At 45.4% G+C, this 72,089-nt stretch overlaps 2 protein-coding genes across 9 annotated transcripts; both read right to left on the bottom strand.

Annotated features, from left to right (window-relative positions):
• Window positions 1-29,282: 29,282 nt before the first annotated feature.
• LOC109764176 (uncharacterized) lies at window positions 29,283-36,963 on the bottom strand. 7 transcript variants are annotated; one of them, XM_040386442.3, is made up of 18 exons: window positions 36,421-36,963; window positions 36,246-36,327; window positions 35,785-35,894; window positions 35,544-35,676; window positions 35,185-35,375; window positions 32,938-34,036; window positions 32,700-32,840; window positions 32,380-32,577; window positions 32,116-32,264; window positions 31,815-31,946; window positions 31,444-31,568; window positions 31,032-31,177; window positions 30,800-30,940; window positions 30,470-30,667; window positions 30,195-30,361; window positions 29,983-30,121; window positions 29,735-29,789; window positions 29,283-29,550 (listed from the first exon to the last, which is right to left on the bottom strand). In XM_040386442.3, exons 6-18 carry the CDS (start codon window positions 33,076-33,078, stop codon window positions 29,441-29,443), a joined length of 1,842 nt encoding a protein of 613 aa, XP_040242376.1. In that variant the 5' UTR covers window positions 33,079-34,036; window positions 35,185-35,375; window positions 35,544-35,676; window positions 35,785-35,894; window positions 36,246-36,327; window positions 36,421-36,963; the 3' UTR covers window positions 29,283-29,440. The 7 variants fall into 7 exon arrangements, 5 of the variants coding, with proteins under 5 accessions (XP_040242376.1, XP_040242381.1, XP_040242373.1 ...); XR_005753429.3 differs by lacking the exon at window positions 36,246-36,327 and having other exon boundaries at window positions 29,735-29,793; window positions 30,277-30,361; window positions 36,421-36,962; XR_005753433.3 differs by lacking the exon at window positions 36,246-36,327 and having other exon boundaries at window positions 30,277-30,361; window positions 36,421-36,962.
• Window positions 36,964-44,350: 7,387 nt separating this feature from the next.
• On the bottom strand, window positions 44,351-51,844 carry LOC109764175 (uncharacterized). 2 transcript variants are annotated; one of them, XM_073497958.1, is made up of 5 exons: window positions 49,346-51,844; window positions 48,303-48,458; window positions 46,240-48,217; window positions 45,471-45,574; window positions 44,351-44,678 (listed from the first exon to the last, which is right to left on the bottom strand). In XM_073497958.1, exons 1-3 carry the CDS (start codon window positions 51,704-51,706, stop codon window positions 46,277-46,279), a joined length of 4,458 nt encoding a protein of 1,485 aa, XP_073354059.1. In that variant the 5' UTR covers window positions 51,707-51,844; the 3' UTR covers window positions 44,351-44,678; window positions 45,471-45,574; window positions 46,240-46,276. The 2 variants fall into 2 exon arrangements, with proteins under 2 accessions (XP_073354059.1, XP_040242371.1); XM_040386437.3 differs by having other exon boundaries at window positions 45,471-45,747; window positions 49,346-51,838.
• Between the last annotated feature and the right edge of the window lie 20,245 nt (window positions 51,845-72,089).

Genomic DNA, 72,089 nt, shown 5'->3' with positions numbered 1-72,089 from the left:
ATCGAGTTGAACGTGTGCAGAACTCGGAGGTGTCGTGCGTTCGGTACTTGATCGGTCGGATCGTGAAGACGTACGACTACATCAACCGTGGTGTGCTAACGCTTCCGCTTTCGGTCTACGAGGGTACGTGGACAACACTCTCCCCTCTCGTTGCTATGCATCACCATGATCATGTGTGTGCGTAGGAAAATTTTGAAATTACTACGTTCCCCAACAGTTAAGTTCAACAGGGTTAGCATCCACTAAAAATAGCAAATGGGCAGCATCTCTAGTGATATCCTGAGTCATGCATTGTAAGTTTGTTGCTGGTATTGGTGAAATTGAGCTGGACACGGTAATATTTGAACATCAGGCACGAACATGCTTAATACATCAACCATACAAATCATAGCCGTTGCAAGTGGTATTGGTAAGATTTAGCTGGTCAGATCTTACCTGTTAAGTCCTGGGGGGTAGTCGCTGAGGGACTTCATCTGGGCTAGAGCCTGCACCATGTCGGCGGCGGCGGAGGCGAGGTGTTCCTCCGGGTCAACACGCACAGCGGCCAACGCGCCATGCATGGACCGCCATCAGCTCCTGGCGAGGGGGATTTGGAGGCATGAGGATGTTTCGCAGGCGCCATTTAAGCAATCAGGCCGGGGACGTGATAGAGATCGGTGGGTTACCTGACTGGATCCGAGCAGAACGTTGATGTGGTTGAAGCTGTGGTTGCGGCGGCGGCGGTTTGAGATGCCGGTAGGGGGAGGCGCGAGGGAGGGGGATACTGAGGGGATGGGGATGTGGTTGGAGGAATAAATTCCGAAATCGCGCGCCTAATGAAAATTTCGGTGCGAAATTTGAAACTTGGGCGGGGGAAACACACAACGCAGACGAAGCGTGTAAAATACTCGTGTGCAACAAAAAATAAAGTTGGCAGATCCCGTCTCCAAAAAATGTACACATGTTGATTTTTTCGGTCAATGGTACACCTGGTTTATTAGGAAATATCGCACAGGTAACTGACTTATGGGTCATTAACGCAAAAAACACATATGGGTACGGCATAGAAACCATGTGTTTTGTGATCTTCTAATGATTAACGCAAAAAAACGCACACGGGCACACATGCTAATCAATGCTCAAAGCCCTCAAAGGATGCTCTTACCGACATTGTACGTTAATACTACAAACTTAAAGTACTACTGGTAATTTGTTCTAATACTACAAACTTAAACTACTTCTCACATGCTGCCATCAAGGCATGCTGGCCGGACGCCGGGACTCTCTTTTTTCTTGCGGCCATGGTGTGCGGTCTCTTTTTTCTTAAAGCTCTCCTCACCATGGTGTGCGGCCTCTTTTTTCTTGCGGCGGCGGGACTCTCTTTTCTTGACTGCTTTCTGCCTTTTCCGCTCCTTCTGTGTGGCTTTTTGGCCGCCTCTAGATCCACCACCCATTCGGCCATGACAGCCTCAAAGTCCGCCCATGTAACTGTCTGGCCGCCAGCGGCGATGAACTCGGCGCGGCGAGATACCATCGCTTCCTTACCATGTGCGCGGTCGCGGGCGGCGAGGAATGCGGCGCGGCGGGATGCCATCACTTCCTTACTAGTTACTGTGCGCCGCGGTGCCATGGACGATGCCTAGAGAGAGCTCTAGGACGGAGGGGCCGGGCAGCCGTACAGTGCGGTGGTACTCAAGAGCTCAACCACAAACGACAACAGAAATTTGGCTTCCCTTACAATTTTGCTCGTTCATTATCGCACACGGTTCATCTCCGTCGCTTCCAGAAACAGTGTGCGTTGAGCCTATTGTGTGTTGCGTTATGATTGGCCGGAACCCCAGCCACCCGGATCGCGCGTGTGCACCGTTGGATGCGCCGCGATCGAACGGCAATCTAGGTCCCTCACATCACACCCGTGCACCTATAGCTGGATTGGATTTATATGCGCTAAATGCCTAGAAAATGCACATAATCCCCTAAATATGGTAAATGAGCCCCAAAAAATGCCAAATTTGAACATGGTGATTTGCAGGGTGTATGTTCGTCGTAGAAAAAAAACTCCAGGGCAAAGAACAAAGAAAATTTGGATTCCCTTCAATCTTGAGGATTTCCCTTTCGAAAGCATGGAACTTCCTCGGTGATGGTTCGATTTATGAAAGGCGTGCATGACAACATAAGCCAAACCTTCTCAAATTTTTACCAAGGCATGGTGAGGTCATACCATGGCACCATGCCCGGCGTCATGTTTTTTGAGCATTTATTTCATTTTTTATAGTTGAAAACCCAACAAACAGACATTTGTGGTTGACTATTGCCACACATTTCATCGAAATATCTATCCATTCCTTGTAAAAGGCATGAGAATTTACTAAATGGCACGAGCATGGTTTTCTAGGTCGTTCTTGTGGACCCTTTAATGCATCGATTGTTCGAACTTGAATTATGCGCATTAATGCCTAGGAAATGCACATAATCCCCTAAATATGGCAAATGAACCCGGAAAAGTGCCAAATTTGAACACAGTGATTTGCAGGTTGTATGTTCATCGTAGAAAAAACTCGTGGACAAAGGACAAAGGAAATTTGGACCCCCCCCCCCCTTCAATCTTGGTGATTTTCCCCTTGAAACCATGAAACTTCCTCGGTGATGGTTCGATGTATGAAAGGTGCACATCATGACATAAGGAAAACATTCTCCAATTTTTACCAGGGCATGGTGAGGTCATACCATGGCACCAAGCCAGGCGTCATGTTTTCCAACCATGTGTTTCATTTTTTGTATAGTTGTTAACCGAGTAAACGACGCGTTTATGGTTGACTATTGCCACACATTTCCTTGAAATATCTGCCCATTCCTTGTAAAAGGCATGAGAATGTGCTAAATAACACGAGCATGGTTTTCCAGACCGTTCTTGTGCACATTTTCATGCACCGATTGTTCGAATTTGAATTATGTCCATTAATGCCTAGAAAATGCACATAATCCCCTACATATTGTAAATGAGCCCAGGAAAATGTCAAATTTGAACACGTTGCATGTGAGACGGTATGTTGATCGTTGGAAAAAAATTGAATGAAAAACTAGGATGAAAATTAGGATTCCCCTTCAATCTTGGGGATTTTCCCTCTCGAAAGCATGGAACTTCCTCGGTGATGGTTCGATTTATGAAGGGCGTGCATGACGACATAAGCCAAACCTTCTCAAATTTTTACTAGGGCATGGTGAGGTCATACCACGGCACCATGCCAGGCATCATGTTTTTAAGCATTTATTTCATTTTTTCTATAGTTGAAAACCCAACAAACAAACATTTGTGGTTGACTATTGCCACACATTTCATCGAAATATTTATCCATTCCTTTTAAAAGGCATGAGAATTTACTAAATGGCACGAGCATGGTTTTCTAGGCCATTCTTGTGGACCCTTTCATGCATCGATTGTTTGAACTTGAATTATGCGCATTAATGCCTAGGAAATGCACATAATCCCCTAAATATGGCAAATGAACCCAAAAAAGTGCCAAATTTGAACACGGTGATTTGCAGGTTGTATGCTCATCATAGAAAAAAAAACTCGTGGACAAAGAACAAAGGAAATTTGGATCCCCCTTCAATCTTGGTGATTTCCCCCTCGAAACCATGAAACTTCCTCGGATGATGGTTCATTTTATGAAAGGCGCGCATCACGACATAAGGAAAACATTCTCCAATTTTTACCAGGGGCATGGTGAGGCCATACCATGGCACCACACCAGGCGTCATGTTTTCCAACCATGTGTTTCATTTTTTGTATAGCACAAGCATGGTTTTCCAGACCATTCTTGTGCACCTTTTCATGCACCGATTGTTCGAATTTGAATTATGTGCATAATTAATGCCTAGAAAATGCACACAATCCCCTAAATATGGTAAATGAGTTCAAAAAAATGTCAAATTTGAACACGTTTCATTTGAGGCAAACTAGGACAGAAATTTGGATTCCCCTTCAATCTTGGTGATTTCCCTCTCGAAAGCATTGAATTTCCTCGGTGATGGTTCGATTTATGAAGGGCGTGCATGACGACATAAATCAAACCTTCTCAGCTTTTAACCAGGGCACGGTGAGGCCATACCATGGCACCATGCCAGCCGTCATGTTTTTCAAGCACATATTTCATTGTTTTATAGTTGATAACCTAGTAAATGACGCGTTTGTGGTTGACCCCATTGAAATCTCTGCTCATTCCTTGTAAAAGGCTTGAGAAATTACTAAATACCACGAGTATGGTTTTTCCAGACCGTTCTTGTGCACCATTTCATGCACCAATTGTTTGAATTTGAATTACGTGCATTAATGCCTACAAAATGCACATAATCCCCTAAATAAACCAGGAAAAGTGTCAAATTTGAACACGGTGATTAGCAGGGTTTATGTTCATCGTAGAAAAAAAATCATGGATGAAAGACAAAGGAAATTTGGATTCCCATTCAATCTCGGTGATTTACTATCGCACACGGTTCATCTCTGTCGCCTCTGCGAACCATGTGTGTTCACTCACACATGCAAAAGGAAAATAAAACCCTCGCCCACTTCGTCCCCACACTCACTTGCTGCGGACTCCTCCGCAACTCTGCACCCTAAGCTCGACGGCTGTTGGCGGCGGCCGTAGGTCGCGCTCCAAACGGCACTGGATTTCGCCTCCACCGCTTTCCGCCGCCTATCTGCACCGACATTCTAGACTCTGGTCGACTGGGGTTTTTTGCGGGATTGGGCCGGGGATTTTTCTCATGGAGAAGGTAATCAACTTAATTAGTGAAATATTCACTCATCTCTTATTGTAGTCAGTCCGTCGCTGTTAATCAACTGGCGTAAATCGCCGTGGAATCATTTTTGTTCTACCTGATTCGTAGGTGTTCATTCATGTGTGCACAGTGCGAGCACAACTCGGGCAACTGTGGTCGTGGCCAGTCGGAAACGAAGTTCTATCTCACCATTTCGGATGACTTCAGGGAGCGCCCGGTATGTTCAATCTCAACCTACCACGGTCGGCATGGCCTAAATTTGTGAACATATACCGTCTGTTGCTACATTATCTATATATTTGCATCAAATCTTTGTTACAATATCTATTTTTAATTCTATATTTTTGTACTTTGCTAGCATCTATATATGGATATGTTCTATCAGTTACTCCCATATTTGCATCTTGCTCGGTTTTTTCAATATATCTAATTTACTATCTTAATTTTCATTTCAAGCAGTACATCCCTTGCTTTGCAAGAACAGGAGTAGAAGGAAATCTTGGGCTTTACTTTGCTGATGACTCCCAGGATGTCATATTGACAACGCAACATGGGTTTACAATGATGGTTAGCGTAAAACTTGATAAAGATGGTCACTCCTATTCTAATGCGGACCTTTGGAGAAAAATGTCTAGGTGTTATGAACTAAAAGCTGGCAATAAAATTCTGGTGCGTGCACCACAGCCTGGTCTAATTAACATGGATGTTTACTTCCCCAACATCATCAGCCGATCAAAGTCTAATCGAGGTTAGTGTCCTTTCAACTTTCTCCATGCTGTCATATTACTATTTAAGCAACCAATTGATCACTATTTAAGCAACCAATTGTGATATCATATTCTGACACCGTTCCTAGGCAGTAACAAATTCTGTTTACCAATTTATGCGCACTATATATTCTTCTGCCATGTTCTGAATAAATAATACCTTTCCACCTTTTAAGCAGGATATGTTGCATGCATAGTGAACGATCTGTATGTTACTAAGTGTACCAAATTTCACTGGAAGGACTTGAAGCATGTCATAAACTTTGTTGATAATCTGACAAAGATAGCACAACGTATGAACGCTGGATTTTGGATGGGATTAATTAGACCTATGGTGCACACACTGAACGAGACCAATTGTGTGCACAAAGCGCTGGTAAAAAGTCTTATTTTAATGTTGATGCTCATAAACTATATATATCTTCAACGATATGTTACAATTTTTTTGTATTCTACATGTGAACAGAAATTTCCCCCTGTAGCCGTTCCTGGATCGATTTCCCGGCGTGGTCGAATTACACTTCTGCCTGCTAATAAAGCCAAAGTGATTGCAAGGTACTGCATTTCCCGCAAAAATGGAACCATTCAAATTAACAAATTCTCGCTTCTCGTGGAAATGCATCCATATTGGAAAATTGGAGACATTGTTCTACTCCTGCTCTACCAAGGCACAGGAGGGCTCTTCCTTTTCATTGACGAGATGCCGAGTCGCCGTGATCAAGCTGCTTCCAGTGGATAGTTGTGGTTGTTGGCCCTCAGCCTCTTAAAATGTGCTAGTTGTTACTATATATGTTAAGTATGTAGATATGGACCATATGGTTGTTGGCCCTTAGCCTCTTAAAATGTAATAGTTGTTACTATGTTAAGTATGTAGATATGGACCATATGGTTGTCAAAACCGTGTTACGAAGATCCTCCTTTTGTCGAATAGTGTAACCACTATATATATGTTACTCAAATGCTGTTACCCAAGTTCATAAATTTTCATGGAAAGTATTAGTATCGTACAAAGTTCATTGAGTTTAAGCGTGTGCCCGATGTCCAGAAGGCATTTGCATATTAACTGTCCATATTACAAATTCACACACATGTTCACATAAGAAAACGTATGTGTAACATACTAATCATCGCACACGAGTACTCGCAAACGCATCATGTGCGATACTCCTAGCCAACGCAAGCAACTAGTTTGCATTTTTCAAAGTTTTTTGTACACACAGAATCACACACGAAGTAACTGTATTGACCGTCTGTGTTGTAATTTCTCATCGCAAACAGTTCATCCGAGTCGGTTGTTTGCCACGTATCACACACATCTTGTTTACACGACTCGTTTGTGTTCTTTTGGCTCATCGCAAACAGTTCATCCATGTGAACTGTATGCTGCATATCACACACATCTTGTTAAGTTGGACCGTTTCTGTTGTGTTCCCTAATCGAAAACAGTTCATCCGAGTTAACCGTATGCCGTATATCGCATACACATTGATATGGCTGCCCGTTTCTGTTGTTCTACCTCATCGCAAACAGTTCGAATGGATTAACCGTGTGTCCTACATCGCACACACATTGTTATGGCTGCCCGTTTCTGTTGTTCTGCCTCATCGCAGACAGTTTCAATGGATTAACCGTATGCCCTTCATCACACACGCAACTAAAATCTGAACCGTGTTTGATGCATACATCATCGCAAACGTTTTGCACCTTTTTGACGGGTTTTTTACACCACCGTTTGCGATTTACATCGCACACAGTTTCGGCAAAGGGTCTCTGATTGTAGTGTCGCGTTAGCAGTCTTCTGCAGTAGTGAAAAGCACACACATGAGAGAGCACAAATGAAGCAACTTAACCACGAACAAGGTCTAAAAGGTAAGCAAGGAGAAAACAAGGACCAAACATCGAACCAAAACCTCTCATGAAGAGAGGGCGGTGGCCGGAGCCACCTATGTTTGAGTCAATTGGTATGGCACCGGAAGAATTATCCTTGGGCCCATGACCAAAACTCATCTTTGAAGCACAAGTGCCATCAAAAATGGCGAATGTGAAAGAGTTGATCGATTTATGCATAATGGAGGGAGGGGGAGTTCATTGAGAGAAGAACACTCCCCCTATGTCCATGACTACACCTGAACAAGACAACATGATGAGTATGGTGGGGTGAGCAAAGGTTCAAGCCACATTGCTCAAATCGATGATATTTAGCTCATGCCTTAACTCGCGAAATCTTGCTTCATCAAAAGGCTTCGTGAAAATATCTGCAAGGTTATCATGAGTGTTGACATAGTTAAGATAAATCTCCCCTCGCCTAATGTGATCCCGGATGAAGTAATACCGAATCTCAATATGCTTCGTCTTGAAGTGTTGCACCGGGTTGAGAGAAATCTTGATGGCACTTTCATTGTCACACCAAAGAGGCACTTTGTCACAAATGACACTGTAATCCTTTAAAGTTTGCCTCATCCATAGAAGTTTAGCACAACAACTACCGGCGGCCACATACTCGGCTTCGGTGGAGGAGAGAGACACACAACTTTGCTTCTTAGAAGACCAACTCACCAACGAGCAACCAAGAAATTGGCACCCTCCGGAAGTTGACCTCCTATCCACTTTGTCTCCCGCCCAATCCGAATCTGAAAATCCCACGAGATTGAAGTTTGCTCCTCTAGGGTACCATAAGCCAAAGTTTGGGTATGAGCCAAATATCGAAAGATTCGCTTGACCACCACATAGTGGCTTTCCTTATGTGAGGCTTGAAACCGTGCACAAATTCCCACACTCAACATGATATCTGGTCTAGATGCACAAAGGTAAAGCAAGGATCCAATCATAGAACGATATACCTTTTGATCCACCGCTTTACCATTGGGGTCAATCTCAAGTTGGCATTTGGTAGGCATTGGTGTAGAAGCCGGCTTGACATCACTTAGCTTGAATCTCTTGAGCATGTCTTGAGTGTATTTGGCTTGGTTGATGAAGATTCATTCTCTTCTTTGTTTGACTTCAAACCCGAGAAAGAACTTCAACTCTCCCATCATGGACATCTCAAACTCCGCGGTCATGAGTGCGGCAAACTCCTCATTGAAAGCTTTGTTACGAGAACCAAAGATAATATCATCAACATATAGTTGGCATACAAACAACTCCCCTTTGACCTTCTTACTAAAAAGAGTGGGGTCGATTTTCCCAATTTCAAACCCACAATCTTGCAACAACTTGGTAAGGTGCTCATACCACGCACGTGGGGCTTGTTTAAGGCCATAGAGCGCCTTATCGAGTTGGTACACATGATTGGGGAACTTGCGATCCTGAAACCCCGGGGGTTGTTTGACATACACCAACTCATTAAGAGGACCATTAAGAAAAGCACTCTTCACATCCATATGTTGCAACTTGAAGTTATGACGAGAAACATAAGGAAGCAACAAACAAATAGATTCAAGGTGAGCAATGGGAGCAAAGGTTTCACTGTAGTCGATACCCTCAACTTGGGAGTAGTCTTGTGCCACCAAACGAGCCTTGTTGCGAATGACAATCTCGTGAGCATCTTGCTTGTTCTTGAAGATCCATTTGGTTCCAATGATATTATGGTTCTCCTTTGGCCTTGGCACCAATCTCCACACCTTGTTGCGCTCGAAGTTGTTGAGTTCTTAATGCATGGCACTAAGCCAATCCGGATCCTCGAGCGCCTCATAGACCTTTTGGGGTTAGACACAAGAAACAAACGCATGATGTTCACAATAGTTTGCTAATTGTCTACGAGTGCTTACCCCCTTTCTTAAGCTTCCAAGCACATTCTTCATGAGATGCTCTTTGGTAGCGAGTTTGGAAGCAATCTTGGTGGCACGACGCTCCAATTGCTCCTCAAGACAGAGTTGAGGAGCGATAACTTGATCATCATGAGCGTCGTCTTGAGCTTGTTCTTGATCTTGAGCTTGCTCTTGATCTTGAACTTGCTCGGTAGCAAGAACTTGACCTTGGGCATCAATTGGTGGATCACCACCATCTTGAGGTTGATCTTGCCCTTGATCTTGTTCATTTGGTTGAGGGCCTTCACTTTGTTCTTCGGAAGCGTGTGGGTCTTGGGTTGGTGATGGTTCCACTTGAGTGGAACATTGTCCTTCTCCTTCGGCCACAAGGGGTTCCACAATGGGTAGGATATGACCAACACCCATTCTTCTTATGGCTTGGGGAGGAATTTCATCACCTACATCACAAGTACCACTTTGCTCCACTTGGGAGCCGTTATTCTCATCAAACTCCACGTTACACGTCTCCTCAATGAGTCATGTGGACTTGTTGAGGACACTGTAAGCATGAGAGTTTGTAGCATAACCAACAAATATGCCCTCATGAGCTCTAGCCTCAAATTTAGACAAACGAACACCTTTCTTGAGAATGAAACACTTACAACCAAACACCCGGAAGTACTTGAGGTTGGGCTTGTTGCCGGTAAGTATCTCATATGGAGTTTTGTTCAAGCCTTTGTGGGGATAGAGCCGATTGGATGCATGACAAGCGGCGTTGATGCCTTCGGCCCAAAAGTTGTATGGAGACTTGAACTCCGCCATCATGGTCCTTGTCGCGTCCATCAATGTCCGGTTCTTCTTCTCCGCTACACCATCTTGTTGAGGGGTGTAAGGTGCGGAATATTGATGCTTGATCCCCTCATCACTAAGAAACTCATCCAAGGTGTAGTTCTTGAACTCGGTGCTGTTGTCACTTCTTATCATCAAAATCTTTGCATTGTGTTGACGTTGAGCTTCATTTGCAAAGTCGATGACGGTTTGTTGGGTCTCACTCTTCCTCTTGAAGAAATACACCCAAGTGTATCTTGAATAATCATCCATAATCACCAAGCAATACTTTCTAACCCCAAGAATATCAAAGGATGGAGGACCAAAGAGATCCATGTGAAGGAGCTCCAAAGGCCTCGTCAAGTAGATGATAGTCGTGGGAGGGTGAGCCTTCTCATGTAGCTTTCCTTCGATACAAGCATTGCAAGCACGATCTTTGGCAAAACTAACATTTGTTAGTCCACGGACATGGTCCCCCTTGAGAAGACTTTGCAAAGATCTCATATTGACGTGGGCTAAACAGCCATGTGCTACCTCTTGAGCATGCGTTGGTTTTTCCCTTGAAGAGGAAAGGGTGATGCAGCAAAGTAGCGTAAGTATTTCCCTCAGTTTTTTAGAACCAATGTATCAATCCAGTAGGAGGCCACACGCAAGTCCCTCGTACCTACACAAACAAATAAGGACCTTGTGATGTGGACCAGATCATGACCAAGGCATCCAAGAGTGAGGTTAATGCTAGCACAAATGTTGAACCATTAGAGCATCCAAAGGAAGACAAGGGCAAAACCATTATCTTAGTTGGGAAGCTTCTGGTGCCTATTGTGGGAGAAATGACACATCAGATTTCCAGCTGCAACTTCCCACCTAAACCTAATTAATTCTGGAAGTCTCTAGCACTTTATAGAGGCTGGAAAAGATGGTCTTTGAAGTCAGCTTTCATTCAAAAAAATGGTGCATCATTTGAGGTCTTGAGTCAAAAGTTGTGCAAGTTTCCATGCAAGCTGTTCAGGAATTTATTACAGCGCGAGGCTCAACAAGTTTGCTCCTGCTACAGCTTGGGGCTCACGAATTTACCCTTCATTTTGAGTTGTTTTCACACCTAACTAGTGGGTGCTTCTAGTATAAATACTCCCCAGCTGTTCCATGTGAAGGGGGATGAGATTTCTGAGTTTATGTTTGTAGACAGCCGGTGAGGTTGTGTTGTGCTGTGAGCACTAGTATCGTTGAGTGTTAGCTCGTGTGTGTGGATTGGAGGGCCTGTCCTCAATTCATATAGGATCCTTGTGGTTCCCTCTTGTGATTCTTCATAGGTTCACAAGCTTCATGGTTTGGGTTGCATCCTTGTAAACCAAGCTAGTTATCCGCTGCAATTTATCTGAGAGTGTTTCCTCTTGTTCTTGCCACTTGAGAGAAACAAAGTTTGTTGAAACAAGTTTCGAGTGAGTTTGTTGCTGCTCCTTGTGAGTTCTTTGGCACCGTGAAAGATCATTTCCGAGGTGTCCCGTATTATCTTGGCATCAGAGCTTTAGGTTGTTCGCGGTGCTATTTTCTCTCTTGCTGATTTTGTTCTTAAGAAGCTTCCATGGGTTCGAGGAGATCCAGCAGTGTTGATGGTGTGCATGGAGGTAGGCACCTCGTGGAGGAGGAGCTGCCACTTCCCGTGTACGACCCAAGCTTGCAGCCCGCCTATGTGTTGGCATTGGAGGATACACGAGAGTATGTGTTGAACAAGGTGGAGAGGCGCATATCGGCCGTGGAGACCAACCTTGGCCGGAGAATCGACTCCCTCACCGAGGAACTCCGTCGAGATAGGCTTGCTGCACGGGGTCGACATCGACAAATCCCCGAACAGCAGGGCCAACGCCACCTTGAGGAGGGGCATGGAGAGCACAACCACGTCTACTCGGGTGATGCTCATAGCTACTATGCTGCACCACCTCGGCGTGCTCGCTACGACCAGCGAGGTGCTACTTGGGCGCCACCGTCGCCACCACGAGATGGGCTTGCTGCATGGGGTCGACATCGACAACTCCCCATACAGCAGGACCACCATGGAGAGCATTGGAGCAACCACTCCGATGATGCTCGAAACTACTACGAGCCTCGACCACGACGTGTTCATCATGATCGTCGCGGAGAAGGCCAAGAAGGCTTTGCCATGGGAGGAAGTGGTCATGGGCGTGCTCATCGTGACCATGAAGATGATGGGATTGGTAAATTCAAACTTACCAAACCATCGTTCAATGGGGAAACCGAGCCCGATGATTATTTGGAGTGGGAGATGCGTGTGGATCAGATTTTTGACAGCCACCGCTATACGGAGGAGAAGAAGGTACGATATGCATCCATTGAGTTTACTGGATATGCTTTGATTTGGTGGAACCAATTGTGTCGTGCTGGAGGTCATCCGGAGACATGGGTGCAAATGAAAAATCTGTTGCGGAGACGGTTTGTTCCTGAACATTTCACAAGAACCTTGTACAATCGACTCCAATGGTTGTGCCAAGGTAATTCTAGTGTTGATGAGTACTATAAAGAGATGGAGATTTTGATGATTAGGACAGCGATGAATGAGCCAGAGGAGGCCACAATGTCAAGATTCTTTCATGGACTGAATGAAGATGTGCAAGAAAGGATAGAGATGGTTACATATCAAGATTTGCAAGAACTTGTGCATCAAGCTATTCGTGTAGAGCAGCAGCTGAAGCGTCGCCAAAATCGCAGCCAAACCTATACATCAAGTACTTGGAGAGGTTCAGTTCAGCGAGAAGTAGACGGCAGTGTTGCTGCAGATTTTCGCTCACACAACAAGATGACTACAAAAGAAGCTAACGCATCAAAGGTTGAATCTTCCAATACTCCTGCCACTCGCATTAGTAATATTCAGTGCCATACATGCAAGGGTAGAGGTCACTTCAAGAAGGATTTTCCTAATCTGAAGAAGGTTTTACTCACAAATGATGGATATGTCACCGATGACTCAAGTGACAAATCTGAATCTGAGAAGAAAGATGCAAATTATTGTACTTTTGAGACCGGAGCACCTCTGAGTTCAGATGGAGGAGATGGTGTTAATCTCATGGTTCGCAAAGTGGCTCGTGATGATGCTCCTATTGTTGAGAAGGGCCAGCGGCAAAATGTGTTCCAATCCATTTGCAAGATCAAGGACAAAAACTGCAAGGTGGTCATCGATGGAGGCAGCTACAACAACATCATTAGTAGTGATCTTGTGCATGCTCTTGGGATATCAACATGGAGGCATCCCCAGCCATATTATGTGAAGTGGCTGAATGGTGTTGGTAAGCTGAAGATTATGCATCGTGCTAGGGTGCAATTTTCAGTGGGAAGTTATGTGGACAAAGTGGTATGTGATGTGGTGCCAATGCAAGCTTGTCATCTTCTTTTGGGAAGACCGTGGCAGTTTGATCATGATGCTACTCACCATGGGAGGTCTAACAAGTATTCTTTCATGCATCAAGGAGTGAACCATGTCTTGGAACCTATGGTGGATCAAGTACTCAAGGTTGAGCGATTCCCACAAGTGAAGAAGCCCAAAAAGAATACCTCAAAACTGAGGACGGTTTTGTTTGAAGGAAGGGAGGATGATGTGGACCAGATCATGACCAAGGCATCCAAGAGTGGGGTTAATGCTAGCACAAATGCTGAACCATTAGAGCATCCAAAGGAAGACAAGGGCAAAACCATTATCTTAGTTGGGAAGCTTCCGGTGCCTATTTTGGGAGAAATGACACATCAGATTTCCAGCTGCAACTTCCCACCTAAACCTAATTAATTCTAGAAGTCTCTAGCACTTTCTAGAGGCTGGAAAAGATGGTATCTGAAGTCATCTTTCATTCAAAAAACGGTGCATCATTTGAGGTCTTGAGTCAAAAGTTGTGCAAGTTTCCATGCAAGCTGTCCAGGAATTTATTACAGCGCGAGGCTCAACAAGTTTGCTCCTGCTACAGCTTGGGGCTCACGAATTTACCCTTCATTTTGAGTTGTTTTCACACCTAACTAGTGGGTGCTTCTAGTACAAATACTCCCCAGCTATTCCATGTGAAGGGGGATGAGATTTCTGAGTTTATGTTTGTAGACAGTCGGTGAGGTTGTGTTGTGCTGTGAGCACTAGTATCATTGAGTGTTAGCTCGTGTGTGTGGATTGGAGGGCCTGTCCTCAATTCATATAGGATCCTTGTGGTTCCCTCCTGTGATTCTTCATAGGTTCACAAGCTTCATGGTTTGGGTTGCATCCTTGTAAACCAAGCTAGTTATCCGCTGCAATTTATCTGAGAGTGTTTCCTCTTGTTCTTGCCACTTGAGAGAAACAAAGTTTGTTGAAACAAGTTTCGAGTGAGTTTGTTGCTGCTCCTTGTGAGTTCTTTGGCACCGTGAAAGATCGTTTCCGAGGTGTCCCGTATCACCTTGCAACCAACGCGATAAAGGGGTTGTCAATCCCTTCACGGCCACTTGCAAAAGTGAGATCTGATAGAGATGATAAGATAATATTTTTTGTATTTCTATGATAAAGATTGAAAGTAAAGATTGCAAAATAAACGGCGACAGAAATAGCTAGTTGACGGAAGATTAATATGATGGAAAATAGACCCGGGGGCCATAGGTTTCACTAGTGGCTTCTCTCAAGATAGCATAAGTATTACTGTGGGTGAACAAATTACTGTCGAGCAATTGATAGAAAAGTGCATAATTATGAGAATATCTAGGCATGATCATGTATATAGGCATCACGTCCGTGACAAGTAGACCGACTCCTGCCTGCATCTACTACTATTACTCCACACATCAACCGCTATCCAGCATGCATCGAGAGTATTAAGTTCATAAGAACAGAGTAACGCATTAGGTAAGATGACATGATGTAGAGGGATAAACTCAAGCAATATGCTATAAACCCCATCTTTTTATCCTCGATGGCAACAATACAATATGTGTCGTTTCCCTTTCTGTCACTGGGATCGAGCAACGCAAGATTGAACCCAAAGCTAAGCACTTCTCCCATTGCAAGAAAGATCAATCTAGTAGGCCAAACCAAACTGATAATTCGAAGAGACTTGCAAAGATAACCAATCATGCATAAAAGAATTCAGAGAAGATTCAAATATTGTTCATAGATAATCTTGATCATAAACCCACAATTCATCGGATCTCGACAGACACACCGCAAAAAGAGTTACATCGAATAGATCTCCAAGAAGATCAACGAGAACTTTGTATTGAGATCCAAAGAGAGGGAAGAAGCCATCTAGCTAATAACTATGGACCCGAAGGTCTGTGGTAAACTACTCACACATCATCGGAGAGGCTATGGTGTTGATGTAGAAGCCCTCCGTGATCGATTCCCCCTCCAGCGGAGCGCCGGAAAAGGCCCCAAGATGGGATCTCACGGGTACAGAAGGTTGCGGCGGTGGAAATAGGGTTTCGTGGTGCTGCTGGATGGTTTCGGGGTACGTAGGTATATATAGGAGGAAGAAGTAGGTCGGTGGAGCCACGAGGGGCCCACGTGGGTGGAGGGCGCGCCCCCTGCCTCGTTGCCTCCTCGTTCGTTTCTTGGCGTCCACTCCAAGTCCTCTGGATAACGTTTGTTCCAGAAATAACGCTCCCGAAGGTTTCATTCCGTTTGGACTCCGTTTGATATTCCTTTTCTGCGAAACACTGAAATAGGCAAAAAAAACAGCAATTTGCACTAGGCCTTGGGTTAATAGGTTAGTCCCAAAAATAATATAAAAGTGTATAAATAAGCCCATTAAACATCCAAAACAGAATATATAATAGCATGGAACAATCCAAAATTATAGATACGTTGGAGGCGTATCAAGCATCCCCATGCTTAATTCATGCTCGTCCTCGAGTAGGTAAATGATAAAAACAGAATTTTTGATGTGGAATGCTACTTAGCATATTTCTCAATGTAATTCTCTTTATTGTGGCATGAATGTTCAGATCCGAAAGATTCAAGATAAAAGTTTAATATTGACATAAAAATAATAATACTTCAAGCATACTAACCAAGCAATTATGTCTTCTCAAAATAACATAGCCAAAGAAAGCTCATCCCTACAAAATCGCATAGTTTGGCCATGCTTCATTTCCATCACACAAGAATGCTCTCATCTTGCACAACCCCGATGACAAGCCAAGCAATTGTTTCATACTTTAGTAATCTCAAACTTTTTTCAACTTTCACGCAATACATGAGCGTGAGCCATGGATATAGCACTATGGGTGGAATAGAATATAATGATGGGGGTTGTGTGGAGAAGACAAAAAAAGAGGAAGTCTCACATTGACGCGGCTAATCAACGGGCTAGGGAGATGCCCATCAATTGATGTCAATGCAAGGAGTAGGGATTGCCATGCAACGGATGCACTAGAGCTATAAATGTATGAAAGCTCAACAAAAATAAACTAAGTGGATGTGCATCCAACTTGCTTTCTCACGAAGACCTAGGGCATTTGAGGAAGCCCATTGTTGGAATATATAAGCCAAGTTCTATAATGAAAAATTCCCACTAGTATATGAAAGTGACAAAACAAGAGACTCTCTATCATAAAGATCATGGTGCTACTTTGAAGCACAAGTGTGGAAAAAGGATAGTAGCATTGTCTTTTTTTATTTCTTTTTTCTTTCTTTTTTGGGCCTTTCTTTTTTTTTCTTTTTTGGCCTTTCTCTTTTTTTTGGGACAATGCTCTATTAATGATGATCATCACACTTCTATTTATTTACAACTCAATGATTACAACTCGATACTTAGAACAAAATATGACTCTATATGAATGCCTCCGGTGGTGTACCGGGATGAGTAATGAATCAAGAGTGACATGTATGAAATAATATGCATGGTGGCTTTGCCACAAATACGATGTCAACTACATGATCATGCAAGGCAATATGACAATGATGAAGTGTGTCATAATAAACGGAACGGTGGAAAGTTGCATGGCAATATATATCGGAATGGCTATGGAAATGCCATAATAGGTAGGTATGGTGGCTGTTTTGAGGAAGATATAAGGAGGTTTATGTGTGATAGAGCATATCGTATCACGGGGTTTGGATGCACCGGCGAAGTTTGCACCAACTCTCAAGGTGAGAAAGGGCAATGCACGGTACCGAAGAGGCTAGCAATGATGGAAGGTTGAGAGTGCGTATAATCCATGGACTCAACATTAGTCATAAAGAACTCACATACTCATTGCAAAAATCTACAAGTCATCAAAAACCAAGCACTACGCGCATGCTCCTAGGGGGGTAGATTGGTAGGAAAATACCATCGCTCGTCCCCGACCGCCACTCATAAGGATAACAATCAAAGAACACCTCATGTTTCGAATTTGTTACACAAAGTTTACCATGCGTGCATGCTACGGGACTTGCAAACTTCAACACAAGTATTTCTCAAATTCACAATTACTCAACTAGCACAACTTTAATATCCCTATCTCCATATCTCAAAACAATCATCAAGTATCAAACTTCTCCTAGTATTCAATGCACTTATATGGAAGTTTTTATCTTGGATGCCTATCATATTAGGACTAATTTTATAACCAAAGCAAATTACCATGCTGTTCTAAAGGACTCACAAAATAATATAAGTGAAGCATGAGAGATCAATAATTTCTATAAAATAAAACCACCACCGTGCTCTACCAGATATAAGTGAAGTACTAGAGCAAAATTGTTTAGCTCAAAAGATATAAGTGAAGCACATAGAGTATTCTAATAAATTCCGATTAATGTGTGTCTCTCCCAAAAGGTGTGTACAGCAAGGATGATTGTGGTGAACTAAAAAGCAAAGACTCAAATCATACAAGACGCTCCAAGCAAAACACATATCATGTGGTGAATAAAAATATAGCTCCAAGTAAAGTTACCGATGGACGAAGACAAAAGAGGGGATGCCTTCCGGGGCATCCCCAAGCTTAGGCTTTTGGTTGTCCTTGGATTTTACCTTGGGGTGCCTTGGGAATCCCCAATCTTAGGCTCGTGCCACTCCTTGTTCCATAATCCATCAAATCTTTACCCAAAACTTGAAAACTTCACAACACAAAACTTAACAGAAAATCTCATGAGCTCCGTTAGCGAAAGAAAACAAAACACCACTTCAAGGTACTGTAATGAACTAATTATTTATTTATATTGGTGTTAAAACTACTGTATTCCAACTTCTCTATGGTTCATAAACTCCATTACTAGCCATAGATTCATGAAAATAAGCAAACAACACACGAAAAACAGAATCTGTCAAAAACAGAACAGTCTGTAGTAATCTGTATCTAACGCAAACTTCTGGAACTACAAAAATTCTAAAATAAATTGCTGGACGTGAGGAATTTATCTATTAATCATCTTCAAAAAGAATCAACTAAATAGCACTCTCCAGTAAAACGTTGTAGCTAATCTCGTGAGCGCTAAAGTTTCTGTTTTTTACAGCAAGATCAAAAGGACTTCACCCAAGTCTTCCCAAAGGTTCTACTTGGCACAAACACTAATTAAAACATAAAACCACATCTAAACATAAGCTATATGTATTATTTACTGAATAAAAGCAAGGAAAAATATTGGGTTGTCTCCCAACAAGCGCTTTTCTTTAAAGCCTTTTAGCTAGGCATTGATAATCTTAATGATGCTCACATGAAAGACAAGAATTGAAGCGCAAAGAGAGCATCATAAAACATGTGACAAACACATCTAAGTCTAACATACTTCCTATGCATAGGCATATTATAATTAAACAAATTTGCAAGGCAAGCAAAAACTAGCATATGCAAGGAAGAAGAAAGTGACGATAGCAATCTCAACATGATGAGAGGTAATTTAGTAAGATAAAAATTTCTACAACCATATTTTCCTCTCTCATAATAATTATGTGTAGGATCATAAGCAAATTCAACAATATAGCTATCACATAACATATTCTCTTTGTGATCCACATGCATGCAAAGTTGACACTCTTCCAAAATAGTGGGATTAACATTAACTAAAGTCATGACCTCTCCAAACCCTCTTTCAATATTATTGCAAACACTATTATCAATCTCATTTTCATCATGGGGCTTAAATAAATTTTCAAGATCATAAGAAGAATCACCCCAATCATGATCATTGCAATAAGTAACATACATAGCAAAACTAGCATCCCCAAGCTTAGGGTTTTGCATATTATTAGCACAACTGACATTAATATAATTTATAATAGCATCATTGCAATCATGCTTTTTATTCAAAGATCTATCGTGAATCACTTCATAAAGCACTTCATCACAATTTTCAGATTCACTAATTTCAAGCAAAACCTCATAAAGATAATCTAGTGCACTCAAATCACTATGAATTGGTTCATCATAATTGGATCTCTTAAAAAGATTGGCAAGCGGATGAGGATCCATAGATCTTAGGTTCTCTGTTTAGCAATAAATACACAACTATTCCAACCAAACGAGCAAACGAGACAAGTAAGACATCAAGGCAAACGAAAAGATGAACAGAAGAAGGGCGAAGAAAACGGCAAAGGTGAAGTGGGGAGAGGAAAACGAGAGGCAAATGGAAAATAATGTAATGCGAGGGATAAGAGTTTGTGATGTGTACTTGGTATGTCTTGACTTGTGTGTAGACTCCCTGGCAACGGCGCCAGAAATCCTTCTTGCTACCTCTTGAGCATACGTTGGTTTTTCCCTTGAATAGGAAAGGGTGATGCAGCAAAGTAGCGTAAGTATTTTCCTCAGTTTTTGAGAACCAAGGTATCAATCCAGTAGGAGGCCACACGCAAGTTCGTCGTACCTACACAAACAAATAAGAACCTTGCAACCAACGCGATAAAGGGGTTGTCAATCCCTTCACGGCCACTTGCAAAAGTGAGATCTGATAGAGATGATAAGATAATATTTTTGGTATTTTTATGATAAAGATTGAAAGTAAAGATTGCAAAATAAACGGCGACAGAAATAGCTAGTTGACGAAAGATTAATATGATGGAAAATAGACCCGGGGGCCATAGGTTTCACTAGTGGATTCCCTCAAGATAGCATAAGTATTACGGTGGGTGAACAAATTACTGTCGAGCAATTGATAGAAAAGTGCATAATTATGAGAATATCTAGGCATGATCATGTATATAGGCATCACGTCCGTGACAAGTAGACCGACTCCTGCCTGCATCTACTACTATTACTCCACACATCGACCGCTATCCAGCATGCATCTAGAGTATTAAGTTCATAAGAACAGAGTAACGCATTAGGTAAGATGACATGATGTAGAGGGATAAACTCAAGCAATATGATATAAACCCCATCTTTTTATCCTCGATGGCAACAATAGAATACGTGTCGTTTCCCTTTCTGTCACTGGGATCGAGCAACGCAAGATTAAACCCAAAGCTAAGCACTTCTCCCATTGCAAGAAAGATCAATCTAGTAGGCCAAACCAAACTGATAATTCGAAGAGACTTGCAAAGATAACCAATCATGCATAAAAGAATTCAGAGAAGATTCAAATATTGTTCATAGATAATCTTGATCATAAACCCACAATTCATCCGATCTCGACAAACACACCGCAAAAAGAGTTACATCGAATAGATCTCCAAGAAGATCGAGGAGAACTTTGTATTGAGATCCAAAGAGAGAGAAGAAGCCATCTAGCTAATAACTATGGACCCGCAGGTCTGTGGTAAACTACTCACACATCATCAGAGAGGCTATGGTGTTGATGTAGAAGCCCTCCGTGATCGATTCCCCCTCCGGCGGAGCGCCAGAAAAGGCCCCAAGATGGGATCTCACGGGTACAGAAGGTTGCGGCGGTGGAAATAGGGTTTCGTGTGCTCCTGGATGGTTTCGGGGTACGTAGGTATATATAGGAGGAAGAAGTAGGTCGGTGGAGCCACGAGGGGCCCACGAGGGTGGAGGGCGCGCCCAGGGGGGTAGGCGCGCCCCCTGCCTCGTGGCCTCCTTGTTTGTTTCTTGACGTCCACTCCAAGTCCTCTGGATCACGTTTGTTCCAAAAATCATGCTCCCGAAGGTTTCATCCCGTTTGGACTCCGTTTGATATTCCTTTTCTGCGAAACACTGAAATAGGCAAAAAAACAGCAATTTGCACTGGGCCTTGGGTTAATAGGTTAGTCCCAAAAATAATATAAAAGTGTATAAATAATCCCATTAAACATCCAAAATAGAATATATATAATAGCATGGAACAATCAAAAATTATAGATACGATGGAGACGTATCACCATGCCAAAGCCATCCCACGTCAACTTTAGCCATTAGGCATGTCGCGGTCTTAGTGGGTCGCTCCGAAAAGTTAATCACATAAAGACCATTCTTGACATGCCCAACAAAGGCTACTTTAAGAGTCTTGCTCCACAAGAGGGCCACAGAATCAATATCAAAGAAAGTGGCAAAGCCCATGAGTGCAAGTTGACGAACGGAAAGTAAGTTGTATGCAAGGGACTCAACAAGCATGACTTTCTCGATCATGAGATCATGAGAAATGACAACCTTGCCAAGACCCAATACCTTAGAAGATGAGGCATCGCCCCGTTCGACATTGGTGGGCATAAATGAAATCTTGTGCACGTCCACCACCAAGTCCTTGCTTCCGGTCATATGATTTGTGGCTCCACTATCGAGCAACCCATGACCCCCCACCGGAAGCAAACACCTACAAGAGATCAATGCTTGGTTTTAGGTACCCATTTTGTAATGGGTCCTTTAATGTTAGCAACAAGGGTCTTAGGAACCCAAATAGATTCAATGTACTCATAAGAAGAACCAACAAATTTGGCATAAACATGCCCATCACTAGCACGGCATAACACATAAGAAGGGTTAAAGTCGCCAACTTTGTTGGAAGGAGTGGCATTGCCTTTCTTGACACCACCACCATTCGCATTGTTCTTCTTCTCCTTAGGAGTACCCTCTCCCTCCTTCACAAATGTTTGCTTGAGAGGAGGAGGTTGTTTGGTCTTGTCATTCTTCTTCTTCTTATACTTGGGTGAAAACCCAATCCCCTCCTTGCCCACAACTTCCTTTTGATTGCTCAAAAGGTCGTTGAGGTTCTTCTCACCTTGTATGCAAGACACAAGGCCTTTCTCAAGTTGCTCCTTTAACTTGGCATTCTCATCCACAAGATGCACATGCTCACAACACGGGTTAGTAGCATTTGCATTATCAATTAAAACCATATGAGGAAATGTGGCTTTCTCCTTGGTTAGCTTCACTTGGAGTTGATCATGAGACTCTTTGAGGCTAGCATGAACACTATTCAAGGCCTTGTGAGCCTTGTCAAGTAGATCAAACTCCTCCTTGAGTGTAGCATGGTCAACCCCAAGTTCGGCCTTCTCGGAATTGAGCACACGAGAGACAGAGCATGATCAAGATCTTTCTTTAATTTAGCATGAACATCGTTGTGTGACTCCTCAAGAGCCAAACGATGACCACGCTCTTCCTCAGGCGCATTAGAGAGATCTGATATCTCATCGGCATAGTCACGACTATGCCCTTCCATCTTAGTGATGGTCTCTTCATGAGCCTCGATCATGTCATTGGCTTCACCAAGTTGTTCCAAGAGAGAAATGAAGTGCTTCTTGGTTTTACCTTTGAGCTTACTCATGAAAGACTCAAATTCATTCTCCTCCTCCTTCGCCCCCTCACTTTCATCAATGCAATCCGTCAAGGAAGGATTAGTAGTGATGGTAGACTTGATGTTGGGGGCTACCTTGTTGGTGGCTTTAGCCATGAGGCACTTGGCGGTGATGTTCTCATTAGGTGAATCCAAGAGGGACACCTATGGAGTTATTGCAATGGCAACGGAGGCCATGGCAACCGTCTCACCATCTTCATCATCGGCATCATCCTCATTGTACTCTTCTTGTGCCACCAACCCCTTGGGAGGAGTCTTATTGGTGAAGTTGTTCTTGTTGGGGAAAGACTTGTCCTTGTCTTTTCGGATAAGCTTGCCACCATTGTCTTCCCTCTTCTCATAAGGGCAATCCACCACAAAGTGACTCATATTGCCACAATTATAGCATGTCCTCACACGTTGCTTGCCCTTGGCGCCACTTGAGTTGTTCTTTGTTGAAGTTGGGCCTTGTGTTCTTCTTGTTGCCCCGGAATTTCCGTGAAGCAAGAGCCATGTGCTCATGATAGGCATATTTGGTGTCTCTGAGGCAACACTCCTATTCTTCCTATTCATCCTCTTCTTCCGCACTAGCCTTGGCATTCAAAACAAGGTTGGGCTTCTTTGATCGTTGAGCACGCCACACCGCATTGTCGGCGGTATTGTCCAAGATTTTCATTGCAACAAACTCATCCAACACTTCACTTGAGGACAAGGCATGGAAGTCCGGCCTTTGACGGATGACGGAGGACAAGGCCTTATGGTAAGGCATCATGACCTTGAGAAACTTGCGCTTGATCCAATTGTCATCCGTATCCTTGCTCCCATGATCTCGGAGTGAGACCGCGAGAGTAGTTAATCTTTGATAAAGCTCTCGAGGTTCTTCATCTTCAATCATGGAAAACTCATCGGCTTCATCTTGCACCACTTCAAAGTTTGAGAGTTGAATGCTTGCGCTTCCCTTGTACAAGGAAACAACATGCTCCCATGCTTCCTTGGCCACGGTGAAAGGTCGGAGATGCGCAATATCTTCGGGAGGAATAGCTTCTTGGAGAATGAAGAGAGCGGACTCGTTGAATTGATTATCCGCGGCTTCTCTAGGAGTGAAGTTGCTTGGATCGTGTGGGTAGAAATGATAACCCACAAGTATAGGGGATCGCAATAGTTTTCGAGGGTGGTACTACCGCACACGACCGTGGTACTACCGCATAGGGTTGCGGTACTACTGCTACAGGGTGCGGTACTACCGCTTGTGCGGTAGTGACCAGATGAGGGCCTGTTGCACAGGGCAGTGAGCGGTAGAACCGCCGGAGCGGTACTACCGCGCGCCCCTACGGTACTACTATAAGGCAGGTATCAACTGGCACTGGAAATGCACAGAAGTAATAAATTACTTTCGTAACAACTTCTGCTGAGGTTGGAACTGTGCAAAAGTCCGGCACGGTAGTATCGGATAGACCTCGCGGTACTACCGCGTAAGGGCAGATGTAAAAAATTACATCCGCGCCTACTTTCGCATGCATCAGCGTCAGGGATGGAGGCAGCGGTACTACTACTGGCCCCTGCGGTACTACCGCTCCCTTGAGCAGTACAACCGCACGCCATAGAGGCTTTAGCACTTGGCTGCCTTCATATCACAGAGACATGGATAAACGGACGGTGCTCCATCGAAGCGAAGGAAAGATGTGTATGTGTTGATTCCTCCCTAACCTTTTCGGAGCGGACCCCCACTTAATAGTACGGCTTTCCTATGACTCAAATCCACCGAAAAAGAAACGTAGAGGACAGTCGTCTTCGATAGGCTCCGAGGGGCACCAAATTGTCTTGTGCCTAGACATGAGATATCTGAAATGCTCAATGCACACGATTAGTCCGCAAATGCATTGTCATCAATCACCAAAACCACTTAGGGAGAAATATGCCCTTACACTCTTCCCAACCATTGAGTAGACTATTCAGGTATTCCATGGTTCTAAAGGACATATCTTCACGATGGTCTTAAGTGTGTGCTTTATTCACACGAAACCAATGGCTCATTATCCTGACATCGATTTCAATCAAATCGAATGGACAATATTGCAGAATTCTCCTTGTGCCTTCTCTATGGCCCTCGGATTGAAGTTTAGCAATTTGTCCTAATGTCTAGACTCAAAATGGTTTGGTAGAATCCTTTATCCAAAGAGTTAAGCTCATTGCATTATCTTTACTTTGGAATTGCAACTTACCAACTTTACGTTGGAGTCATGCAGTTTTACACGCTCATGGCCAAACTGCATACTATTATTCCCCTCTATCTTTGATATGTGGAAATCTACCAAGTATTTCCCATCTACGGTAATTCGTTTGCATACCGATATCACCACCCAACATACATCATTGGCCCCTCAACATATAGTTGGGATCTATGTGAGGAATAATTCTATTTTCGTCAATACCTAAAGCCCCTCGCATGGGGAGTTATTCAAGGCCAGTATGCTGATTCAATGAGGAACATTTCCAGGCATTAGGGGGAGAGTTCAAGTACCATAAAGAATGCCAGGAAATTAGTGGAATGTTCAACACATTTCTGCTTCAAATCCGCGTACTCAAAGATCTGAACCATGCGTTCAACAGATTTGCAACAAAATGCAAATAACTTGCCAGATTCATTTACTGACTATAAAGGTGTCACACAATCCTACAATCCTGCAGAAGTACGCCTGAAAGAGTGGAGGTACCAAAAAAGTCCATCCACTCCCCGTTCAAAGCAACAGGGGGAGATGTATGACAGAAGTACATCAGGATTCAGCTTCTCGGAAGCAAGGACAACAAGGCTTGTGAATCAGTAAATGCAAGTCAACTTCATGTTGACAGACACCTAATGGGTAGTATACCCAGTGGATGGGAAACCTCCACCAACCCAGGTCATAGTGCACACAATGACCGGGACATCGGAATACCCGACTCAGTCGCATTGGGAAATTGTGAGCAGTCACCATGGGTAACGATATTTCCATCAAGTCTATATTGATATATAGATTCTGGAGAATCATATAACTGGAATTCTACAATTGTCGACATATATTTATCAACTAGATTGCAAAAACCTTTCAAATGATTCAGATCCAAAGACCATGGCCATGGCAAAGTGTGAATAACACTGGGACTGAACTCGAGCAAAGGGTATAATCTAGGTAGAAATAATCTTGCTCAAGAATGGGAAGGTATTCATAAGCAATACCTACACCAATTTTCTTCTGGAAACAGAATTGAGAACAAGAGGGTGGTGAAACAGGGAGCAAGTATTGTAGCATAAGGGTTCACACAGATACCCAACTATTCTCCAGAGGTGGAATCTCTTTCTGATTACTTATATCATTGGCAGTACAAAATCATCTATCTCTACAGTTGATAGATGTAGTGATCACATATCCATGTGGATCACTAGATTCAGACATATATGGTTGATTCCCAATGGAATCTCACTTCTGAATCGAAATGCAATACGCAACATACATTGTGTAAAATCAGTAAGTCACCATAAGACTTATTGTTGTCGGTACATATGGTACAACTGATGTAGTTAGATCCTTATACACAAGGATTACTCCTACAATGATGATTATCCATGCTTGTGTGTCTGCAATGACGACACATGTAATCATCTAAATGACGGAGTTTAAAATGAAGGATTTGGTAAACCAAAATACCACTCGTTACTACAACTTGAGCACCTTCATTCATACATTACCGTATACTATGTTGTCTATATCCAAAATATATTGGAGAAATTCATTGTGGACAAATCTTATCCATCCATAACTCTCATGGTAGTTCATTCTCTAGACGTAGGTAGAGAAAGATCTATTTAGACCAAGAGATGATGGAAATGAGATATTGAGACTCAACGTTCCATAATGCCATTGGATCCACCAAACATAGTTGGTTGGTACTCAAGAATATTTTTCGATATCTCCAATGCATCAAACATCTTGTCCTGGTTTTTCAGTTTCACAGAAATGTGAACACCAATATTGTTGGATACATCAATCAGATCCCTACTATGTTAGATCGTAGACAAGCTTAGTGTTCCTCCTAGGTGTAGTAGCCCTCTCATGAGAAGTCTTCGAAACAGACCTCATGGCTACATCCACCAACCATTATCTCAACGATGATGTTTCTTGTGTTGCCCTGATGCAAACAGGTTACATAATAGCAATGTCACTATATTGCATATCTTGCAAATCAAATCATGCGACTGATTTGTTCATCAGGTCTCTACCAACTTCTATGTTCCAGAAATGTGTTCATGGAATTGGTAGGTGGCGGCTTCGAATTTTGCAAGAATCAGGGGGTATCTTCCTGTTCAATGCATCATATTATACTCTTTTTCCCTTCATGAGTTTACTTTACAGGTTTTCATAAAGGTTTTTAATGAGGTAATATCAACATGAGATCATATGTCATACTTTCAATTTTCCCCACCGGGATTTTTAGGAAAGTATATACGACATATTTATTGTCCTCTGAACTCTATGGGTTTTCCCGTATCGAGTTAAAAGAGACAATAATCAGTATATGTTGCACCATTTTCTCCTTATTTTCCCACTAGGTTTGAAGGAGTTTTAGCAACATATCAAACACTTATCTCCTCATATTTTTCTCACAGGGTTTTTGGAGGAGCTTCTTCAAGATGATGATACTTACACTAACAAGCATGGATTAGGGGGAGTGTTAGGATTTAATTAATCATATTAATCCCTACTTTTCTTAACCAAGGCGGTTGTCTCGCGTCCCTTCGAACGCACCCCTTCGGTGGCTATATATATGTGTAAACCCATCATCAATAAAGACAACGATTCACTTTACATTTTGTCTTTGGTCTCTCTCGTTTTACTCTAAACACTAATAATAGTAATTAAGGTGATTGGATTCATTTCCTAGCCATAAAAATACAGAAATGACAAGTACGTTCGGATGTGTATCACATCAGAACTGTTACTCCATATTTGGAATCTGATAATACCCAAGTCAGGTACGAGCACATGGCAAGTCAACATTTTTAATGATAACACGCAAAGATAAATTAGTTGATACATACGACAATTTTCTGTGAAAAAATAAACTGAATCACGAAGTTGCCATTGTCGCATCACTAAACTTGTTGTCAAATACGTTAAATTTGCCATATGCTCGTACCTGACTTGGGTATTATCAGATTTCAAATACGGAGTAACAGTTTTGATGTGATACACATCCGACCGATCTGATGCATTGGTGTTTATGTTTGGAGAGTTATTTACCCAAAACCATCAAACTTAGGTTAGGGTAACAACTTAGTACCACATCTCAGGCAGGGCACAAGAAACCACCAATTCTGCACCTAATGAGTAACGGAGAGCACTGGTTGTGTGATAAGCTCACGGAAACAACAAAACTGACAAGTTGAGCCCACCCGTCGGGCCGAAGTGGCATGTCTACGTGTACAAATTGCTGAGGTGGACGCGGGTCCTGTTGTCAGCCTCCACTACTTCTTCCTCCTCCCATCTCTTCCCCTCTCTCTGTCCTGTCGCGACTCACCCACCGCAAGCGCCGTCGCCCGGCTCAAGGAGATGCCCCAGAAGCGCACAGACGACACGCTGCCCGCCGCGAGCGTGTTCTTTCTGCCACCAACCCTGGCGGAGATGGAGGATGCCAAAGCCCTGGCAGAGTTCGACCTGCCAGCCGAAAGCGAGGAGACGGCGGCGCTCGTGGTCGTGCGCAGCTGCGGGCAGGGAGGGGAAGCACGGCGACGCGCCTCCTCCTGCCGAACGACGACGGCGCGTTCCAGGTTAATTAATCTAAGGGGGCCCGCAATCGATGGCATGGCCATTTCTTCCTCGGCTCCGGCTCCTCTATTGTCGTGCCCCATTTGTCGTCGACGGCGCCCTCGCCTTCCCTAGGTCATGGCCGAGCTTCCAGCATTGTCCACTCGATTCCCCTCGTTCTCGGCACACCTCGTCGTGAGCTCCATGCTCTGCATGCCGGCGCCGTCGACTGAGACGTCGCTCCGGTGCCCCACAGTGGACCTGACCTCCGCGGCATACTGAGAGCACACGTTCATTTCCCTAGCCCCAACTACGATGGTTTTGGGTTAACTCATGTTTGGATGGTGCATTGGTATTTATGTTTGGACAAACAGGATTAATTGGATTCACCAATCTCGCGCTTTTACCAGTAGTAGAGATAGAGACGTCTGTAGAATTGTCATGACTCTACGTCCATTATGTAAGGAACCAAACATCCTTTGGGGATCATTCATAAACATGTTCATGGCTACTTAGACAAAGCATATAAACATCGACTTGTGAAAATCTAATACACATATTCTTGAAGTGAACAATACACAAATTGTTCACTATTAAGAACACACAATTTTATCTTTTTTGTGTAGCTCATATGTCAATATGGAAGTTTTTTAGTTTGTAAATTTGAAAAATCAGAATATGTTTTATTGAATTTTTCAAAAAAATAGCAGGTTGCCTGGAGCCCAAGGACTGATAGGCAAACAATATAATGCAATTGTTCCAAACTTCAAGCAGAATTGGATCGAGAGAATATAATATATATGTGTTCAACACCAGTGGATAAAACAATTCACCACAAACCTAAGAAACAATGAACAAGGAGTAGTGTACTTCAGTGAAACACGATGTACAGTAGCTCAGAAGACACCCGTGTCAGGGTTGGTCTCCACTAATCTCACTTTCCATACTGTTGTTGTAGTGGTCAGCTTCACCATCATTCATATCACTTGCCTTATCTGGTTCAGAGGCCAGCAATCTGTTGACTGGCACAAAATAATGAACTTCAGACCAATCAATATAAATGCAACAAATAATAACAAAGTAATAGTTATCATTCAGATAATTCTCTGGAAACTTGCAACCGCAAATGCCAGAAGGAAATTTCAGTGAATATGGCCTTAACATTATACATTTCAAAACATTATGGCCCTTGGTAAATTGACAAACCTTTCCTTTGTATACATCGAACTCTGATTGAGATGCGTGAGAACTGGGCACTGCACTGCCTGAGCCAACAAATAAGTCTTGTTAGGGAGGACTTCTGAACAAGTAATATAACAAATTTTACTCATGTACTACCTCTGTCCCACAATGTAAGACGTTTTTGCAAGTTATGTTTAGCTTGCAAAAACGCCTTACATTGTGGAACGGAGGGAGTAGATGCCTACAGGTTGTACCATCGATCTACGTCTTACATTGTGAGGCGGAGGGAGCAGATGCCTAAAGGTTGTACAATCGAGATCTCCATTGCTCTGGCCTTCCATACTCTTGTTTTCATGGTCAGCTTCGCGGTCATTCACAGCACTTGCCTGATCTGATTCAGACGTCCGCAATCTGTTTGACAGCACAAAATAATTAAAATCCAGGCCAAACAATATTATACGCAACAAGAGTAACAAAACAATACTTATTATTCAGATCAAACTCTGGAAACTTGCTGTTGCGAATGCCGTAAAGAAATTTTCGTAAGCATGGCCTTAGACTCTCACAGATGTGAAGCTTTGCAAAGCGGTCCATGCAGTTTCGATTCAGCTCCAATAACTCACGTACAAGAGTGGCCTCCTTTTTCAAGCCCTTAAAAGATCATTTGAAAACAGATGACAGAAGCTTAAAGGCATCAAAGCATGAACATTTCAAATTCGCAAAATGTAAGCCTAAGTATTTTCAGAGGCATGAACATACCAACATGGAAGCAGCAACAGCTTCAGAAAAAGGCCCTTTGTAGGTGATCAAAATATCAAACACAATCTCACGGACAGCATTGCTAAAGTCAAACAACTTATCCTCCAGCACCTCAGTAATGAAATCATCCTCATCCTCACGGTTCTTGGTTTCACATTCCAATAACTCAGACATCAACATGGCTTCTTCCGCAATACACTTGAAACCATGGATCAGTTTTCAAATGGTGAAGAGAAGTTAATAAATGTCAAGCACTAAAAATAAAAATAAAATAAAAGAAAGATGGGCAATGCCACATCCTGGTCAAAGTTGTATGATGCAGACATGTACCATAAAGCCAGCAGCTGCAACAGGAGATTCAGAATCTGATTTGGTCACACTGTCCGCTTTCTCCTTGATACTCTTGCTCAGTTCAGCAAGCTTAGGAGTGAGACCTACTGCAGTACTCAACTTCTTCTCCGTCTCCAGACACTGAAAACATTATCATCCAGTGGCGTAAGTTAATGACCAAAGCAATCAATCAAATACCAATTTAGTTTGGTAGGGGCAGGAGGAAACTTACAATACAGGCTGCAGCATAAAGGTTGAAATCACGAGTTATATTCCGGTAGTAGTACTCATCAAGGTATTTCAAATAGGCTTCAAAAAGAACATAACCAGACTTCCAGGGCAATAGCCTTTGCCAACCCCATGCTGGTTCCATAAGCTCTTAATACAGAAGAAAGACTAGTCAGATAAAATCAGGTAATAATAGTAGGCTAAGGTAAGAAAATAATGCAACCATGGATCAGAGGGAAATGCACCATCCACACACTGAAAAATACAAGCAAAGAAAGGATGCACAGAGAGTACAGAGCAAAGGGGAAACGAATGCTTCAACCATGAAAATGAACATAAATCAAATATGAATTTCCTAAAGTAGAAAGCAAACCACAGTTCAAACACAAAAGATAGACCATGCAAATTCCTTGTACCTCTGTAGAGGATGATATCCAATGGCGGCACATCGTTGACAGTTTCGAATTCCTTTGTGGTTTCCATAATCTCAAGAAACTTCACCATATGTTTACGGCTGACCTTCGCGAGCAAGGTGTCGTCACTGCACAATACCTCACCAGATGAGTGAATATGTTCCTTCATCATCTTGGGATCTAGTGTTTTCTATATTGGATGCTGTGGGTTTAGAACTTAAGAAGACGAGGAGAAATGGTTGAGGCGTGTGGGGTGAGAGACAGCAGGCCAGGAGATGGGGGAGAAGCTAGGGTTTGCTTAAAGTAGCAGGCACTCATTCATTCTTTATTAACTAGCAAAGCAGAACCAAGAAAATGATAACTAGAGATCATACCATGATATGGCAGTAGCAGGAGCGGTAACACTGGTGATTTGGGGAGTACTAGAGATCGCGACCATATCATTAACATTAGAACTGTTACCATAATTATTTTCACTTTGCATAACTGGCTCAGATGTGAGCAATCTGTTGACAGCACATAATAAAATTAAACTTAGGACCAAATGATAAAAATGCAACAAGAAAAACAAAGATAAATAATTGCTTATTTTTTAGTCATAGGTGTTCATGCAGAATTAGTGGTGCAAGAATAAGACCAAATCATGGCATATGGAATTTGATATTCAGATCATACTCTGGAAACTTGCAATTGCGAATGCCAATAAGAAATTTCCGTAAATGGCGCCGCTGACTTTCACAGATGTTAAGCTTTGCAAAGCGGTCCATGTGGTTCTGATCCAGCTTCAGCAACCCATGTACAATATTAGCCTCCTTACTCATGGCCTTCAAAGATTCAAACATCATTTAAAAACTAGTGACAAGAAGCTTGTAGGCATAAAAGCATGAATACTTCAGATTTGGTAAACCAGATTTTTTTTTGGCAGAGGCGTTAACTTACCAGCAAGGAAGCAGCAACAGCTTCAGAACAAGGCCCTTCGTAGGTGCTCATAATACTCAACACAATCTGACGGACATCATTGCTAAAGTTGAATGACTGATCTTCCAGCACCTCAGTAATGAAATCATCATCCTCCTCACGGTTCTTGATTTCGCATGCCAATAACTCAGACATCAACTTGCCTTCCTCCGCAATACACTTGAAACCATGCAGCAGTTTTCAAATGGTGCAGACAAGTTAATAAATATCAAGCACTAAATACTAGAAATTAGACAGGCAATTCCACATATTGATCCAAATTGTATGATGCGGACATGTACCATAAAGCCAGCAGCTGCAACAGGACATTCAGGACCTGTTTTAGTCACACTGCCCGCTTTCTCCTTGATATTGTTGCTCAGTTCATTAAGGTCAGCAGTGAAACCTACTAGGCAACTCAATTTCTTCTCCATTTCCAGACACTTGAAAACATTACATTTGCAACGGTACAGAGAAGTTAATAAGCAAACCAATCAACCAAATAACAGCTTAGTTTCGTATAGGCAAGAGGGAACTTACACTACAGGCTGCAGCATACAGGTTGATATTAGCAGGAAAATTTTGGTGGAAGTAATCAGTGAGATAATCCAAGTAGACTTTGAAAAGAACATAATCAGGCGCCCAGGGGATCAGCCTGTCCCAGCCCCATGTGTGTTCCATAAGCTCTTAACACGGAAGAAAGATTAAGGCCCTGTTTGATTGCAATGTATTTTCTAAGTATTTTAAGAATACTACAGTTTTTTTAGATACCGCGGTTTTATTTATTGTGACCTGTTTGGTTAACGCCAAAAACTGTGTTACTAAAACTAGAGTATTTACAAAACTGTAGTAATTTCTCTGCATAATAAAAAGAGCCCTGAACCTCTTTTTTTTAACAGAGCAAGCGAAAGAAACGAGTCGGTCGCTAGATATTCTCAACAAACTCATCTGGCTATCAAGCCGCCGCTCGATCCCCTGTCCTGCGTGTTCCCTAATGGGAATGAGATAGCTAGGCTGGATACGTTGATCATAGAAAGGATCCGAAGCAATCCATAGCTATCCTTTAGAGATCAGCCAAGGTCCGGAGAGGCGATCTCATCTCTCTTAACGAGTACTACTACTAATCACCGCTAAAAGCAATTGCTAGCTACTACTCCCTCCGTTCCGAAATAATTGTCGCTGGGGGCATCATTCCGACCAGGTGAAATAGTGTGAAAGTACAATACTACCCCCGATTTGAAATCCATCGGGAGGCGTACGTCTTCCTCCGTCGCTCCTCCACTCCGCCAGGCTTCTCCGCCGTCGCTGCTCCCTTTCGCCGGGCTCCTCCGTCGTCCGCATCTCCGGCGTCCTTCCCCGCCGCGGTCCGCAGCTCCCTCGCCGGCCGGCCGCCCTTCCCCGCCGTGGTCCGCAGCTCCCTCATCGGCCGCCCTTCCGCGCCAAGATCCGCAGCTCCCTCGCCGGCCGCCCTTCCCGCCGGCTGCCTGCTCCGCCACAACTTCGGATCCTTCGTTGCTGGCCACAGATCCTTCGCCGGCCGCCTCCCCCCACTCCAATCAAGAGCTCAAGGTCAGCCGCTGCGCTGTCCACTTCTGCTGCTCCTCTCGTCTCTGCTCCTCTCCACTCCAATCAAGAGAATCTGCAATTGATCCAAAAAACAGGTCAATTGATGTCAATTTGATTAACTAAATCATCCAAAAACCAGAATGATAAGTCCATATGCTACTGTTGATCCCAAGACCGGAATGACAAGTTCAGGTGTTCCTCAATTGAGGAATTTGATTAACTAAGTCATCCAAAAACCAGAATGATAAGGCCCCATGCTACTGTTGATCCCAATTTTGATGCATATCAATTGCTGTTTGAGTTCTCCAAATGAACAGGAGTACTCCTCAATTTTGATATGAAATCACCATGATACTGTAGGTATTTAAGCACTCCTGTCAAACAAAATAATGTACTGATCTTGAAATACTCCTGTCAAACAAAATAATGTACTCCTCTGACAGGAAGATCCTTAAGCCCTCTCTGACAGGAAGATCTTTCATTGGCACAAAAGGGGTACCACGAAAACAAAATAAACATTTGAGCGAAACAAAATAAATGGAGTACTCCCTCTCAAAATTGAACATTGGTAAAACTGATTAGTCGACGAAAGTCGCTGTATAGTCGACGAAAGTCGCTGTATAGTCGCCCTAAGTCGCTGTATAGTCGCAAGTCGCCCTGATTTTTAGAAAACGACTTGGCGATTAGTCGGCGACTAATCAGCGACTCAAAAACCAGGGAAAGTAGTGCTGCCACTCCTAATTAACTGAAGAAGATCTTGAGCCTTTTAAACTACAGCAGCAGCAGTATACAGATAAGCAATCATTTTTATGCTCTGCTCATCATCTCCGGACAGAAAATTACTCATCGAACTAAATACTCAACTTGGTACAGGCAACTTAATTTACTTGAATTCAGGGTACAAAATAATCACAGGAGTCTTGCTTCAAAATGCGCAGGCAGGATTCTATGTTCGCCACATCAAATAATCATAACTCTAAATCACAGTTAAATAATGTATGTGTATCAAACCAAAGAGGAAGTTCTGTTCCAAACAGAATCATTGGTGCTAACACTAATATAATCTGGAAAACACACATAAAGCTAAATGACAAAAACACCACAATCTTCTGAAATTAAGGGACGTATTTGCTTTCGAAGTGTTCAGACTCTGCCCATACTCAGTAATCTGAAAACTGTACCAAGAGACAAAACAACAACATCATCTGAAGTTGAACGTACCTGCCCATCTTTGAGCATGCCCCTGTAAACCCGGCCGAAGCCGCCCTTGCCAATGAGGTTCTTGTCGCTGAACATGCCGGTGGCCTCCTGCATCTCCTTGAGGGTGAACACCATGGAGCAGTTGCGCTTCTTCAGCGCGGGCAGCGGCAGCGGCTCCTTCACCTGCCACAGCTCGGCCGTCTTGTACACCCCTGCAGAAGAAAAAATCAGATAACCAAATTCTCATGGCATACTTTTTTTCTTTTGGAAGTTTTCATGGCATACTTTGAAGAATGTTGCACTGAAGAAACAGATGATCATACAGTGACAAATCACTTTGCCAACAACAAAGTGGGAATGAAATAGAGGGTTGCACTCACAAGGATTCAACTGGTCAAGTGATTTGCTTCTCCTCTCATTCCAACCACAACCCAATCTTCAGTCATCTCACTGGTGTTGCAGGTTCAGTGTGATGACAGTGCTCGACCGTCTCCGTTATTGACTTGCTTACGGCTGAACAACAACATCATCCACATGCATGTGGAGGTGAGAATTACTAGAATTGCGAGGCTCGGGCATAAAAAAAAAGAGAAGCGTTCATCACAAGTGAAGTGCATGCACCTTGTTGATGAGATTGTCCTTCTTGAGGATGTAGAGCAGGACCCAGCCCACCACCGGCATCCCCAGGACCCACACGAAGATCTTCGCCAGAAGCCCGGCGACCCGCGGAGCTGGTCAACGGAATTCACAATTCAGAATTCAGAATTCAGCAGCAAGAAGAGAAGACCCATTAGAATTGCACTGAATACCACCAAATTTGGTATACTGAAAAACTACTGCAACCAAAACAATACTATACTCCATTTTACTCCAAAATTAAGCTACTGCATTACTGAGGCTTCATGTGCAAAAAAATAACAGTAGCTACTACTGCTTTCAGTAGCACAAGAACTACTCCAGGAGAGATAATTAATGTTAACAGTTTCTTTTCCATGCTTCTTTGCCAATCGATGAAGCAGCAGATTTTAAAGAAGAAAATCAGGAAGAGGAACTTTGCCTCCAACAAGTGAAAAGAGGAGGACCTTCAGTGGTGGATGTGTGTTTGAATTATGCCCCCGCTCACTGAATGATTTGCAACTTCTGAATGGTTTTCAAGTCTGGACTCTGAGATGCAAATACCGAAAGGAGGTCCCGGGAGTGTTTTCTTGTGATGAGTAAGAAGAATCTACAGTATGAGTAGCTCTGCAGTGTGCGTACCTAGTCAATGGTCTGTACGACGACGTGGAGGCTCCGGCGCCACTCTAGGTCCGCTCAGGCGCTGCTCCGACTCGTCAGATCCGCCGCTCTGCTGCTCCGCCACCACTCTAGGTCCGCTTGGGCGCTGCTCCGACTCGTGAGATCCGTCGCTCTAGGTCCCCTCGGGCGCCGCTCCACATCCACGCCCCCTAGCCCATATCCAGCTCTGACGCTGCTACACATCCATGCCTCCGTCACAGAGAAGCTCGTCGCCGACGCAAAAAGAATCAATTTTGCCTACGGGGTGTGAGTGAAGGCTGGGTGGTGGGGAGAAAGGGGCGGTGGAAGAGGCCGGCGACGGGAAGAGGAAGAGGCCGGTGACGAGGAGAGGGGGAAGGCGGCGACGAGGAAAGGGAGTGGCCGGCCACGGAGAGGAGAGGCCGGCGAGGGAGAGGCGACGAGGGAAGGGGATAAGGTGGCCGGCGAGGGAGAGGAGAGGGAGAGCGAGCGAGAGCAAGCGAGCGGTGCGAGCAAGCGACCGGATAAGGTGGAAGGGTAAATCTGGAAAGTGAGAAAAAATTATAGCGTTGCGAAATTTGTACTGGGATTGCCCAGCGACAATTATTTCGGAACGGAGGAGTAGCTACGAATGGATGCACGGCCAACAGCTAGCTAGTAAATTTTACAGCATTACGTGGTGTAACCAAACAGGTCCTCTGCATTGTGAATACTTCAAAAAACGTTGTTATATTAAAACCATGGTATTTTGTACATGCATGCTAAATTACTGTAGTTTCTGATACTTTGGTTTTTTTAGTACTTTGCTATCAAACGTCAGATCAAATCCAACAGTAAGCATAGGGAAGAAGATAATGCGATGAGATGAGAACGGAGGTAAATGCACAATTAGGACATTAAACAACACAAGCAAGCAAATGATGCACACAGACTACAGAGCAGGCCAGAATCTAGTATAAAATGGAGGTGGGGGGGGGGCGAATATTTCGGCCATGAAATGGAACGCAAATCTAGTATAAAATTCCTCGTAGATTGCAGTCCACAGTCCTAACATGAAAACTAGATTGCTCAACTTCTTCGTACCTTTGTAGAGGATGATATCCAATGGCGGCACATCATTCACATGTTCAAATTCCCTTCTGGATTCCATGATCTCAAGAAACATTGCCATATGTTTCCTGTTGACCTTCGCCAACAAGGTGTTGCCCCCATTCATCATCTTGGGATCTAGGGTTTCCTAGATTTGATGCTGTGGGGGTGATGACAAGGCCTGTGGTGCGGGGGCGGCGGGGCGGTCGAGGATATGAGGGAGAAAGAGCGTTGCAGCACGTATAGGAGGAGGTCGGCTGGGAAAACTCTATTTGCCGCTAAATTAGCCAGAAAAAATGGAACGCTGCGTTAGAAAATGGTTAGCCTATAATTCTTGAAATCGTTCCCGGTTTTGGGTAGCTGCATTCATTTGCTTTTGTTCTGTTTTCTACTTTTTTTGCATTTATAATTTTTTTTCCTTCTTTTCCTTTCTCATTTTGTTCATTTTTTTAATTTCCCTTCCATTTTCGTTCAATTTTCAGGAACTTTTTAAAATCCGTGAACTTTTTTAAAATTTGTGAATATTATTGAAATGCCCAAAAAATTGTAAAAAAATGAAATCCATGAATTTTTTTCAAAATCTGTGAACTTTTCCAATTCATGAACTTTTTTAAACCTGTGAGTATTTTTTAAAATATATTTTCTTAAAAAGACTATAAGAAAACTGCAACCTTTTTTTAGAACGAGCTAGCCTAGGGCCTAGCATAGGTAGCGATGAAAAAGCCAACCCAGGCGAGCAGCAGCGAACAAACTTGAGAGCTAAGGCGAAACAGGAGGTCTCGCTTATTGCAATATTACATATTGTGCAATCACCACCTACATGCCCCAAGGGCCAAGGCCCAGCTTCCAACATGAAGAGACGGAACGAGCGGTGGTTCTACGTCGGGTTTGAACGCTTCCATCATGTTTTGGGAAGCTTCAAGGCCATTTTTACATATTCCTCAATCATTTTTTTATTTTCTGGTAGGGTTTTTTACTTATTATTTTATTTAAAAAAAATCCCCTTTTTATTTTTAACATTCATGAATATCTTCAAATTTTATGAAATTTCACATTTTACAAAAAACTAAAATTCACAAACAATTTAAAATTTGTTTACAAATTTTGAAATTCATAAATATTTTCCAAGTTCATGAACAGTTTTTCAAATTTATGATCTTTTTTAAAATATGTGAATATTTTTAAAATTCATGAAAAAAATCAAAAATCATGCCATTTTATTCGTGGATTTTTTAAATCCCAGAAGTTTTTCCAAAATCATTAACATTTTTTAGTTCTGTCGACATTTTTAATACTTTGAAATATATAAAAATATTCAATTTCCTTTTTATAGGTTTCTTTGAAACAGAGATAAAAACAAAATAAATATGTGAAAATAATGAAAGAAAACAATCGTGTTTACTCCCTAGGTGTTGCTAGGTTGGGGAGGTTTTTTTTAGTGATGTGTTGGGTTGCTCACTAGGAGGTGAGGTGCTAGTGGGCCTGATGGGCGTGCTGCAGCTCGCAACGAACGAGGTATAGCACAACCTGCTAGATGCAGTCAGATCAAAGCTGAAGTTCGATGATTTAAATAGAGACTAGCCAATCTATGTTATTTGGAAATTGGGTTATACCTAAACCATAGGTTTGCTGATGCTAGGGTTGCTAAGGTCGACCATGGAGTTTGAGCCAGAGCTCGAAAACATAGGTTGACCGCAACGAGCACGGGGACATATTGGGTTGTTGGGAATGGGCCAAGGTCGCCTGATCCGACTCTGGCGGGGCTCCGGCGATCCCCGGGCGTCGGTGCCCAAGATTTATATAAGGTTGGCCATCTTGAGGTTTTTATGTTGCATGGGATGGTTTGACAAGCTTGTGTGGGTTTTGCTGCATATGCATGGGCGACATGTTGTGATGATTTTCGGCACTTTGTTGTAAGTATTGTGTTTATGCTAGAAAGTTGTTTCCTTAGGATGTTGCAATGATTTTCTCCATCAGTTTGTTGCTACTGATGTGGATTTGTTAAATACATAGGACAAAAATGTTGCGTGCTAGGAACTTTTCTCAAGAGGATCTCATTAAAGTCTCCCACCATCAACCATGGGTTATCACTATGATTTGACAAAGTACACAACAATTTCCACGTCTCCTGCTTCTCATCAGTCTTGGATTCTCCATAAATACCCATAGACTGCCATTCAAAACCATCTTCCTTTATTTTCATATCAATGTGGTATCGAGAACACCACCCACCTTTCATTTGCAACCCATTCCTCCAAAACACAACAAAGACCACCACTCTAACCATTGATGTTTTTTTGCACCACCCAGTTAGGGAGCCCTACGTTTCCACCTAAGTCATTCAAGACCTTGTTTATTTGTTGTAGACTCAAATAAGAAGAGCACATTGGGGTCCTCCTTCTTCTGGACATCCAAGAGTCCTCGAATTGTCGGGCCATTCCCCAAACCCTGACAATTCCACGCCACAATCTTCATTGGTTCTCGCAGGGCTGATATGTCAGTCCCACTTCATTCTTGTTAGACATGCTGACATCAGTCTTAAACCCCTTCCTCTACTCAATAGTTTGTTCTACCTCCATCAACCCACGCTTAACCCCTAGATGCACTCCCGGTGGCTCTTAGACTGCCCCCTCGGCCTTGGGTGTGCGCTTATATTTCCCAACGTTCTTTCCTATTTTATTCCCATCCTTTTGTCTGTCTGCTTTCCCAATAGCAGTTGTTGCGACTTCCTTATTGAAAGGATCGGTATGGTCGACTAGAGGGGGGTGAATAAGCCACTAATAATCTTTAACTTCTTTTAACAATATTAAGGCTCAACAAGAAAACAGGTTGTGTAGATATGCAACTAGGTGAACAACCTATATGACAAGCACAACAACAACAAATGCAAGCACAAGATAAACAAACACTATAAGCTTGCACAAAGTAAAGGCACGAGGTAACCGCTAGTGGAGTCGATTGAGACGAGGATGTGTTTTCGAAATTACCTCCTTTGGGGAAGGTACATCTCCATTAGAGAGGTGTGGAGGCACAATGCTCCCCAAGTAGTCACTAGGACCACCTTATTCTCCTCATGCCCTCGCACAATGCAGGGTGTCGTGATTTCACTAGTGGTGCCCTTGAAGGCAGTGATCGGTTATTTACAAAGAAGGTTGGGGATCTCTCCACAACTCAATTGGAGGCTCCCATAACACCACAAAGCTTCACCACAATGGAATGTGGCTCCGAGGTGACCTCTTCCATCTAGGGTGCCCAAACACCCAAGAGTAACAAGATCCACAATGGATAGTAGGGGGAAATCAAATATCTCTTGGTGAAAGATAGGGGCCTTCTTCTCCAAACCCTAGACAAACAACCAGTTTTGATGGCTAGGGAGGGAGATCGGGCGAGTTTAAGCTCGGGCAACAATTGAGCAAATGGGGAAAAGAGAGGTGAGTTTTATCGGGCAAGAAGACCCCCTTATATACTGGGTAAAAAATTCCAACCGTTATGCACTGCTCGTGCTCAAGCGGTACTACCACTCGGGGGAGCGGTACTGCCGCTAAGCATGACAGATTCAAAGTGGCCCAGTGAGTACAGCAGCGGTACCAGCACGACAATTATGCCGGAGCGGTACTACCGGCTACAATAAGCGGTACTTCCGCGAATTATCAATGGGCATACAGATAATCCCACAGTAGTTCACACGGTGCCAGAGCGACAGTACCGCGTAAGTAGTACTATCATGTAACAACAACGGTACTACCGCGAATTACTAGTGGGCTAACAGAGAACCCTGTGGTAGTGCTGCGGGCACATCCACGAAAGTACCGCCCAAGCAGTACTACCGTGAATTCCTGAAAGCCTAACAGAGAACACAACGGAAGTAGCCACGACACTACTAGAGGAAGTAGCGCATAAGCGGTACTACCATGGGTACCAGCGGTATCACCGCTTAGCCTCTGCCAGTAAGACCAGGCATAACAGAGAACTGCTTCAAGGTTGGGGAAGGGAATGTTGGTGAATTTAGGTTGTGTACGTGTTGATTCCACTCATACCTTCCAACGCGGACCCCCTCTTAATAGTACATATTTCCTACGACTCAAATCAAACAAAAAGAAATGTCGAAAAATCTGTCTTTTCTCTTTCCATATCTGAGGGGAATAAAACCGTCTTGTGCCATATATAAGAATATCTGAAATGCTCAATGCACACGGTTAGTCCACAAAGCGCATTGTCATCAACACCAAAACCACTTAGAGAGAGATATGCCCTAACACTTATCCTTCTCCTTCTCCGCCCTAGCCCTCTCTATATTCCTCTTTCTCTCTTCTCACACTTTGTGCTTCCTTCTTTATGTCTATACTGCAAGATCACTCCTTGAGCCATCTACTCTATCCTACACCTCCTTATAATGGCACCTACCCCATCTTCAGCAGGTCCCATCTCCCTACTAACTAAAACATAAAAAAAATTGCGAGTTTAGCAGTTCTGTTGGAGCAGCCGAAAGATTTTTTTTAGAGGACTAGTAACCTTGTCATCCTTGCCCAAAGATGCACTAATGTTGCTCCCTCGTCTAGTGTTAACCTTTTTCCATGAAATATCACTAATCCTTGATCTCCCACCCCATCTTCCATAGCTATCGCCCCTGCTCGACTACCATCTCCTCTTCCACCACTCCATCTACTCCTCTCCTCACCACCCCCACCTTCCTGTTCTCTATAAATGTCTTCTGCCCTTTCTATATTGGGAGTCCTCACTTTTTTAAGTTTGATCTTGCATGCCTGAACACCATGTCCCTTAACATGACACAAAAACCAAAAAAAATGGCAGGTATATACTCCCATTATCTCAATTCTATCAACATGCACCATGCCACCTCACCATATATGCCACCTCATCAACCACTAATTATTTCTCCTAACATGCATGGAAATTATATTTATATTCTCTCTCAACATGCACATATCCCTACTCACCACACATGCACCTCATGAATCACACTAATCATATTCTCTCAACATGCATGGGAAAATACTACTTATATTTTATACTCCCTCCGTCCCAAAATTCTTGTCTTAAATTTGTCTAGATATGGATGTATCTAACACTAAAATGTAACTAGATACATCCGTATTTAGAAAAATTTAAGACAAGAATTTTGGGACGGAGGGAGTATATACTTACAACTATATAATAATCAAATAGAGTACAATATATTATATCTATTTTTATTTCATTTAACTTTCATCAAAAAATATTGCAACCAATCCCCGCCGCAACACGCGGGGTATCATCTAGTTTTTTTTATTCAAAGTGGACCCATATATTTTCCTCCTTCCCGTCCCTCCACACCATTATAGTAACCTAACTGCCTCTCATCAGTGGTTCAACCACTAACATTTTTACTCGGATTCGAATGAACTTTCACATTACCACCCCATCAGGACCCACATCTACCTCCCGTGTTTCTCCCATCAAATTTCCGAGCAACTCCCATTATCACGCTGCATGTCACCCAACAACAGATCATACACTCTTACCCATATAGTGACATACTTGAATTCATAATCCTCGATACTTCTGGATGGGACAAATTCCCTCCAGCAGTAGCAGATCCTTCTCAAAAGTCCACGCCCCCCCCTCTCCTCAGCCTTCCTCTGATCCGGCTCTCGCCTGAATGTAAACAGGTAGATGTTTTCCCCCATATCCCTGCAGTCCACGCCCCTCAGCGGGCTCCTTGCCCGTCCCAGAGACGGGGTGAGGGCGTACGCATAGGTTGGTTTCTCGGAGAAAAACTTTGTCATACCTCTCTGTTCAATCATGCCCACCATACCGAACCTGGCCAATCGATCTTAATTCCCTTCCTCTCCGCCTCCGACAACTTCAACCCTTCAACATACCCTCAACCTTGTCCATCGATGCAGAACAAGATCAGATCGAACCAAACTAGGGGACTTTGTTTTATGATCGCGTGTCATAGATCACCCGAAAGGCGGTGGGTGGAGATGGGGAAATGTTAACCTAGACACTAGGGTTTCACTGGGGAAGGAGAAGGGGTGGTCAGGAACAGGCTGAGCACGTCACATCAACGGGGGAAGAGTGCATGTCAGCCAAGAAGGCAAACCCTAACTAACGATAGCGACATACATCACCTCGAGGTTGCCTAACACAAAAACCCACACACGGGAGGGACCTATGGATCAGTGTGGTCCTAATCCCACACAATGTGTTTGATATAATGCAAAGAGAGAGGGGAAGGACAGGGAGAGGAGGAAAAAGACCAAATCAGTCCACATAGATTTTTTTTTTTTTGATTTTTTTTGCCAACTCAGCCGGACAAGCAGACCTCATCTATCATAATCGTTGTCCAAACAAACTCAGCAAGCGGTCACTGTATTCAATGAAAAATAGGTTTTTCGTCAATGAATCAGTCACAAATCGTAAAGTTTTTGACAGTGCTACAGCGGGCTTACGCCGGCCTGAACCATTTTCACAAATCATAAAGTGATGGCCAACAGCTAATCACGCCGCGATAGTAGTGGTTTTGTGGGATTGACTCCGGCCGTGCCTGGCCTGCAATCAACAACATACGGCTAACCTGCAGATGTCCAGGATCATGACCTTGAAGGCTACTTCAGAACAGCTATCTGACACAAGACCAAGTCTTCATTGGTAAGTCGAAGGCAGGACTCAAGTGGAATTGGGGAAGGATGTCTTCCAACGCCCTGCGCACAAAGGACCAACACCAGCGACGCGCCGTATGCAAGTTAAATCTTCACAGGTGTTATCTGACTCTAATCAAGTGCGCAGAGAAGAACACAACATCAAGCCATGAACAAATCATGGAAAGGCCATATCCATCTGCCCTCGGGAATACTTGCCAATAGATTATTCAATTAAACCGCGGTACTGAGCATCATATGACTGAATGATGATCAGACATTGTTTTCCGACTTGCTGGCGAAAATTACTAACCTAGAGACGTTTGAGCACGACTCTACAGCACTACCAGCGGCCTTTCTAGCACAAAACCCATTGCATGTTTTTACAGTTACATCCAGTAGCTCCTAAACGTCTCGAGATTCACTTTGAGCAAGCAGCCAAGAATAAGCAACAGATACAGATCAAATCGATTCGTCTCGATTGTGCTGATCACTCCCACTCTACCACAGAAAGCACTGTTGAAAAACCTGCAAGAGATATGCCAAAAAGTTACTGAGAAGCATGTCCACATGCTTGTCTTCGTTCTTTCAGAAACAAAACCAGCATGATACGGATAAAAAAAAAGGAGCAGCTGTCCAGTGGTGCTTGCTGGGCAAATATTTGAAGGTGCTTAGGACTAGAATTGTGCTATGAGCCTATGACATGGTGGAATTTGTTGAGTAATGTGGTGTTCATTAGCTGTAAACCTATAAAGACTCATCCCTCTCATGTTCTTTTCAAACACGCACACACAACTGTAGAAACACCAACGACATCCAAAGAAGTCGGTCATTTTTGTAAAATTCATATATCTCATATGCTAACCAGTGCTCCATAAAGCAAAATAATGGTGCGGTAATAACGGTCAACCTACAGTTTGTTCCAAATTAAAATCTTACTGTTTGCTGGTACAAAACAAAGAAAAATATTAGTAGGACTGACAAGACACAAAAAAAGGCAAACAGCTCTTTTGAAGTTCACAGTGGGCAAAGAGTTAGGGAAAATTAATATTTAGATATACACAGACAAAATGGAAAATGAGTGGTTCTGCTACTAGTTATTACAACACCCAGAGAACATATCTAGACACAAACTAGTGAAGCAGGTTTATTAGCCCATTTTATGTTGAGCTTATATATCTAGTCAGTTGTCACCATTCTCATGGACCAACAAAGCTCGGTCTATAAAAGACATAGGACGAAGTAAAAGTTTACTATGCTAAAACATGCTTCCATACAAAGTAGATAATATAGCTGAATAGTAGCTGATGGGGTACTTACGCATTATCTGCGAATATTGGCAGCTGCCACCATACTTGAGTTCGAAAGCGAAGGCCAGCCACTAAAGGACGTCATGTATAAATGTGACTGCTGCAGATATCTCCCTATGTAGACAAGTGTTAACACAAAGCAATATGAACACTCTGCATACTTGAAAACGCGTTCTGCATAGAGGTACTATGATCTAGTAGCCTCTGACCATGAAAACATGTGGTAGGTTCCTTTATTCCATTATTGCTGGCATCAGTATAAATGACTCGATGAGCAGACATAAGTACTGTGAGTGATAAAGAAGCTTTTAACCAACAAATTTTTGGTACATCAAATAGTAAACACACTGAGGGTATCAGACAATGAAATGAAGGCTGAATTTTTTTTTTTCAGGCTTATAGCATTGCACAAAAACTCATAGGTCGTCCAGTTCCTCTTGTAAGATGCAGAGCCAAACTAAGATTCCATGACGCAGTAGCATGGTATCCCAAATGTTGCTTTAAGTTGGCTCTTTTATATGCACACATTATCAGAATACAGTTTCCAAGTCTTGGCATTCTTTAACTAGGGAAATAACATATGACAATACAGTCAAACTCAGATGCAGACATCAACTAACCATACAAAATTTATGCTATAAATGGAACTCTATATATGACAGCAAACAAGAGGAACCAAAATAATGCTAGCATCCACAAAATTATAGAACTGGTGGAAGGCTACACCACTATCATTGATACATTAATTACATAACGACATCCCACGTGTAAGAGCATACCTTGTTAGTATTAATCAAACTGATGCCAATGTTACCATTAACTCAACTCAGGGGCAATCTGGTTGTAAGTGAAAACCATGTTTGACTCAGTTGGTGGATAGTGTATCTTTAAGAACATGCCCTTTAGCTGGTCATGGGAGGCCATCTCCTCTAGAACCTTATCCTGAGATATCAACTTAGAACAGTGATCCATTTCAGCTTTTGATAGCATGTTCCTGACATTATTGAACTCATCCTCTTGAGAGAAGACCAACTTGGACAAATGGTCCTTTTCTGCTTGCCTATCGTACTTGTCACCTTCACCTGTTCCATAAGTTATTAAATTGTATGTATATACAAATTTCTTCTGTCCTATCCTAAATGCCCTACTGATAGCTTGCCTTCCCACAGCAGGATTCCAAACCACATCTAGAAGAACAACTCTTGAAGCTCCGGTTAGGCTAATCCCTTCACAGCAAGCTCTTGTAGATGCAAGTAACACCTTCGCATCACTATCTGGATTATTGAAAACTTCAATTGAAGTCTGACGATATCGTGGTTGGATCTTCCCATCCATTTGGAGAATCTCTTTCCCTACTCTCCATTTGAAAAGCTTGCTAAGGTGTTCTTTTATCAATTCTAATGGCTGAATAAATTGACTAAAGATCAATACCTTTTCTTTCAGTGCTTCACACAAACGAACGACTTCAATTACAAATCTTGTTTTAACCCCTTCATAGGGATTTGACCTTAATCTCTCAAGCATAGGCTTATCAATAAGTGAAGCTTCCTCTTCGGACATGTTGATGGCAGTTACAAGAGAAGGATGTGTCGAAGCTAAGGAAATAACATATTCATGTTCAAAATTATTACCAGACCCAATATTCTCCACCTTTCTAATGATACTCTTCTGAAGAGGAGGAGGTTTCAGAACAATCACACTCTCTCTAAGCCCTGGAAGAGTTCGAAGAATGGTGCCATTATGGATATGAACAAATGGCTTCAGTATTGATCGAACTTTCTCTGCATTATCATCAGTTACATTACTAGTTAATGAAGCCCAAACTCCTTTTTCATATTTGTCAGAAAACTTATCCTGTCGCTTCTTTGAGACATAGTGCCTTCTGCCCACTTTTTTTTCAGTCAAAAACATTTCACCAAACCTAGGCCTTACCAAACAGAGTATATTATAAAGCTCAAGAAAATTGTTTTGGAAAGGAGTTCCTGATAGAATTATGCGCTTCTCAGTTTTAACTTTTCCCAATGTCTTCCACATAATACTGCGCTCGTTCCTAGGTGTGTGTCCTTCATCTAGCACAAGCAAACCAGGATTCTCGAGAAGAATGGTTCTTACTTTGTTCCCTTCAGTGCAGCCAGATTTTTTTTCCGATGTTAGTTTCATATATAGACCATAACTTATTCCAAGAATACCATGACCCTTGTTCCATGAAAGCAGTTTTACAAGCCTCGTCAACTTCTCTGTCCGATGCTCTTTCTTTATTAGCCTACATATGTCTCTGTCTTCTTTCCCTGAAAAATCTGTGGTGTTCATTATATGGAAAGGAACATTGACGTCCCATTTTTTGAACTCCTCTTCCCAAGCAAACAGCATCCCGCGAGGTGCAATAATAACTGGCCGACAGTCTGGAAATACCTTCATATATGTCTGGATAAAAACAATCGCTAAACGTGTCTTTCCTGTCCCTGGGGCATGACAGATCACACATCCTCCAACAACATCAGGTTTAGCTCCATGCTTCAGCTCATCAAGCCTAATATCACCAACTAGATTTGTCCACATAAATTCAAATGCTTCGCGTTGATGCTGATACATACTAGTAATGACACCAGGGATGAGATCCCATACTGTTCCATATAGATGGAAATCTTGAGATTGCCCGTCAACACTTCCAGCTTGTTCACAAAGATCATGATACATCAACGCTTCCTTCAAATAAGATCCATTTCGCCAAGGAGTTTTTTCTGCGTAATTTGAGACCTGAAATGAAAGGAGTTAACTGATGAAACTTACCTTTGTATTGTGGAGTGAGCTAAAATTTCGAGAGAAAAAATACATGGCTCACCATTGATGGTAAAACAAATCTGATTTCCAGATTTACCAAGGAGCAGTATTTGCATCTGATTCCTATTTGGTCATCAATAATAAATTCATGCTTCCCTCGAGAACAAGGTGTTTTAGAAGGAAGTCCAAGATCTAGCACATTGCTCTCTCCTTGGTGCTGCAATATAATACAGGCTAATCATTTCAACATGCTGTAAATATAAGCATGCGACAAGTAGAAATTCTAGGAGAAGTAATATGGTGCATTATATAGTTAAAGTTGACCAGATTCTCCTGGATGTAACATTTCTAGTGTAAAATACACAGATAGCATTAAGGAATCTTTAGTTTCTATGGATAAGTAACAAATGGTCAGAGGTATCTATTAGTAGCAGTAGCGGAGCTTGACAGAGATTGTTGAAGGGGCTAGGCAGTGTTGAGGGGGCAAAGAATGCAAATTATTCTTGAATTTTGACTAATATTTGATATTTAAGCCGGGTATATATACACATAATGGATTTTCTAGAGTAGGGGGGCGATAGCCCCCTTTGGCCCTAGGGAAGCTCCGTCACTGGTTAGTAGCATAAAGTATGGTTTGTGTCAACATTAGCTGATCATGCCAAGCAGAGATAATCACTCTCAAAGTGTGTTCCATTAAAATATTGGTAAACATTGAACTTATGAAACTAGTCCTGTTCTTTTATCTGAGAATACAGGGATGAAGCTATGAAGGTCAGCCTCACATTAGGTGAAATCCTTTTTCTTTCTTGATCAGCGTGAATCTTGAGCTCCATGTTCCTCAAACTGATCAAGTCTGAGTTTTCTGAAGTTAATCATGTTATATATTCAGATCGGATATAATAACAGCTCAGTCTGTGCAGTTATTAGCTTATAGCCAGGTCTAGTTAAACAACTACAGAAATTTTAAAATAATTCAATACCTACTTTAAAAAAAATAAGGGACTGGTTAACATAATCAAATCAACACCACTAAGGAAAATAGAAGAACAACAGTCATGGATCTGCAAGGTCAGAGACAATTGTCATGCTGCAATACAAACTTACCTCGTCATCATAGTAGGTTCCAATATTCTCTGACTCTAAAGCAAAGTCAAAGTCACCCCACAGCATATTTTGTTTAGCATTTTGCTCTGGTATGTCAGCTGGTGTGGAATTTTCAGTGCCAAATGAGAATACCAATGGATGAGGATCCTTGAAATTATAGTCGAACTGAGGATGCTGGTCAAAAGGAGAGAATCCTCCATCTTTATCGCCACTGATCTTATCCATCAGAAGCTTCAGAAGTGACTGTCGCTTTAGTGTTTTTGAACCTGAACGGCTGGATTTCTTGGCAGATTTTCCAGATTTTGATGACAAATGCTTCTTTTCCTTCCCAGTTTGGCTATCATCGCCATGCCTTTTATTCTGATCCGAACTGGATGGGCTAGAATCCGAGTCCAAATGCCGCTCAAACAATTGACGTTCCTTAGTCGTCGTTTCAAGCTTCAGCCTTTTCCTCCTCTCAAGATCCCAAGTAAAATGTGTCTGCTTCTGATGCTGTGTAATGTCATTGCCCACTGGACCCTCACTGCCATCTTTATCAAAGTTCAGTGGTTGAATCCCTGGTTTTTTGTGAACCTCCCACTTGAAACCATCTGCTACAGTATGATCAATTATCTCATCATCAGATGAGTCAATTCTGTGGTGGGTTTGTATCCTCCTCCGTCGCTTTGAGTTGTTGCAGCTGTTTGGGGTTGCTTTTCGTATTCTCTTCCCTGTATTTGTATAAAGAGGCAAAGGCCCGGCCCTTATTTTAGCCGAAGATGAGGCAATTTCTTTCTTGTGTTTTCTCATTTCGGCCTCTTCTTCTTCTTTTGCTTTCTTTTTTGCATCCTCTTCTTCCAGTTCCACTTCTGAATCATGACTGGCACTATTGTCATCATCGGCACTGTCATCATCCTCGTCATCCAGTTCCACTTCTGAATCATCCTCCTCTTCTGGCTCATCAGACAACTCCTCAAAATACGCATTGTACGACAACCTATCTTGCTTAAGCCCCCATAATGAACGAGTCCTCCATGCAACACATGGCACGACAGGTTCCTTTTTTCGCGGCAACGGTTTCCTCTTCAAGGCCTTACTGGCATCATTGAGCACTTTTACTTCCTCGTCAGAGTCAAGAATTTCTATATGCGATCTCCCTTGATTAAAGCCCGTAGCTCCTTCTCGCTTAGTCTCCACCTCATCCTTGATAACATCTTCTTCCTCCTCCTCATGGCACCTAACCTCACCAGCAACAACCTTGTGATCCACCGGATCCTGCGTTCCTGCCTTAGCATCAGCGTTGTTTGGCGCCTTAGCATCGTCGTTGATTGGTTCAGACATGCCACATTCATCTGCATCATGCATAGAATCGTCATCATCACCATCATCAGTGAATCCCATCTCATCCTCGGCTTCCTCCAGATCGCCACCATCGCCGTAAGCACCATTACTTGCCTCCAAATTACCACCATTACTGTAAGCACGGATCAGATCTGCAACCAGTCTTTCCTCCATCATCTCGTCGTCATAGTAATCTCCAAAGTCATCTTCAGACGCTGCGGCCTCGTCACCCATCATCGCATCCGCAGTCGGCAGCTCCCTGTCTCCACAGCCTACTGTATCCTCTTCATTCATGTGCTCCTCATCAACATGAAAACCACCACCTAGCCCACCCCCCTCGCCCCCACGACCTTTCAGCCCCGCTGCATCGCCTGATACCACCTCATTCATCGCATGACACGAATTCGAACCATTGACCGCCCCACTCCCCTGATGCTCATTGATTCGATTCCCACTAGCGGCACTGTGATGCTCATCCCTCCCCTGGCCAATGCCGCATGCCTCGTCGGCGCGAGATTCGCCATTATCATCGCCAGAAGCATCATCACCTCGCCGCGCGCTGTCGTCACAGCCATAGCGCCGGGACACCTCCACCCAGTCTCCACAGGCGGGCGCATCCGCCTCCGCCTCTGCCTCCTTGCTCTTCACGGAGGCCCGCGGGGGGCGCCCTCGGCGATTCGGTCTCGTTTCCGACTTGGAGGAGCCTGCGCCCTTGCTCCCACCGCCGCCGTCGGCATCCGCGCTCGTCGCCCCCTTCCTCCTCCTCTTGGGCCTCGGCGCCTCCTCCGGCGCCGGCGGCTGGATCGCCAGCCCCCTCGATCGCGTCCGCGTCGCCACCGCCCCCACCAGCGGCACAGGCATCGCCGCCGCCGAGGAGGAGGAGGAAGAAGAGCGCCTGCTCGCGGCAGCAGCGGCCGCAGGGGCCTCCCCGTCGAGGTCGATGACGATCGTCCCGGCGTCGTCGCGGCGGCGCGCGCGTGTGGAGGGCGCCGCCGGGGCACCTCCGCCGGCGCGGGCGCGGCGGCGAGCGGCGCGATCCATGGGAGGCGGGGAGGGGAGAGCCGAGAGCGAGTCTGTTTCCGGAACGGCGGAGGCGAGAGTCGTCAGGTCAGGTGGGGGTAGGAGGAGTCAGCAGAGGTATGGTACTACTCCTACTCCTATACTCCCTGACGCTCCCCCGGTTAGCGGGCGTGGGGTTGGGGTTTATGTCGACGCCCCGCGAGACTGACGCGCGGGCCCGGGCGGGGGGTTCTGTGGTCCACAGGGAGAGAGAAAAGCCCGCGAAACGGCGGCGGGGCCGGGGCCGGAGTCCGAGGAGGTGGGGGAGGCCGGATCGGGTGCGGCAACCGTGCTGGAGACGATGTGTGTCCTTGTCGTCGCCCCTTTTCTGGGCTTTCCCCTCTGGAGCGAATCCCGCCGTGGGTTCTGTGCCACCGTCACTCAGCCTTTCGGCGGCTTTCGGAAGCGATGGACGCGTGAAAGCCGTTAGCGCTGGCCACTGCGGTGCTTCCTTCGTTCTGGCCCTGTATTTACTCCCTTTCGAGCTGGCTATATTCATGGCGCTCTTTTACCGGCTTTCCCGAACGGGCGCGCGCATTGATTAAATCTACTGAGTGACTGACGACGGGGTCGTCGTCGAAGCGGACGACGGGCCAGCGCGCTAATTTCGCCGTGGATGGAGCAAAGTTAGGTTACAACTGTCCATAACCACTGCGCATTTTATCTACTACGGGCCAGCGCGCTAATTTCGCCGTGGATGGAGCAAAGTTAGGTTACAACTGTCCAAAACCACTGCGCCGTGGATGTACTCCCTCCGTTCAATTTTTTTTAAAGATTCCACTATAAACTACATACGGAGTAAAATGAGTGAATCTATACTCTAAAATATGTCTATATACATCTGTGTGTAGTTTAGAGTAGAATCTCTAAAAAGACTTATATTTAGGAACGGAGGGAGTAGTAACTAGAATAATTGTCCATGCATTGCAACAAATATAAATATTCTAGAATGTTAGTCAGTCCGTGATTTACATGCCCATATTAATAAGATTGTGTAAATAAGTGTTTACCAAATAAAATCCTACCCATTATTTATCTTCCCAAATGAATTCTAGGATCTTATTTGGTAAGCATTTAGTGTCTTGCCAAAGAAAACATGATCTTATTTGCTAAGTCAATAAAACGTGGGGCAGTTAAGTCAGTTCTCAAGCAAATCACTGAAAAACTCAGAGATAGGAGGGGTAGGGGGATCAAAATTGAGAGAGGGGGAGATCAAGGGGAGGGGTGGGTGATGTGCGAAAGAACAATCCTAACTCGGCTTTAATATTAAAGATAATAACAATGAAGGTCAAACTCACTCTGCATTATCCTATTATAAGTGGCGAAGTGAGTAATCCTTATAATCTAAAGTTTCCGCCTATTTTGAAAAAGGTTTACATATTACACTTTTTACTTATAATAAAAGTTAATCGTCAAAGTTATATTTTGAAAACCATATCGACTTATAATAAAAGTTAATCGTCAAAGTTATATTTCGAAAATCATATCGATGCCCAAAGTATCGTCTTTTACATGAATTGAGTCAGTAATTGTATTCCCTTCGTCTAGGTACATAAGACTACCCACACTGAGAGTAACATAGGTAGTAACATCACACATATCTAGATAAAATAGATGATGTGGCAAACAATAAATGAAGAAAGAGAGGCATGTGGTAACATAGCTAGTTACCACTAGTATGAGTAACATCACACATATCAAGGCAAGACGAGTCTATAGCCTAATAAATGAAGTGTTGCATGTTATCACACATATCTTACTCCCCACTATAAAGGTAGTAACATAGAGTAGTAACATGAGCAATGTTACTACTCTCTATGTTACTACCATTGTGGCTAGTCTAAGTCATCTTAGATTGTGCACCACAACCAAGATGGAGGGGAAAACAAGAGAACTTAATGTTTATTTGCTAATTAATATTATTGCATGCAATGAACTGACCACTGCATGTCGTGTTTGGTAGTCTTAAGTCATTGAAAGCATACATGCCCCACAGCTCTTATTGATTTATTCCTTTATTTATGTCAAAAACAAGAAACAAGATGAGAGTTAATGCACCGCGCCTATGTGTTATGAGATTATTTGGTTTTCGTAAGACTAACCACAATGGGTAGTATCATAGACTGGTAACATGTATATGTTACTGGTCTATGTTACTACCTCTATAGTGGGGAGTAGTATATGCGTGGTAACATGCAACACTTCATTTATTAGGCTATAGACTCATCTTGCCTTGATATGTGTGATGTTACTCATAATACTAGTAACTAGCTATGTTACCACTTTCCTCTTTTTCTTCATTTATTGCTCGCCACATCATCTATTTTATCTAGATATGTGTGATGTTATTATCTATGTTACTCTCACTGTGAGTAGTCTAAGGTGACTTATGCACCTGGACGGAGGGAGTAGTTGTTTATGTCACACTCATAAATAAAGGCACCATATGGTTGGTAGGTGAGATGAGGTGTACCCACCGTCCCTATTTAATGGCGCACTCGTTTTTTGTGCATAAAGTTTGATCATCAATAATATATTAATTATAAATCTATCTATAACACTATAATACTCTCTCCTTTTCGGTTTATAGGGCTTACCTCAAAATTTTAGATTTCTCATTTTATAAGTCTTAATTTCATGGTTCCCTACCACATGTTCAGATTTCAAGATGCATTAAATCATTGCATGCAAGTATTAAGAGAAAATTAACCAATGCATGTACTTCATGCATGCATGCATTGCAATTAATGCATTGGTAAACATAATTTTTGAGGAAAACGAGTGCATTAATTTAGTGTTTTTGTAAACTACAAACATTATTCCACCACTCACCATCTACCTTGGTTGATGAGATTTTTGAATTGAGCCCTATAAACCGGAAAGGAGGTAGTAGAAACAAAGGGCCTGATCCAACTAATCTCAGCCATCAAATCATGCCAATCAAACGGCCTACATTGCTCCAATGTTGAGTGGACAACATGTTTTGCGTGCAATTAATATCGTATTAAATATCAAATTCTCACATTAACCACATAATTACTCACAATTCATATCCTTACCTAATATCAACATGCAATTAATATTCTACCCAATATCACATGCATTGGACACATTTACTAGTCACAAGAAATACACAATTGAAAACCACATTTTACTGCAATTTGAATAGTATAATTTTTGTTGCCCAGATTAATGGTTAAAGTTGAACCTCAAATATACTATCATGAAAGTTATAGTTTGAGCTTTTATGTGTTAACTTTGATCGCCAGTTTTGCCAATAATATATTAATTATATGCTATAAGAAAAAATATACAACTGGAAACAACACATTTTACTGCAAAATGAATAGTATAATGTTTGTAACACATGATTCACATTTTTTTGTCCGAGTTAAATCTTGAAATGTATGTGTGCCATGTCAATAGGAACTAAGTGAATATAATACTAGAAAAAGATAGAACCGAATGACACCAACAAAGCCAAAACTGTTACTACTATCAATAAAAATTGCACTGCCACAATCTTATTATGTGGAGAAGTGAGTAATCCTTATACTCCAAAGTTTCTGCCCATTTTGGAAAAGATTTTTATATTACACTTTTTATTTTATAATACAAGTTAATCATCAAAGTTATATTTTGAAAACCGGATCGAATCCAAAGTATCATCCTTACGTGAATTGAGGCGGTACTTGTAGTTGTTTATGTCACGCTCACAAATAAAGACAACATGTGAGGTGTACATATGGTTGGGTAGGTGAGGTGTACCCACACCATCCCTATTTAATGGCGCACTCGCTTTTTGTGCATTAGTTTTGATAATTAACTTCGTCAATATTGTACTCCATCCGTTCCTAATTATAAGGTCTATAAGTTTTCAAAAAGTCAAACTTTGTCTATGTTTGACCAAATTTCTAGCAAAATATATAAATATTTACAATGGAGTTCGATTTTGAAAGGATCGATACGGTCGACTAGAGGGGGTGAATAGGAGACTACAAATTTTAATCTTTCTTGTCAATTTTAAGGCTTAGCGGATAAATAGGGTTCACTAGATATGCAACTAGGTGAACACAACCTATATGACAAGCAAGCTTAAAGCAAAGTATGCTAGGCAACAATCTAATTAGCAAGCCAACAAGCATACAAGGCAAAGTAAGGTGTGGGAAAGGATTAACCACAAATGAGGCGAGGACGCGGATTTTATCCCGAAGTTCACTCTTCCTTGGGGAAGAGCTACTCTCTGTTTAGAGCGGTGCCGGAGCCAAAGCTTGCGGAACGCCATGAAGGCTCACCGTAGTCTCTTTCGAGTCACCACCAACGCATGAGCCTCGAATCACTCGGGGTTGGTCTTGAAGGCGACCACCACACCTTTACAAACTTCTCCGGAGCACACCACAAGCAAGGAAGCTTCCGGAGGAACCTCTAACCGCCTAGGAGCCCAAGCTCCAAGAGTAACAAGTCAATGGGAAGAAATGTTGCAGGGAACGCGATTTGGTTTGGTCAAGATGTAGATCGGGTCTTACTCTACCAATACCCAAAATTTCAACAAGTTTGGGTGAAGCGATTGAGAGTATTGAGCAAAATGGAGTGTAGCAATGGTGAAGCTCAACAAGACATTAGGGTTAGGGATGGAGGAGGAAGAAGGGGGGCTTTATAGTGTTCATGCTTGGGTGGCCGTTTCTGCCTGTTGGACCCCGTGCGCACGGGCTAAGTCAGCCTCGTGCGCACAGGGTACTCAGAGACTTCCACACCACCCCGTGAGCAAGGGGGTCAAAAGACCCCGTGCGCACGGGGTACCTAGAGAGTTACGCAGTACCCCATGCGCCTGGGGGTCCAAAGACCCTGTGCGCACGGGGTACCCAGTAACTTTCTATTGCAAGCTCTCTAAGTACCACACGCACACACACTATGGATTTAAGTGGTAGGAATGGGTAGGCTAGTGTATATGGTTCGGCGATGGCATTCCCACACAACACTTATCCACACCGACCTCTTAATAGTGTGGTCTTTCCTACGACTTGAAGCAAACCAAAACTAAAACCTTTGAATCGCCAATTGACCACACCTTTGACCTTTTTGAATTGGGGGGTCACACATCTCCATCACGAGACACTTGGAACCAATATCCTAAGATAAACTTTAGCAACCGATATTTGTTCCACTAACCACATTGTCATCACACCAAAATATAGTTTAAGTGCCACTTTGCACTTTAAATCTCCCCTTTTTGGTGCATTGATGACAACGTGGTTAGAGCATGGCATAAGGGATATGAACTTTTAAATAGCCATGTGACAATGATTGATCATAGTAGCTCCGCCTATATGTGTGCCAGGATAAAATGAATGCTTGAGAATGCATTAAGTACACAAATAGGAGGCTCCCCCAAGATCAACATTGTCAAAAGACATGAGATCAACATAATAAACCTATAACGGTGCCTAGATCTCATGAGATGGTGTAGTGAGCAAATAACGTGAGACACATAATAAACGACATAATAAGCACAATATAACCATTGCATAAGGTTCAAGATAAATGCTAGAGGCTCACGAGCAAATACGAGTAGATCACAACCAAACCAAGTCAAGCAAATAAGAGTATCTCAAGCCAACTAGAAACAACCAACAAAGCGAGAAACACAAGGCCTTGAGATCTCAACACACACTAAAGAACACCAACGCACACACCACTTCTCCCCCTTTGTCATCAAGACAACAAAAAAGGAGAAACGGCGACACACAAACACACTAGACAAGAGGGGGCGCACTCGAAGCATCATCATCATCATCATTGTCAAACCGCCATCCTGCCATCGGAAAAGAACGAGATGTGGCCTTGCTGTCGTTGTCCTTGGACCCTCAGACAATCTCCTCACCAGCTGCAGCCCTCTCAGCCTTCATCTCACGCCGCAAGAGCTTGTCCTTGTTGACCTCCTGAACCTGACGACGCTGAATGGACTGGCACATCTTGAACAAATTGCTCATGGTCTTGAACAAGGTCTTCTTCTCTCCCTTGGTAAAAACAGCCTCAGAGTCTACCTTCTTGCCCTTACCACGAGGGATCCGTGAAGTGGAGGACATACCAGGAGTGTATGTGGCATGATCCTCAGGCCTAGGGTTGCGCCCCTTCTTGGAGGGCACATATGGAGCAGGAGCAGCCGGGGTCCAGTTGGAGTTGCTTTTTGGAACTGAAGTCTTGTAATGAGAGATATACTTAGCTGGGCAGGCGGACTCAATCAACGCCTGGAGAATGGAGCATAGATCAAAGACTTGTTCTCTTGCACACACTGGCGGAGCTCATAGAACATGAAGTCCAGAACATCCACTTTCTTCTTCCTATGCAGGTACACAAAGACATCCAACATGGAACTTCTTATGTTGTGAGAATCACCGGCCTTTGGCGTGAGAGTGTTCCTCGGGATATGGCGCATCGTATCATAGAGAGGCACAAGGTCTTTGATGGAACCGGTGACAAAAGACTTTTCTTGCTTATAGGCGAATGCAATCTCATCCTTACTGTGCTGCCCACTCTCATGAACCCTGCCAAACTCATGAGATGCCCCTTCCTCATCAAAGAACTGATAAGGAATGATCTCATAAAACTTGGCCATAGGAGCAGAGCACCGATGTGTCCCAGACATCCATGTGAGGGTGCGAGCAGAGTCATTGGAGAAGATCGTGGTGGCAAAGAACTGCATTACCAGATCCTCATTGTACGAATGGTTGAAGGTGACAAAATCAATAAGACCCAATCTTCCAAGAGCAGGGTACAGGCCAGGATAGAGGTGATCATTATCATGGAGACTCTCAACATTAACTTGCTTGTGAGGAGCAAACTTCTTGCCCTTGGTCATGAGGAGCTCATGGTACACTCTCTGCTGAAACTCATTCTTGAACCAGGGATCAACCCGCAAACCAGTAGCAGCAGCATACGGATGATTCTTCCTCTCAGCCCAAATCTCTGGCTTGGACCATTCAGAAAGAGGCATCCCCCTGAGATCCCACTCGCCTAGAATGGCTTGCTCGGGACTAGACATCTCTTCCTCATCGTCATCATTTTCATCAACGAGATCATCCTCAGCCTCTATCTCAGCATCAACGGGGTTGACATAATGAGCATCTTCCTAAGAGTCATACTCTTCCTCTGAATCATCATAGGCCTCAACAACGGGCTGCTTGGTGGCTGCACAGCGAATACGACCTTGGCCTAACCCTGACCCCTGACCAATGCCCTCAGATGGCTGGCGACGAGCAACAGTGAACTCCCTGGAACCTACCTTTGGTCGCTTGCGACAGAGCTCTTCCCTCTTGCCCGCGGAGTCTGAAACACACACACACACACTAACACCCAACAACACAATGCAAACAACACAAATGAGTACAAGTGCTTGAGATAGTGGCAGAGGAGTAGAACAAATCAAGGCAGAAAGTTCCTGTGTACACCGTGTGTACGCGGGGTTAGACCCTGTGGGCATGTAACGCCCCGAGACCGACGCTCCAGATGCGTTCCATGTTTTGCGTGTCAGCTCTGTTATTTATTTTGTTGTTGCATTTCTTCATTGCATCATCCGCATTTGTTTTCATAAAACTTGCATCCGCTCGTAGTTGCCGCGCCCCCCCTTACGTTCGTTGACCATTCTGAGTCTAACCGGATTTTTCGATTCTCTCTTGTCTGACCGTTTGACCCTCTCTGCACAACCACCGAACCCCTCCTTGCGCAGTGCATAGACCCCTCTCGCGCGTCCGGAACCTCCCCGAACCCGACCCCGGTTGTTGTCACCGTTGGATTCGGATCATCCCCAAACATCTACAAAACATCACCATTTTCTTTGTTGGACTCCCCTAGCCTATTTTTCTCGATCGTCCGATTTAAATCGGAGGGCCTAATAGCCTCTAATCTAATCCCATGAGATATATATAGGTCCAACCCTAAGATCTAGGGATCTTGTCCCATCCTCCTAGCCGCCGCCACTCCTCTTTTGTCTACTCCCACCTCGGGTTCTTCCCCGATCCAATCCTCCCTCGTTTTCTTCACTGGACCAATTCCGCAGCGCTCCTCCTCCTCCTGCACGAGCCCTGCTCATCCCTGGCCTCCTCCTCGCTCTCTCTCTCTCACACACATCTCTCTCTCTCTGTACTTGCCGCAGCAAGGAACCGCCGCCGCCAAGTACTTGCCGGGAGCGACGCCGCCCGGATCTGGCCGTCTCTGCGTCGCCCGCCCGTTCCCCGCCTCTGGCAACGGCCGCCGTCCGCCGCCGTATAGCCGACCGCCATGGCACCCTGCTCGAGCTCGTTGTCCCCTGCGCCTCAAGCTCCTCCTGCCGGAGCCGCAAGTCCCGTGCCTCTGCGTTCAGTGCCGCCGTCTGCATCCCGCCTGAACGGATCGAGCGATCCTGCTCATCCCGCGCCGTGCCAAGCTGTCGTCTCCTGCCTCGTCGCGCTCGCCATCCCCTACCGCGGCCTCTGCTTCCCTGCTCCAAATCGAACACCTTGCCGCCCTAGCAAGCATGGCCTCGCCTTCGCGCCTCCGACGACTGGCCTCGTCGTCGCCGGCAACCCCAGGCAGGCCCCGTCGTGCCCTGCCATCTCCCTCGCCGTCTCCGTTTTTTTCTTCTCTGAATTCCCTCTGTCGTCGTTCTTCAGGCAACAGCCGACGCCGTGGACGCTAACCGCCAAGCCGTCGCCTTCCACCAACGCCATGGCCTCGGATCTAGCCGGTTCCCGCGGTCCCTCGCCCCGCCAAGTCCCTCGCCTCGCCGCCCCTTCGCCCGCTCGTCGGAGCTCTGCTCCAGGCGCCGCCCGCAGTTCCCTGCTTCGAACAGGGGAACGAGCGCACGAGCAGCGTTCGCGTTGACCGCGGCCCCGCGCCTCCTCGTTCGATCCAGCCTCCTGGGTCGCAAGCAAGCACCAAGGCCCAGCGCCCCTTCCAGCCTCCCTCTCCACCGAGTGGGCCTTGACCCATGGTGAGGCCCCCCCAGCGCCCCTTTGTTATTCTTCTATTGGGCCTGCTCCGGTTTTAGATTCGGCCCAGTGTAGTTTTTTTCCATGTCTGCGATTTAGCTATTATCCAGAGTATTGCAGTTTTACAGAAAAACCCCTCATGTTCATGCATTAATAATTAATTAACCGTGCATCTTTTGTAAATAATTTATATATGTAAAATGTTCAGATTTCTGTGTAGTTTCACAATATGCTGCTCTCATCCATGTTTAAGATGTTTAAGTTGCTGTTTACATTTATTTTACTTAAATAACATGCTAAAATGATTTAATTCATAACTAATTAACCGTAACTCAGTTTTAATTAAATTATATATGTAAATGGGGTAGAAAAATGCCTAGTTTAACATGGTGCACTTCATTTTGCTGTTTAACAACATTAAAATTGCGTTTATGGCAGAACAGTACCAAATCTAAATTATGGACATGAGGATTTTCCGGAATTGTTGTTGTTTGTTTCCGGCCTCATTTAACTTGCTTAAATAGGTAGTTTCATTATGCTTCACCTCTTGCCATGGTAATCAACTTTTAATATTGTTGGGTACATAATGAGAGAGAAATAAATAATTATGTGTGGTGTTTCGTCAATATGCAACTCGTTGCATATTGAGCTCCACTTAATTTGTAGTGTTGTTTGTTGCACTTTGCTATGCCATGCCTCATTAAACCGGACATGCATCATATTTGGTTTTGCATCATGCCATGTGTATGTGGTGGTTGTTTACTAGGTTGTTTGTTTCTTTCCGGGTTGCTTCTCTCGTTAGCTTCGGTTTCGTTCCGGAGTTGAGGATTCGTTCGACTACATTCGTTTGTCTTCTTCATGGACTCGTTCTTCTTCCTAGCGGGATCTCAGGCAAGATGACCAACCCTAGAAATCACTTCTATCTTTGCTTGCTAGTTGTTCGCTCTATTGCTATGCTGCGCTACCTACTACTTGCTATATCATGCCTCCCATACTGCCATGTCAGCCCCTAACCTTTTCACCCTTCCTAGCAAACCGTTGTTTGGCTATGTTACCGCTTTTGCTCAGCCCTCTTATAGGGTTGCTAGTTGCAGGTGAAGACGAAGTTTGCTCCATGTTGGATTATGTTTATGTTGGGATATCACAATATCTCTTATCTTAATTAATGCATCTATATACTTGGTAAAGGGTGGAAGGCTCGGCCTTATGCCTGGTGCTTTGTTCCACTCTTGCCGCCCTAGTTTCCGTCATACCGGTGTTATGTTCCTTGATTTTGCGTTCCTTACGCGGTTGGGTGATTTATGGGACCCCCTTGACAGTTCGCTTTGAATAAAACTCCTCCAGCAAGGCCCAACCTTGGTTTTACCATTTGCCTACCTAAGCCTTTTTCCCTTGGGTTCTGCAGACTCAAGGGTCATCTTTATTTTAAACCCCCGGGCCAGTGTTCCCCTGAGTGCTGGTCCAAACTAGAGCCACTTGCAGCGCCACCTCGGGGAATCTCGAGGTCTGATTTTAGTTGTATGTAGTGTTCATCCGGTGTGCCCTGAGAACGAGATATGTGCAGCTCCTATCGGGATTTGTCGGCACATCCGGGCGGCTTTGCTGGTCTTGTTTTACCATTGTCGAAATGTCTTGTAAACCGGGATTCCGAGACTGATCGGGTCTTCCTGGGAGAAGGTTTATCCTTCGTTGACCGTGAGAGCTTATGATGGGCTAAGTTGGGACACCCCTGCAGGGTATTATCTTTCGAAAGTCGTGCCCGCGGTTATGTGGCAGATGGGAATTTGTTAATATCCGGTTGTAGAGAACTTGACACTTGACCTTAATTAAAACGCATCAACCGCGTGTGTAGCCGTGATGGTCTCTTCTCGGCGGAGTCCGGGAAGTGAACACGGTTTCTGGGTTATGTTTGACGTAAGTAGGAGTTCAGGATCACTTCTTGATCATTGCTAGTTCACGTCCGTTCCTTTGCTTCTCTTCTCGCTCTTGTTTGCGTAAGTTAGCCACCATACTTGCTTAGTCGCTGCTGCAACCTCACCACTTTACCCCATCCTTTCCTTTAAGCTTAAATAGTCTTGATCTCGCGGGTGTGAGATTGCTGAGTCCTCGTGACTCACAGATACTTCCAAAACAGTTGCAGGTGCCGATGAGACCAGTGCAGGTGACGCAACTGGGCTCAAGTGGGAGCTCGATGAAGATCTTGTTCGTTGTGTTGTTTCTTTTCATGTTGATCAGTAGTGGAGCCCAGTTGGGACGATCAGGGATCTAGCAGTTGGGTTGTCTTCTTTTATTTTGGTTCCGTAGTCGGACCTATGTGTGTATCTTGAATGATGTATGATTATTTATGTATTGTGTGAAGTGGCGATTGTAAGCCAACTCTTTATCCCATTCTTTTTCATTACATGGGATTGTGTGAAGATGACCCTTCTTGCGACAAAACCACAATGCGGTTATGCCTCTAAGTCATGCCTCGACACGTGGGAGATATAGCCGCATCGTGGGTGTTACAGGGCATGGGGTTTCCGTGCGCACGGTACACGACTGTGGGCACGGGGGTTCCCCAGTGGTAGCCACTTCCAGATCGAAATATGGGAGTGGGTGTGGCAGAGGAACCCTAGAACTATGCACCTAGATTAGTCCTATACAAGGGGAGCAACTACCCTAATCTAGTGAAAACCTAGAAACCCCAAAAGCTAGAGAGGCATCCATGGAGGAAGGGAAAGAACAAGGGGAGTGGAAATACCAGAGGAGGACCCCATCCTGCACAATCTCCACGGAGGAACGAAGCCTGATGGTGCCCGGAGGAGCACCGGCGAGGGGAGGCGACGACGGTGGTCCTGGAGGCGTCCTGGGGAGTGGAGGGGGCGACTGGGTGGGAATGAACCCAACCCCCCCACGCCCAACCTCTTCAGGGCCTGGAACCGCAGACCCCGTGCGCACGGTATAGAGCCCGTGGGCACGGGGGGCCCGTGCGCATGGTACATACCCATGGACATGGGGTACTCAGGAATTTCGACCAAAAGTGCTTTTTGAAGGTATGGCTGACTGACAACTCTTACCAAGCCTTTTCGAAGCATCTCGGTCTAGGTTTCTGAATACGTCGTGAGAGAATACCTATCACTACGAGAAGGGAATATATGGAGCACTTGTACAAGAAGGTAAAGGACACAAAAGAAAAGAAAAGAAAAAACAGAAGAAGGCCAAAAACACCACACACAAGAAAACGGACACAAACCTCAAAGGAGGGCGGTAGCCGAGGCCACCATGTTTGAGTTTGTTTGGTATGGCACCGCGAAGATATGAACCTTGGGCCCAAGACCAGCACTCATCTTTGAAGCACAATTGCCATCTACAAGTGGCTAATGTGAAAGATTTTGTTCGGTTTATGCACTTCTAGGATAAGGTAACTCATAAGTTGAGCTAGCTCCCCCTAGACATGTGCCTACATCTAAGCAAGATATTATATGAGTAAGTGTGCATGAGCAAGAATCTCAACCCAAGTTACTTATATCCACGATATTTAGCTCATGCCTTAACTTGCGGAATCGTGCTTCTTCAAGTGGCTTGGTGAAAATATCGGTTAGTTGATTCTCGGTGTTGACACGGAGTAGTTCAATGTTTCCCTTGGCCACATGACCCCTAATGAAGTAATGACGAATCTCAATATGCTTGGTCTTGGTGTGTTGAACTGGATTCTCGGCGATCTTGATTGCGCCTTCATTGTCGCACCAAAGAGGCACTTTGTCACTTTGACACCATAATCCATCAAAGTTTGCCTCATCCATAATAACTGAGCACAAAAACTTCCGGTGGCAATGTACTCAGCTTCGGCCGTTGAGAGGGATATACAATTTTGCTTATTTGAAGATCAACTTACCAATGATCTCCCTAGGAATTGACATGAACCGGAAGTGGACTTGCGGTCAACCTTGTCTCCGGCCAATCCGAATCCGAGTATCCCATTAACTCAAACTATGACCCTTTGGGATACCAAAGGCCCAAGTTTGGGGTATGAACCAAATATCAAAGGATTCTTTTCACTACCGAATAGTGTCTCTCCTTAGGAGCGGATTGCAATCTTGCACACATACACACACTCAACATAATATCCGGTCTAGATGCACAAAGGTAAAGCAAGGAACAAATCATGGAGCGATATACCTTTTGATCCACTTCTTTACCATTGGGATCAAGATGAAGTTGGCCATTTGTGGGCATGGGTGTCTTCATTGGCTTGACATCTTGCATTTTGAACCTCTTGAGCATGTCTTGAATATGAAGAGATTGGTTGATGAAGGTTCCTCCTCTCAATTGCTTCACTTGAAAACCGAGGAAGAACTTCAACTCTCCCATCATGCTCATAGCAAATTCCTTAGTCATAAGATTCTCAAACTCAATGTTAATAGCATGGTTACTGGACCCAAAGATAATATCATCAACATATATTTGGCACACAAACAATTCTCCTTTTACCCTATTTGTGAAGAGAGTGGAATCTATTACCCCAATCTGGAACCCTTTCTCGCTTAGAAATGTCGTAAGGTGATCATACCAAGCACAATGTCGCGGGAAACCACGACCACATATGGGACCAAAGGTCCCTTGCTGGTTCGGCGGGGGGATGGCACGTTGCACAAAGAGCAGAAGAGCGTGGGGCAGCACGGCAGAGATCACGCGGGCAGTTTTACCTAGGTTCGGGACGCCGTGAGGCGTAAAACCCTACTCCTGCTTTGGTGGATTGATGGTGGAAGAATGGTGGTGGAGCGTAGTACACTTGCCCGGCAGGGTGGCCTTGGGCGACAGTGGCTACGCGCGTATGAATGTGTGGGTGTCTAACCTTCTAACCCTTTCTACAGTTGCCACGGATTTGCACCCCTTTACTTGTGCACGGGCAATTGCGGCCACGAGCCGATGGCCACGCTTGGCGGGGCAGAGGAAGGAAGCAAAGACACAAGGCGGACAGAACAATGCCAAGCCAGAAATACGAAGAGCAGGAGGGCGAGGTGAACTCCCCCGGCAAGGCCCTTGCCGGGGCGGCCTCCACAGCCCCGGCAAGAACCTTGCCGGGGCAACTTGCCCAACACCAAGAGCACCACCCTTGAGCCTAAGAGTTCCGGCGCCCTCAACCGCATTGGAACCAAGGCTCGGGAGGCGCCTCCGTGGTGGCATGCAGATCTTTGTGAAGACCAGAAGCATACAAGACTAGATGATAACCAGAAGACGAAGATCCTCGGCAAGATCCTTGCCGAGGATACCCACGAGACCCCCGACAAGACCCTTGTCGGGGACAACCACGACGCCCCGGCAAGACCCTTGCCGGGGCCCCGGCAAGACTCTTGCCAAAGACATCCGCGGGGCTGCAGCCCGGCCCGCACCTGCCGAAACTCCACTGCCGTTCCCACACAGCTACCAGCCCACCAACTAGGCGAGCACCTGCGTGGCGACGTGTGGCCTCTAGGCCAACTCAGCAAGCACCTGCGTGATGGCATGCAGATCTTCATGAAGACCCTGCCACCGCACCAACTCAGCAGCCAGCCAGCCAGCGTGGCGCTACACGCCTCGTCAATTCAGACGCACATCGAAGCCAGGCGAGGCGGCGACAGCTGTGACGAGCTTCCTTGCCGTCCCTGATAAAGCAAGAAGGGCACGTCGGCAGCGCATTAAATGTGTTTGTCCTACGAGCGACGTGGGGGACGTGCGTGACGTGGGGGTCATGCATGGGGCGGTTGCTGCACTCATGCGTCACATCGTGGTAAATGGTAAAGAGGCGGCCCGCTCCTTCCCCATAAAAAGGAAAAACCGCAGGCGCGCTGCTCATTTACCCTCTATGCCTCTTCCAATCGCGGAACCGCCGTTCCCCTTTCCTTCCTCCGGTGAAAGATTCGAAGCTCTTGCCTCTGCTTGCTGCCGTTGCGCTCCCATTCCTCTTGATCCTTCGCCTTCTCACAGCCGCCATGGCACCCAAAACCAGTAAGGGTAAGGGAGCGGCCAAGGACGCCGGGGAGAAGGAGGCGCCAAAGAGCGAGTTGGCGGTGCGGGGGACGCAGCTCGCCTACTTTCCTTCGACGGTCGATGCGGTCCACCTCAAGAACTTCTTCTTGCCCCTATGGGGGAGGAAGACGACGGGGCACCCTGCCACGCGCGTCGTCCCCGCCGATTTTGCCAAGGCCGGCCCCAATCGGTACCCCTTCTTCATCGATTTCCTCTCCTGCGGGCTGTGCCCCCTTTCTCTGACTTCTTCAACGACGTCATGCATACCTACGGCTTCCATCTTCTGGATCTTACGTCGAATGTCGTGGTGTGCATGGCCCTCTTTGCCCATCTCTGCGAGGGCTTTGTCGGAGTGCTTCCCAGCACGGCGCTCTTCCGCCATTACTTCTCCCCTCGCCTCCAACCAGGGGGTGCCATCTCCGGCTGCATCTCCTGGATCCCGAGGACCCAGGAGAAGGGCACGTATCCGGAGGGTGCCCAGAAGGAGAGGTGGGAAGAGTGGCGGGGCCGGTGGTGCTGGATCGAGGAGAAGGACCCGCAGGAGTTATGCCGAGTTCGTCAGAGCCCACCGACCCGTCGCAGGGACTGGAGCGACCTCGACGCCAACAACGAGAAACTCATGGTCGCCACCACCAAGATCCATCGCCTCACCATGGCCGGGCTCACCCTCGAGATGATCGGGGCCGACTTCATCCGTCGCCAAATCGCCCCGCTGCATAACAAGGGGAGACCGGCCTGGGATTTCAGGAACGCGACCGACATCATGAGGCTCCGCCCCGGCCTGAAGCACAACTTCACGGTGATGGGGCACGCCCATTTCTGTCAAAGGCTCTTCCAGCTTGACGTGGACGGTGACGGCAGGGCTGAGAGGACCGGCAGGGCCGCGAAGGCCAGCAAGGCCATCAAGGTGCCCCTGTTTGGGTTGCCGGCGGGAGTGGTCCCGCTGAGCAACAACTCTTGCCAATCCGCCATCATCGCCATGATGCTGGACTTCAATGCGCACGGCCTTGACCCGGCCTGGGCCGAGCCGCCAGTGGAGAAGGTGCAGGAGTTCTTCGACACTTTGTCGGAGAGCTATGTCCGCGATGAGCTGCTGCTCATCGAGGACACCACCAAGGTGGAGCTGGACTACATCGCCGCCAGGGCGGTGGAGGCGGCGCTCGCCAGGGAGGCCGGCAGCGTCGGCGGCGTGAAGGACGAGGCTGACGTGGCCGCGGAGGAGAAGGAGCTCGCCGAGTGGGCGGAGTCTGCCGGGGAGGCCAGCGGCGCCGGCGCCGAGGCCCCCCTCGTCGAAGACGCGGGCGACGAGTCGTCCAAAGAGGAGGTCGAGGCGAATGAGCGCGTCCTGCGGCGGGCCAGCTCTGGCGAGCCGGTCCGGCCCGGTAGGACCACGCAGCGGCAGCCAGCCCAGGGGCAGCTCGTGCGCGAGACGAGGGCGATGAAGGCCACAACAGCGAAGAAGGCGGTGAAGGCCGTGGTAGTGAAGAGGACGGCGACTGCCTCATCCTCGTCCAAGTGGCGCCGGACCCCATCCCCTTCTCCCTCTCCCTCGGACAGCACCCTGGAGGCCGAATTCGACCTCGGATCTTTTAGTCTAAAGAGGAAGAGGAAACCAGTGGAGGAAGAGGTGGAGGACGAGTAAGTATTTCGCCCCCCACATCATTTCCTGACTTTAATCCTGTGTTATCCTCCTTTGATTTGATGTTATCCTCACAGGGACGTGGAGACGCTGGCCCAGAGGGTGGCGAAGAGAGCCAAGGCCTCGACAGGCGACAAGCCCCCGCGGGTACTTCACGTACGCCGTTTCTAGTGGAGAGCAGCCCGGACAACAGTCCCCGGCGTAGCCCCCGCTCCAGCCCCCAGTGTAAGCTCATCACTCACTCCTCCACTGAAGAACATTGGGGTGTGAACCCTTGATGCTGACCTTGCCGGGTTTGCAGGAGAAGAACGACAGCAGGAGGAGCGCCGAGGGCCACCCCTAACACGCTGCCCCCCTCGACTACACCGCCCCGAGGGGCGTCCTCGGCAAGGGCATCCACCACCGAGCCCACGCATATGGAGGAGGAGGCGAACTTGGGTGCCGGGGGTTCTGCCCCGGCAACGAATGCTGGTGGGGAGGGCGCCACTTCTTCCCAACCTGGTGTGGGTAAGTCGTTTGTTTCCCGTCCCTGTTCTTTCTTCTTCTTTTTGAACCTCGACCTTGGCTCTGGCTCATTCCTCTTCTTGGTATCCAGACCCTTCCTCGGCGGACCGGGAGGACATTGACACCGTCATCGAGGAGGTAGCCAGGGATGCCGAGGCCGAGGCCGACAAGATCGTCGCCGAGGAGGCCGCCAAGACCGCTGCTGATGATGTCGCCAAGGGGCCTGCCGGGGAGGCCGACAAGGCCGCTACCGAGGAGGCCGGCAAGGCCGCTGCCAAGGAGGGGGCGGTTGACGACCAACCTTCCTCCTCTGCCGCTTCTGGCTCGGGCAAGTACCTGAAGGTGGGCGACGACCTGTTCGTCCACCTCTCAGGAACGGCAAGCGCCAGGGCGCCAACCGAGGGGGAGGTGTTCGACGACGAGGCGCTCGCCTCTGCCGGGCTTCAGGTTGTTGACGAACCGAGCACTGGCGGTGGTGGTTCCCAAGAGGAGCAGCTGCTTCAGGCCATGAGCGCCAACTTCTAGAAGCTCCAGGCGCTTCACTGTGCCCGTCTGGACAAGGCAAAATCCAAGATGGTGGCGGTGAACAAGGAGGAGGCGGACCTCAAGGAGCGCGTCGCCGAGACGCAGGCCTGGTTCCGCCAGGCCCATGATGAACTGAAGGTTGCCCAGGATTTGCTGGTTGAGCGCAAACAGGAGCTCGTCCTGAAACAGGCTGACGTCGAGAAGGCCCAAGAGGCGGCGAAGGAACAGGCCGCCAAGGACGAGGCCGCTCGGCACCAGCACCAGGCCGAGCTGAACTCCCAGGAGGAGGACCTTGCTGCTCGTGAGGAGGCGCTCGCCGCCACACTCCGTGGCAAGGATGAGGAGGTCGAGAAGCTCGTCGCGCAGCGGACCCAGGAGCTAGAGCAGAGGCACAAGGAGACACTCAATGCTCAAGCCCTGGTCCATGTCGGCAAGGTGAAGGAGCTGGAGGTGGAGCGGGATGGGCTGAAGAAATAGGTCCTGGAGCTGGTGAAGGAGAAGGACACGATCAACGGCGCTTTGGTGGAGGCGCAGGCCGTAGTCCTCGGCAAGGCCGAGCTGCTCTCAAAGGTCAACGACGCCATCAATGACCTGAAGCTGAAGCTGGAGGGCCTTGAGGGGACGCTTTCAGAGGTCAGGGCCCGGGAAGAGACCCTGACCAAGGACCTGGAGGAGGAGAGGCAGCTGCGGAGGAATGACGCCGCCGAACACAAGGAGTGCGCGGAGGGCATAAACCGTTGGGTCAGCTGCCTCGCCGACGTTGCCAGCAGGACCACCACGAAGCTGGCTGCCATGGGGATGCTGAATGTGAGGTACTCCCCGGAGCCGAACGTGAGTCCCAACGCCAAACTGACCCTGTTCTTCGAGGGCGTTCTTGGAGCCCTAGAGCAGCTCCGCTCCAACCAGTCAACTTATCTGGCCAACGAGTCCCGGAGACTCTGCCGGGGCGCCCTGACCAAGGTGCTCACCAAGGTGGCGTTCTGGAACCCCACCGTCAACTTTGCCAACGCGTTGGAGAGCTTGCCGGCGGAGGCGGACCTCACGGTGCTCAAGGAGCGTATCAAGCCCATCATCGAATGCGTCGATGGAGTTGAGAGGGTGGAGGGCCAACGCCGTGACTAGGCATCCCGTTTCTCATCGCCGCTGCGAGTTCAAGACCAAGACAATTTTATCTTAAGTTAGAACTACAGCGATTATTTGATGTAATATAACTCTGTAGTACTTCAATATCACGCATGTTATCTTCCCGTTAGATCTTTCTTTGTATGTTTGCACCCTACGCTTGGCGAGATAAGGCTGCCGGCACGTAAACCCATGCCGGGGTGCTTTGAGGACGGATCCTTAGCAGCCTGCCGGGGGGCGCTTGCTGTCGGGCAAGCCACCTTGCCGCTGCCAGCGCGGTCGCTTGAACTGTCGAGCGGACTCGGAACAAGGCAAGAGCGCTGCTAGTAGCGGGTAGGCCACCTTGCCGTTCTCAGCGCGGCCGCATGAACTATCGAGCAGACTCAAGACAGAGACAAGGGCGTTGCCAATAGCAGAAGGGTCCCATTGCGTGCAGGTTTCCCATACAAGGAATGAGATCTTTCGAGGAAGACAGACTTATATAAATGAAATAGCCAAAATTTTGCATGACTTAGCTTTTCGGGGCCACGCGAATGGCTGTCGAAGCTGTGGACGACACCAGAGGGCGGTTGATCGACGTCACCCTCTCCCTTCGAGCCATCCTCATGAAAGATTCGCTGCGTCGGCTGCAAAACCAGATTTCCACGGCTTGCGCCCCCTACCTGGCGCGCCAAAGATGTCGGGGGGGAAACGACACCTACGGGATCACGAGGAATCCCTTTTGCTACAGTTGGCGGGCGCGGGGTTGTGGAAAGAGCGGGATTAGAAGATCAACGCGGGGGGATTATCCAGGTTCGGGCCGCAAGTGATGCGTAATACCCTACTCCTGCTGGTTTATGTTTATCTGGTGTTCTTGGACTAGCTACAAAGCGTGCAGGGTCCAAAAAGTCCGAATCCCCTCTCAGTACGCCGCGGGCCTCCTTTTATAGTCAAAGGGGTCGCCATAGTGGCACACAGGAGGTGGAAAGGTTGTACAATAGTTGAGTCTATCTCCTGGCACCGTAGGACAGACGCATTTAATGCGCTGCCGACGTGCCCTTCTTGCTTTATCGGGGACGGCAAGGAAGCTCGTCCCAGCTATCGCTGCCTCGCCTGGCTTCGACGCGCGTCCGAACTGACGAGGCGTGTAGCGCCACGCTAGCTGGCTGGCTGCTGAGTTGGTGTGGTGGCAGAGTCTTCACGAAGATCTGCATGCCACCACGTAGGTGCTTGCTAGGTTGGCCTAGAGGCCGCACGTCGCCACACAGGTGCTCGCCTAGTTGGTGGGCTGGCACATGTGTGGGAACGGCAGTGGAGTTTTGGCAGGTGCGGGCCGGGCTGCGGCCCCGCGGATGTCTTTGGCAGGAGTCTTGCCGGGGCCCCGACAAGGGTCTTGCCGTGGCATCGTGGTCGTCCCCGGCAAGGGTCTTGCCGGGGGTCTCGTGGGTATCCTCGGCAAGGATCTTGCCGAGGATCTTCATCTTCTGGTTATCATCTAGTCTTGTATGCTTCTGGTCTTCACAAAGATCTGCATGCCACCACGGAGGCGCCTCCCGAGCCTTGGTTCCAATGCGGTTGAGGGCGCCGGAACTCTTAGGCTCAAGGGTGGCAGCTCTTGGTGTTGGGCAAGTTGCCCTGG

This window comes from Aegilops tauschii, chromosome 1, assembly GCF_002575655.3.
Source record: "Aegilops tauschii subsp. strangulata cultivar AL8/78 chromosome 1, Aet v6.0, whole genome shotgun sequence".
Taxonomy (NCBI): domain Eukaryota; kingdom Viridiplantae; phylum Streptophyta; class Magnoliopsida; order Poales; family Poaceae; genus Aegilops; species Aegilops tauschii.
The sequence above is the reverse complement of the archived record's forward strand: the minus strand, read 5'-3'. Positions and strand labels throughout refer to the sequence as shown.

Coding starts and splice junctions, on each gene's coding strand:
- LOC109764176 (XM_040386442.3), bottom strand. CDS start 33,078: ATGGAACACACATGGGGCTGGGACAGGCTGATCCCCTGGGCGCCTGAT. Junction 32,265..32,379: donor CTGTTGCTGCTTCCTTGCTG/GTAAGTTAACGC, acceptor GAATCTTTGAAG/GCCATGAGTAAGGAGGCTAA. Junction 31,947..32,115: donor CGCAATTGCAAGTTTCCAGA/GTATGATCTGAA, acceptor TGCTGTCAACAG/ATTGCTCACATCTGAGCCAG.
- LOC109764175 (XM_073497958.1), bottom strand. CDS start 51,706: ATGGATCGCGCCGCTCGCCGCCGCGCCCGCGCCGGCGGAGGTGCCCCG. Junction 48,459..49,345: donor GAACCTACTATGATGACGAG/GTAAGTTTGTAT, acceptor ATTATATTGCAG/CACCAAGGAGAGAGCAATGT. Junction 48,218..48,302: donor GATTTGTTTTACCATCAATG/GTGAGCCATGTA, acceptor CTTTCATTTCAG/GTCTCAAATTACGCAGAAAA.